This window comes from Lissotriton helveticus, assembly GCF_964261635.1.
Source record: "Lissotriton helveticus chromosome 1_1 unlocalized genomic scaffold, aLisHel1.1 SUPER_1_unloc_30, whole genome shotgun sequence".
In the NCBI taxonomy this organism is placed as follows: Eukaryota; Metazoa; Chordata; class Amphibia; order Caudata; family Salamandridae; genus Lissotriton; species Lissotriton helveticus.
In genome coordinates, this window is record NW_027611671.1 from 133,016 (window position 1) to 205,104 (window position 72,089).

Genomic DNA, 72,089 nt, shown 5'->3' on the forward strand with positions numbered 1-72,089 from the left:
CCTATTCCTGGGGGTGATTCTTTATATTTGACAGGGTGGTGAATCCTCAAACCATAGCTGCCAAGGTTTCAGATTGCTATGTGTGACATTTTCAGCATTTCAGTGAAAGTATTAGGGACCATTTCTCCCTTTTCCGTCTTCATACTGCTTTTCAAACAATGTTTTTGTTTTGGCGTTTATAAAAACAGAAGAGTTCAGTTCTTACAAGCAATGTTCTGCTAAGGCCGCATGTGGAGAGCAGGGCACATGCACACTCCAGTACGGATGACAGTGCTAGGTCAGGTGTAACATGAAAACAAAGTACAGAACTCCCATGATCGCTTTTAGGTGACCTCGAGACGCCACAATGTACTGAAGCAACAGCCCATGGAAAATAAAATGCAATCGTTTAGACAAACACGCAGTCATGTAGCTAAGAACCGGAGTACGTGCAAAACAAGAGAGGCTCGGTATTAAATACACTCGTATCAATGCTAAACAATTCTCAAGCAGGCCTCTGCAACAGGTTATGAAATAATTGCATAACATTATGATGTGAATGCAGAGCCCGCACACTGCCCAGGTGAACAGAAGGGCCTCGGCACACATTTGTTTTCAGAAGTTGCTGTCACGGAGAGCTACAACATAGATACTGAGCACGTGAGCTGTGCTCAATTAAGTTCACTAGAAGAAACCAAGAGAACCTGTTTACTAAATAGATTAATTCAGTCTAAAAACAACGCTACATTGGCACAACTTAGCTGAATAGCTTAGAAAATTGAGACAAATGAGGCCTCTGTCTTTACAACAATGGAGTAAGACACCTACAATGTATTCGCATGTCCTGTAAAAGAAAAAAGCTCTGCCACACACGCTAGTTACATGATGAAAGAGAGCGCACAACGGGAACGTCGTACCACACATAAATCAAGGACAATTTACAATTAAAGAAATGTTTACTTTTTAAGGAACGCTACAAATTGAAGATATTTTCCATTCTTATTGAACGATGCCACTCCAGTAAGCAAAAACATAGCCGGGACTGTATAGAAGAGGGTTTTGCTGTGAATAAGCAGCACAACCTTTTACTATTTAGTACAAACAACTCAGGTCACAAACTGGCACTGAAAGTATTAGGAACGGCAGCACTGGCAGCGCGCTAGCGCTATTAATAAAATGTAAAGTACACTATGACAAAAACCAATACCTCTCGAGGAGCAGCAATTGTAAGGGCCGGACTTCACCACAATGACTACCTCCGACAATCAAATCTCTCCCGCTCCTTTGCACCACATCAGGGTTTGCAATTCTCTGCTGCTTTCTTGTCCACCTCCCCCTTCAGGGGCTCACTCACAAAACTCACTCACAAAACAAGGAAAGAAGCAGGTTGTAGTCACAATAAAGTCATGAGACAGAACCATCTGGTGTGACCCACACATGGGTCTCTGACTCAGTGGAGAGGGTCTGAGGATGGAGGGGGTATTTCACCCACACAGGAGTCTCTCACTCAGGGGATGGGGTCTGAGGATGGCGGGGGTATTTCACCCACACAGGGGTCTCTCACTCAGTGGATGGGGTCTGAGGATGGAGGGGGGATTTCACCCACACAGGGCTCCCTCACTCAGTGGATGGGGTCTGAGGATGGAGAGGGTATTTCACCCACACAGGGGTCTCTCACTCAGTGGATGGGTCTGATGGAGGGGGTATTCCACCCACACAGGGGTCTCTCACTCAGTGGATGGGGTCTGAGGATGGAGGGGGTCTTTCACTGACACAGGGGTCTCTCGCTCAGTGGATGGGGTCTGAGGATGGAGGGGGTATTTCACCCACACAGGGGTCTCTCACTCAGTGGATGGGGTCTGAGGATGGAGGGGGGATTTCACCCACTCAGGGGTCTCTCACTCAGTGGATGGGGTCTGAGGACGGAGGGGGGAATTCACCCACACAGGGGTCTCTCACTCAGTGGATGGGGTCTGAGGGTGGAGGGGGTATTTCACCCACACAGGGCTCCCTCACTCAGTGGATGGGGTCTGAGGATGGAGGGGGGATTTCACCCACTCAGGGGCCTCTCACTCAGTGGATGGGGTCTGAGGATGGAGGGGGGATTTCACCCACACAGGGGTCTCTCACTCAGTGGATGGGGTCTGAGGACAGAGGGGGTATTTCAACCACACAGAGATCTCTCACTCAGTGGATGGAGTCTGATGACAGAGGGGGTATTTCACCCACACAGGGGTCTCTTACTCAGTGGATGGGGTCTGATGACAGAGGGGGTATTCCACCCACACAGGGGTCTCTCACTCAGTGGATGGGATCTGAGGGTGGAGGGGGTATTTCACCCACACAGGGCTCCCTCACTCAGTGGATGGGGTCTGAGGATGGAGGGGGGATTTCACCCACTCAGGGGTCTCTCACTCAGTGGATGGGGTCTGAGGATGGAGGGGGGATTTCACCCACACAGGGGTCTCTCACTCAGTGGATGGGGTCTGAGGACGGAGGGGGTAATTCACCCACACAGGGGTCTCTCACTCAGTGGATGGGGTCGTCTGCAGAGGTACGCTGGTCCGGTGTTGTGGAGTGCCTTGTATGTGTGGGTGAGGAGCTTGAAGGTGATCCTCTTGTTGACAGGGAGCCAGTACAGGTCTCTCAGGTGGTATGTGATGTGGCTGTGGCGGGGGATGTCGAGGCTGAGGCGTGCAGAGGCAATCTGTATGCATTGTAGTTGTTTCTGGAGTTTGGCCGAGGTTCCTGCGTAGAGGGCGTTGGCGTAGTCCTGCCTGCTGGTGACGAGGGCCTGGGTGACTGTCCTTCTGGTTCCGGTGGGGATCCATCTGTAGATCTTGCGGAGCATGCGGAGGGTGTTGAAGCAGGAGGAGGTTACGGCGTTGACTTGCTGGGTCATTGACAGCGATGAGTCAAGGATGGACCCCAGATTGCTTGCGTGGTCATTGGGAGTTGATGAAGCTCCCAGTGTGGCCGGCCATCAGGCGTTTTCCCAGGCGGACAGGGTGCAGCCGTCTTGTCCGAGTTCAGTTTCAGGCGGCTGTTCTTCATTCATTCGGTGACGGCCTTCATTCCTTCGTGGTGGTTGGTTTTGGCAGTGGTGGGGGCCTTGGTGAGGGAGAGGATCAGCTGGGTGTTGTTGGCATATGAGATGGTGTTGAGGTCATGCGATCGGGCTATGTGGATGAGAGGTGCCATGTAGATGTTGAAGAGTGTCGGGCTGAGGGATGATCCTTGGGGTACGCCGCAGATGATCTTGGTGGCTTTAAATCGGAACGGAGGGAGGTGGACACTCTGGGTTCCGCCGGTGACGAAGGAGGTGGTCCAGCCCAGGGCTTTGTCGCGGATCCCTGCGTTGTGGAGGCGTGTGCGTAGGGTGTGCGTAGGGTGTGGTGGCAGACAGTGTTGAAGTCGGCCAAAAGGTCCAGGAGGATGAGGGCCACGGTTTCTCCATTGTCCAGCAGGTTACTGATGTCATCGGTGGCGGCGATGAAGGCAGTTTCGATGCTGTGGTTGCTGTGGAATCCGGATTGGGATGGGTCCAGGATGTTGTTCTCCTCGAGGAAGAGGGTCAGTTGCCTGTTGACAATCTTCACAATGACTTTTGCTGGCAACGGGAGTAGGGAGATGGTCCGGAAGTACTTGAGGTTCGCCTTGGATTTCTTGAGTATGGCCTTGATCTCGGCGTGCTTCCAGCTCTCCGGTAAGGTGGCGGTCTCAAAGGAATTGTTGATGATCTGGCGGAGATGGGGTGCAATGGTGGAGCTTGCTTTGTTGAAGATGTGATGCGGGCAGGGGTCTGATGGTAAGCCGGAGTGGATGGTGTTCATGATTTTGATGGTGTTGTCGTCGTTGACATGGGTACAGGAGAGCAGTTGGTTGGGGTGGCTGGGGGTCGGTGGCTGTTGGGGGGGCCTGGTTGTTGAAGCTTTAGTGGATGTCTGCGATCTTACAGTGGAAGAATGTGGCTAGGGAGTCGCATAGGTCTTGCGATGGCACAATGTTGTCAGGATGTTGTTGGAGTTGGAGCTGGGGTTGGAGAGTTCCTTCATGATGTTGAAGAGCTCTTTGCTGTTGTGTGCGTTGTTGTAAAGCGTTCCTTGAAAGAAGTCCTTTTGGCAGTTCGAATGAGTTGGTGGTGTCTGCGGATGGCACTCTTTTGGGCTGCATTGCTGTCCGGTGTCTGTTCGAGGTGCCACTTCATCTCGACCCTTCAACAGGTCTGCTTGGATGCCTGGAGGTCGGCGGTGAACCAGATGGCTTTTCTGTTGGTGCATCTGTTTGAGGGTTTCTTGATCGGGGCGAGAGTGTTGGCACAGTCGTCGATCCATTGCCTGAGGTTGCGGGTAGCAGTATTGGTGTCGGTGGTGTCAGTTGGTGGGTTTCGGGCAAGGGTGGCGGTTAGCTGGTCTTTGGTGACTTTTGCTCCAGCTGCAGCGTGGGGTCCGTTGTGTGTGGTGGTGCATGGTGGGTTTCTTGAAGGTGAAGTGGATGCAGCGGTGGTCGGTACAGTGGAGTTTGGTGGTGTGGTTGAAGGTGACATAGTTGCTGGCGGAGAAGATGCTGTTGAGCATGTGTCCGGCAGAGTGGGTGGGAGTCGTGACTAGCTGTTTGAGTCAGAGGTTGTCGAGCAGGGTGGTAGAGCTGCTGTTGAGGTGGAAGTTCAGGTCTTCGAGGTGGATGTAGTCCGTGGATGGAAGGGCGTGCGTGCTGACGAAGTCGGGGATGAAGTCGCTGCACTGTGGCCGGGGGGGTCTGTAGACGAGGGTTCCTCTGATGGTGGTATTGGGGTCGATGTGGATCTGGAAGTGCTGGTGTTTGGCGGCGCTGAGAGTGTCGTCGGTGCTGGTCAAGATTCTGAGGGTGTTCCTGTGGATGATGGGGATTCCTCCTCCTTCTATGTTGGTACGGTCCCTGCGGGTGATCTTGTAGCCGTCCGGGATGGCTATGGCGATGTCGGGTGATGGGGAGGGGTTCATCCAGGTCTCCGTCAGGAAGGTATTGTCCGGAGAGAATGAGTTGGGTAGGTCCCAGCGTTCAATGGCGTGCTTGCGGGCAGAGCGGGTGTTGAGTAGTATGCATCCGAGGTGGTGGCGTATTGAAGGCTGGTGAAGCTGCAGCTCCGGCAGGAGAAGGATCCTTGGGTGCGCTTTGGGGTGGCCAGGAAGCAGGTGTATAATCGGCCGGTGTTGAGTGCGTGGAGGGTGCTGGCGTTGTAGTGGCGTTCAGGGTGGCCAGGTGGTCTGGCGCTGGGTGCGGTCCAGGCGCGAACGAGCGCAGGCAGGTTTGCATTTGGCATGCTTTCGGTACGGCCGCCATTAGAAGGGGAGGTGGGAGGGAGGATCAGGGGACACATCGGCGGGAAGGGGAGAGGAAGGCTGGAATGCTGAAGAGCGACAGAGCGAAAAATGGGGACAGAAGCAAAGAATACAAAGAAAAGGAATACAACAGTGGACACAAAATAATACAGCAGCAGAATACAAAAAAGTAATAGAACAGTGGGTAACAGATACCGCAAAAAGTAATACAACAGCAGACAAATAACAGGGAAAAAGGAACAGAGCGAACACACAGATACTTATGGCTCACCACTGGGCCAACAGGGATGAGGCGCAGGAGGGAGCCTGCGGGTGGAGGAGGATCTTGAACTCGCGGCAGCAGCGAGATCAGGGACATGGGCACAGACAGGTAGAGCTGTGCGGCGTGGGGAGCGACCTGCCTGGATCAGGGTCAAGGGTAGCTCCTTTATCTCACTTGTGATTCATGGCTCTTTAATCCACCCCCAGACACTCTTGGTTTCTTTATCTCACTCCTGTATTTATTTATTTATTTTTAATATTTGTTAAGCGCGAACAATTGCCCGCAGGCGTCTCGGCGCTGTACATTTGTTTGCTCTCCTGTGTGGTTTTATGAAATTTTAGAGGTTAAATAACCATGTTTTCAATTTCTTCCTGAAGGACATAAGATTTGGGCTGGATCTTATGGATTGCGGGAGTGTGTTCCATAGTTTTGGGGCGGCAACCAGGAAACGTCTGTCTCCCCAGTTGACCAACTTAGTCCGTGGCACTACCAAATCGTTCTGTTTTGCTGAACGGAGTGTCCGAGAGGGAATGTATGGGACAAGACGGTCTCTCAAAAATTGAGGTGCTTGATGATGTATCGACTTGTAAACAATGCACAATGTTTTAAATTTAATTCTGTTCCTAACAGGGAGCCAATGAAAACTTCTTAAGGTCTCAGCTATGGGCTTAAATTTGGGAATATCTGAAAGAAGTCTGGCTGCTGCATTTTGGATTGTCTGCATTTTCTTAATAACCCTGACTTGGGCATTGGCAAACAAGCCATTGCAGTAGTCCAGTGCTGATAGGACAAGAGCGCTGACCAATGTCTTGCCTACATTTTTGGGGAGAAAAGGAAGAATCTTCCTGACCAGGCGTAGTTTGTAGAACGCTGTGGCGGCCGTCTGATTGGCATGAGCCATGAAATTTAAATTGTCATCAAAGATGACGCCCAGATTTCTCACTTTCGTGGCAGGTTTGGGCAAGGCTCCGAAGGATGATGGCCACCATATTGGGGACCAGTTAGGACTGAGATGGCCAAAAGTGACCACCTCAGTTTTATCGGAGTTTAGTTTCAAACAGTTTGCTGACATCCATTGTCCGATGGCCAGCATGCCTGCTTTGAAACTCTCCGCTACTGTTTCCCCATCATTTCTGACAGCCAGAATCAACTGGGTATCGTCTGCATATGAGGTAAGGTTCATCCCATGCGCTTTGATGGTTTTTGCGAGGTCCGACACATAGATATTAAAAAGTGTCGGACTAAGGGATGAACCTTGAGGTACCCCACATGGCAGTGATAGCTCTGCAGATTCAAATTGACCCAGGATGACTGCCTGGGATCTCTCCGCCAGAAAAGATGCTAATAGATTTTTTGCTAGGCCTTGCACGCCCATCTTTTCGACACGGTCGACTAAGATCTTATGGTCAACCATGTCGAAGGCGGCCGATAAATCTAGAAGCACCAATAGTGCAGCGCCACCTTGGTCTATGATTAGTCGGATATCATCCGCCGCTTTAATGAGCGCTGTTTCAGTTCCATGAAACTTGCGGAATCCAAATTGTGTTTCATCGAGCAGATGGTATTGCTCGATGAATTCCGCAAGTTGAAAGTTCATGGCTTTCTCTACTATTTTGGCAAGAAACGGTAGGTTAGCTATGGGCCTGTAATTTTTCAATTGAGTTTTATCTAGGCTGGGTTTTTTCAGGAGAGGTTTTAGTAAGGTCTTTTTTAAGTGGTTAGGAAAGATGCCTGTACGAAACATTAAGTTGCATATTTGAGTTATGACTGGAGTCACAGTGTCCATTAACGGGCGGAGGGTATTCAGGGGACATGGATCTAAAGCCGATCCAGACTTAATGGTTTTAATAATGTTCTGGATTTGGTTTTCTGTGACTTCTGCAAAGAAAGATAGATTGTTGCTTATGAATGGAATAGTTATCTTTTCAGTGCTTTGATTATCACCAAGGTTGAATGCTGAGAAAATATCATTCACTTTGGTGAAAAAGAAGGATGCCAATGAGTCACAGAAATTTTGTGAGCAGGGGGGATTCAGGTCTGGGACACATCCCGCCAGCTGTTTGGTTATTTCGTAGAGCTTTTTATTTGAATTTTTAGCACTTTCGATTTGCTCAGTGTAGTACTTTTTTTTGGTTTCTGTGATCAAGAGTTTATATTGGGTTAAAAATTCTTTATACGTCTTTCTATTTTCATTATCATAATTTTTCCTCCAATGTCTTTCTTTATTTCTGCATTGCTGTTTGAGTTTTTTAAGCTCCCCGGTATACCATGGTGCTGAAGGGGAACTTCTATTCCTAGACATCCTTTTTACTGGTACTAATTTATTGGCAGCCTGGTCCAACCATGCTTGGTATTGTTCAGTAGCAATTTCTGGGTCATTAGACAGAATGGGTTTTGAGATATCTAATGCGTCCTTAAGGCTGGGAGTATTAATGTCTTTCCATACCCTAAACGATTCTCGTTTGGGGAATGGTGTTGTTGCGATAGATGTTTTGCTAATTTGTATCGTGGCCAGTACCAGGTGGTGGTCGGTCCAAGTCATTGGCAGGACGTCGGTCACTAGCAGATTCTCTAGATTGGTAAATATTCCATCTATGGTGTGTTCTGCATTATGGGTAGGTCCTTTCACCAATTGTGATAGACCGAAAACCTCCATTTCTGACTGCAGAGACATAGTGTCTTTATCTTCACTACAGTCCAAATGGAAATTGAAGTCTCCTAGCAGTGTTATGGATTTATCAGTAGCGGAGGCTTCTAGAATTGTGGCGATTTCTGTAAGAAATCCCGACCGAATTTCTGGTCGTCTATATAGTAATACGCCTCTAAAGTTATAGGAGGGGGACAAATAGATATCAAATTGAAACGCTTCACATGTCGTGGAAGGAATTGCTGTGGTACGAATTTTAAAAATATCACGAGCAATTATGGCGATCCCACCTCCTCTTTTGCCAGTTCTGTCCAGCCTGTAGGTCCCTGCTTTCTCCTTCTGTCAGTTTTTTTAATCTTTCTCTTCCTCTTTTTTTCCCCCTTGTGGTCTCATGATCCTGCGGGTGGTCTGGCTCATGGTGGTCTCATGATCCTACGGGTGGTCTGGCTCATGGTGGTCTCATGATCCTACGGGTGGTCTGGCTCATGGTGGTCTCATGATCCTACGGGTGGTCTGGCTCATGGTGGTCTCATGATCCTATGGGTGGTCTGGCTCATGGTGGTCTCATGATGGTCTCATGATCCTACGGGTGGTCTGGCTCATGGTGGTCTCATGATCCTACGGGTGGTCTGGCTCATGGTGGTCTCATGATCCTACGGGTGGTCTGGCTCATGGTGGTCTCATGATCCTACGGGTGGTCTGGCTCATGGTGGTCTCATGATCCTTCGGGTGGTCTGGCTCATGGTGGTCTCATGATCCTACGGGTGGTCTGGCTCATGGTGGTCTCATGATCCTATGAGTGGCCTGGCTCATGGTGGTCTCATGATCCTACGGGTGGTCTGGCTCATGGTGGTCTCATGATCCTACGGGTGGTCTGGCTCATCGTGGTCTCATGCCTACGGGTGGTCTGGCTCTTTCTTCCAATCATCTTGTGTCGGTGTAAATGTGGCCAAAGAATGTGATCTCTTCTTTTTCTGGTTCACGTTTGACTGGATTCAGTCGATCCAACGCTGTCCTGCTGCAGGTCTCTCCTCCTCAGTCGGGGAGCCCAGACTCTGGGCCTCATTTATGAGGTCTTGGGTTGGGCAGCACCACAAGGAATCTTGCTGCCCTGCTCTACACCAGAACAAAAGGGCAGGAATGCGCCGTATCTATGTGATACAGCGCATTCCTGTCCTTTTCCCCAGAGCAGGCGCACAATGGGCTGCCATGCGCCAACACAGGGACCCTTTCTCCATGGTGCAATGCAAGGGTGCCTGCGTTGCAGGGCTGATTGATTTTGTGCAGGAAGAGAGACCTTCCTGCACAAAAATCAATCGCGATTTTCTATTTCTATGTGTGCTGCAGAATGCAGTACTAATAGAAAAGTAAAGCACACAGAGAAATAAAAATAGTTCTCCTTGTTGCACCTCCCTAACGCCACCCCTGGGGTGGCGTTAATTCTGACGTATTCCCAGGTACACAATTTCTCGTAAACTGGGAATGCGTCAGGTTCCATGAGTGTTGTGTGGGAACACCCACAGCAACACCCATGGATCACCCCTTTCATGTAGCGTTCTGCGTGAAAGGGGCACATATTTATAAGGCCGTGAAAAGCCATGTAAAGTGGCTTTACGTGGCCTTATAAATATGCAGTGGCACATTGCGCCACTGGAACATCAAAAAAGGGAAGTCCTTCCGGCACAAAAGTGCCAGTCTCTGGGTTCTACTTGCACCAGCATGGGACCTGGCTAGGTGCCAACAATCTGGTCAGCTCTCAGCCTGAGTTGGCTTCATCTTGCCAACCACGAGCGGTATCTCCTTTTGGATTCTGGTGAAGAACACGTAAGCCCTGTGGATTCCCCACAGGTTGACCGATTTGCAACTTGTGATAACGCCCATTGTCCACAATTCTGTGCCCTCCAGTTTACACTATGGGAAATGTTGGGGGACACATTTCGGTTAAGGTGGAGTTTTCCGCTTCACTACACCTTTCTTCCTATATCCTTAATTCCTCCAGTTGTCAGGAACATTCACCATGACTGGTGCAAAGCAATACTTGCCATCCATGACTGGTCAAAAGGCTGTGGTACGTGGACCATCTGCGCCTCTCTTTGTGCCACCCTCTACATCTGCCTCTCAGAGTGGACCTTCTTTCTCAAGGTCCACTCTGAGAGGCAGATTGGAAAGTCTGGAGATCGAGGGGGGCAGGATACGCACCTCACTCTCCAGAGCCTCCACCTTCATGTCTCCAGATTGAAAGGGGCATCAGAGCTCCTTCCAGCTGCCAATGGAGGTGGTCAATATAATTTTATCAGCTTGTTGCCCCTCCACCTAGTCAGTCTATTCATAATGTGGACCCTTTGAAGGCTCTTCTTTCAGAAGGTTTCCATTGTGCTCTGTCATTGGTCCTGCAGAGTTGTGCAGTGGCCGAAGGATTCATTGCTGCCCTGTTCAGCATGCCTCATGCAATCTCTAATCATAGTCAGATTTTTTAAGGGACTGGCACATATCTGGGCACCTATTCCCTTTATTATGCGTCAATGGACTTGTTTTCACATTTCTGAGCCCCTCCACAAATACCAGCTATGGTTACTGATCCTGTAAACCGTATTTTATTGCTATTATTTTGATGACATGCAACAAGCAACAATGCTTCACTGTAGACTTATTATGAACTAAGACAGTTTACAAACCTTAAAAAAAATGGAGTGTCTAAAGTACCTGGAAGTCACTCGAGGAGTCGAGTCATACGTCTTCACTTTGTCTCGATGCACCCCTCACTTCTTTATTCACATGAGCAGCTGTTCACATCTTGAGCACTTTATTTCACTATTATAGCTGACTTCATTTGCTAAATTCCGTGAATAGATTGAATCAAGTGTGATTGTTCTATCGTTGTTTTTCAAATGTATTTTCCAAATTGTCGAAGTCAAGTAGCATATGTTAAAACTGTACATTTCTGGTTAATGGACCGCTCATGGAGAGCGGCGGCATCCACACAGTCATCGAGTTGGTATTTTTCAGAAATCAGTCTACAGCGAAGCATTGCTACTTGTTATCTGCTGTTCCCCAGGTTCCTGCTCTAGCAGTTTGGGCAAACCTTTGTTCTCTTTATAGCATCACTCCGTTGCAGCACATGAGTGAGTTACAGGCGCTGAGCGTGCGGCCGCCCTTCACATGCTTCTTCCTGGAGGAATTATTCCTCATAACTACATCGCCTCTCCTTCCCAAGGTGGTGACCTCTTTCCATCTGAGGCGATCTGTCACCCTTCCCACCTTCTACCCCCAAAGGAGGTGAGATCAGATCAGATCAGATCAGAATACTCTTTATTCGATTTAAGAAGATGTTAAACCATAAAAGCACAATACATAATAATAAAACATGCATTTCATGTATATATACAAAATAAAAATTCAAACGATATTTTAAGAAGGAGTGGGACCATCCATTGTCAGCCGTTGTCTAACCACCCCTTTCAAGTATGTAACAATGTGATCAGTCATTCAAATATTGCAGCTTTAGAAGGGCGGGCGGCATTGTCTCAAGCCATAACTCATTAAAATTGGTAAAATCCATCTGTTCCTGGGCATAGAATAAAACTTGCAAAAAAACATATCATGAATTGTCGACTGAGCAGAGATGTTATCACACGGTGCGGGACCAGTCATTCGTTTTTGGGAAGGTAACCCTAGTGTGAAAGCTGCCAAGGCGTAGGCGGGTCAATAACAATCTATCATAGGCTCCTGCAGTGTTTAATAAGTATGGTTGTATTCCTGGTTGAGTCAAGAGTAGTTGGTGTGTACTCACTGACGGTTTTACAATGTTGCTAGATAGATTAATGGACTCCAAAAGTCCAGACATAGTTTTTTTAAACTATTTCTAGTAACATTGTTCAAGCTGTGAGGGTTAGAGAAATATTCAGGATGGCCTTGACTCTCTTAAAAATGTTTGACATAGGCCAACCAGGAAATTTGATCAGCCCCATCAAGGGACAATCATTGATCAGGTCCCTGTTCAAGCCAGTAGACGTGCCAGTCCAAACTTTATGCCACAACAAGATAAGCTGCAGTTTAATTAAGTCTAGGAGATAAGGCAACCCCAGCTCAGCGTGGCATACGAATGCAGCTGTATTACTGGGTACAGCTAAAAGATATCTCAGGAACCTATTTTCAACTATTTGCAGGGCACTCGGCATTGGAATGACCCCAGATGCCTGCTCCATACATGGCAACAGGAATGCATTTGGCTTTATAGATTGTTATTAAATCTGCAACTGGGCACCTCCCCAAGTTCCTGGCAAAATTAATTATGGCACCAGTGGCTTTACAAAATAATAACTTCCTGGATTCAATAGCTTTAGAACACAGACCCCTTTTTTCAAATACATTGCCCAAGTAGGAAAAATGAGCCGTGAATTCGAGTTTCCTGTCTTCAATAAAGAACTCACTGGCACTTGGTACTGGGCTTACAGCATTTCACTGTAAATGTTTTATTTATATTGACACGAAGGTCAAGATCTAGCATATAGGCAGAAAAGCTGGTAATTACATTTTGTAGGCCAATGGGGGTACGAGCCAATAGGACGGCATCATCTGCACATAATAAAGCTCTTATTGGCCGTCCGTTTATGCATGGCAAGTCCTGATAATCATTACGTAATTTTGCTCCCAGGTTATTAATATAAAGAGTGAACAGGAGGGGTGCCAACACGCACCCCTGCCTCACCCCCTTCTTTACCGATAGGGTCTTACTGAGTTCACCGCCCCTTCCATAGTGCACCCGGGCCCTAGCATCTAAATAAGACTGTTTTAAAAAGTTAAGAATGTGTTGATCAACCCCCATGGCGTCTAAAATGCTCCATAGCTTCTGATGGTTAACACAGTCAAAGGCTGAACTCAAATCAACAAAGCATAAAAATAAATTCCCCCTTTTAGCCTTTAAATACTTTCCAACCAGTAAGTTCAGGTTTAAGCATTGTTCGATGGTTCCCACACCTTGGCAGGAAGGCATACTGTAATTCAGAAATTATACAGTTTTCCTCTGCCCATAACTGGAGGCAGTTTAAAACAACACGCCCAGCCACCTTTGCAAAAGAATCTTGTAATGAGATTGGTCTATTGCAGGACGGATCGTCATGATTGCCCTTCTTGTAAATAGGGACCAGTATCGATTCCGTCCAAGTGGCTGTAAATCCCAGGGCGAAGCAAGCTTTTAAGACCAGGGCTAACAGGGGTCCCCATTGCAGTGGATCTGCTTTAAATAAGTCCACTGGTATGCTATTGGGGCTTGGGGCTTTGCCCTCCATACTTTCGTTGATGGCCAAGATTACATCCTGGGCATCAAAGTCGATTTCAATAGGAAGATGGTTTGGAGTTATTAAACGTATGGCCGCCTCGTTTTGCGGATCCACCTGATTATTATAAAGGCCAGAAAAATGGGACACCCATTTGTCCTCCTCTATTTTGATACTAGGCAGGTTACCCGAGGCAATGAAAGGGGCATTCACTGCCTTCCAGAAACCTTTTGTTTCTTTCAAGGCTGATGCTCGTTTTAGATCTTGCCATAATTCGGACTTTATGTTTGCCTTGCGTTCCTTAAGAGATGTCCTATAGGCTAATCTTGCCCTTTTTATATCTGCTCAATCTTTTACGGGTTTATGTAAGGAGGTTATCAAGGCTGCATGGGTTTGGGAACATTTGGCATCAAACCAACCGCTTCTCTTGTCAGCCCATTTCTTACTTTTTGCCCGTAGTCTATTTTGTATAGTCTGAATTATTTTCCCAAAAGTACTAAGAATATCTGTTTTGTTAATGTTTTCATCGAGATAAGCTGTAAAATCATCTTTGCAGATGGTTAAGAGGTGCTTACAAAGTTCAGATTGATTTACAGCCGCCCATTTGACTGTGTAACCATTTTGTCTATCAATAGCAACATCTCCTGCCAGGTGTGTTGCCAGTGTTTTACTTGTTAATGCTTTGGCAGGGAGTTTTAAAAGGACGCTAATCGGTTAATGATCGCTAAAAGCAACAGGATGTACTTTAAAATTGTGTATTCTGTCCGCATATCTATTTGATACCAGTATATGGTCTATGGCTGAAAACAAGCCACGTCAGTTAAAGGTAGTATTAAAAGGAATTAGGGACGAACACACACTATTTGCAAATCCCAAATCCATAGAATATTTTAGCAAATTAAATGAATCTCCAGAAGCAGTGTGCAAGAAATGGGACGCATCATTTGCATCATCTGGGTCTATACCACAAACATCTCCCATTGTATGTGGGCAGGGTCCACAATTAAAATCCCCGCCAAGATTTGTCTGGTGTCCGCAATTGGTATATTATTATAAAAATTTGACAAGACTAAATAATACTTATTATCTAAGTTGAATTTTAACACCTGATAACAGGTTTTAGACTTCATGAGATCTATCTTGTGAGCATTTAACTTGTAAGACACATAGATGCAAAGGCTGCCTTTATTCCTTCCCTTACTTGATAGCAGCGCTGAACTGGAAAATGTCTTAAAACCATTAATATGTAAGATGTTATCAGACCAAGTTTCTTAAATACTTATAAGGTCAAAATTATGGATGAATTCCAGCCAGGCAGCATTAGACAGTTTAGCCTATAGACCTGCCACATTCCAGAACAGGATCTCTATTTCTTTCAGTCTAGGCCCAGACTGTGATATACAATCAGTGGGGGCAGGGACTACGTTGGGTCCAACAGAGCTATTTGGTGTTTCACTATAAGAAATGCTGGCCTTCGACTAAGTTATTTCACTCTGAGTATTACAGTTGTTACAATGATTAGCGGCATTTCTTGCCCTAATGTCGGGTTGTTCAGTATTTACAAGTAAAGCTGTACATTGCGAGATTGTTCCTATTGATTGACATTGTACCCTATTGCTATTACTGTTACTGAGTCAATCGTTATCTTCCAGGGAAGAAAGGGCCTCAAATCTATTAGTCAAAGGTATGCTAAATTGAGTGTGGTGCATGTTATTCATGAAATGGGCTGGGGGTTGCATCTCCTGTCCTGCGTGTCGGAGGTAGTTAGTGGGGGGATACAAGTAACCCAACGGGAGTACATTTATTCCATGATTGGTCACATAGAGGGAACCCTGTAGGCTCAAAATTTCTTGTGTTAAACTTGGTGTTCTAAAAGTGAGGACTATGCAATCACCCGGGAGCCTCTTATCACATTTCCCCACCCATCCCACTCTCCTTGCCATTTTAAATTCGCTAAATAGGGCATCTGTTAACCCAATTTTAAACCCGAGCCTGCAAAGAGACTTATTATGTAAAGTCTCCCAGGATTAAACTGATTTGGACGTGGATTGTGGTACATTTGCCAATATTATTGTATATGGTGTGGCTTTTGGAGGTAGATTCAAGGTCAGGCCTTCTTCATTTACCCTGTCCCTTACCCTATATGTGATCTCAGGGTTGGGCAGTCTTTGATTAATAACGGGTGCTATATCAGATGGCACTTATTATAATCTAAATTAAGATGACTCGTATGTCCAACACCCCTCCCAGATTGTACGGCTGGTTGTGAGATGTCCGCCATATGGGGGTTGGCTATATTTCCATCATTTGATGTGCTCCCTAGACACCCTAAGCAACTGGGCGGTATGTTATTTGTGCCTACACCCTGTATTTTGCTCAACAGTTCCTCGATCGCCAGGGTCATTGCCAGCAGTTTCTCTGATGTGGCCGAGGCCGATAGTGAAAGTTGATGGTATGGGGCATTGCCAGAGCTCTGCCCCTCACTGGGCACCAAAGAGATCACGGAAATGGAACACGACTCCAGGCGCCCAGACAAATCAGTCAATGTACCTTCCAGAAGCTTTAAACGGCTGTCCAATGAAGCAACATTTTTGTCTATAGATTCCCTGATCCGACCAAGGGCAGTGTCCAATACTGTCATATTAATGGCATTAAGGGCTGTGCCGTCCTCCTTGGGCAGAATTGCGTAGACAATGAAACATCCATGGTCTGAGTACCTACAGAGCAACTCTTTACCGCTGTATTGGTCTGGGAGTTACACTCGAATTCCTTTTGAAGTTTTTGTTTTGATGGACCCTTACCCTTCTTACGGTTCACGGATGCCTTTGCCTTCGGCTTAGCCTTTGTGCCCCCAATAGAAGAATTGGAAGTCCGGGTTCTAGAGGCTATGCTTGGCCCGTTAGAGATATCCATTTGTAGTGCTGGCGGCTCATCATGTACAAGGGCCAACACATCAGAGACCACTGGTAGTGTCCCCAAGTTTTAAGATGATGAGCAGGATTGGGTTAAGTTTGGGGAGATAACTGCTGGATTATTAATCCTAATGAGGTTCGCCTTGAATGAGATAGGGGCTCTAGAGACAGCCGCCTCTCTGTTAGTTCTATCTCATAGTATAGTAATGATTCTTCCCTCGTTATAAATGCGTCAGATAGTCACTCCACCACGATGTTAAGTACCAATCCCGCTTCACACGAAACAACAGAAAGTTATAATTAAAATCTGTACCTGAAGGTCGTTATATAGGTGGTATGATGTAGGGCCACTTGTTAGAGGGGGAGGCCCAGCCCAGCCTCCTCCGGGCTTCGACGGGCCCGCCCTTGGCCCACACGCGTCCCGCGCTGTGGGATCCCCCGGAGAGTTTTATGGACCCGGTGGCTGGCTGGCGCTGCTCCTCACGCGAGACCGCACTACCCTGTGGGAGATGGAGTCCAGGCAGTCCGCGGTCCGTGTTCGGGAGCAGAGAATTAATAATACGGAGTCCTGTGGTGGTGCCACAATATCCCAACAAGGGCCCAGGCAGCAGCACAAACAGCAGAGCAGCAATACGGGCAAGTAAGGTCATCATCATATCAGTAAGAGCCCCAAAAGGAAGTCTATTTTTATATTGATCCTAGGTGTGGACTGTAGAGGCTGCAAGAAGGGCACCTCTGCCCAGAAGAGGACCTTATCTCATTGCATCATCTTGTGCATCACAAAGGAACTGACTGAGGGAATCTGTGCTCAGTCCCCCAGAGCAGAGTCCTCTGCATCAGCACTTGTCAGCAATGTTCCTGTGACTGAGATTTACTGTGCAGTGACATGGGCTTCCCTCCACACCTTCGCGAGGCGTCATTGCATGGTTTCAGAGGAGAGGAGGTAGGGCCAGTTCAGACGTTCAGTGCTTCAGGGTCTTTAACAGCGTTATTTTCCACCGCAATGACTCTTGTTGTGGTTCCAGAATCATGGAAGTCTTCCATAACTGTGGTGATTCACAAGAAGGGGGGGGAGATGACCCCTCCAACTATCGGCTATTTTCCCAATTAGACAACATTGGGAAAATCTTTGGGAAACTCTTTCGGTCATGACTCGAGACCTGGACAGAGGAGAACAATATTCTCTCTAACCTTCAGGCCGGATCCTGAAAAGGTCAAAGTAGAATCGACCAGGCTCTGAGGTTGTACATGATCTGTATGAAGTACGTGTCCCTGGAAACTCCCCGCTCTTCTTGGTCTTTGGAGGCCTAAACACATGATTCTATTCTGTCGCCGCTCCGTCCTTCTGAGTCTTCTGGAGGAAGGAAGTTCCCAAGCAACTATTTGAGTATCCAAAAGGATCTGCCGCGGCAATCATTCCAGAATAAGATTTGGTGTAAAAGAAGAATGCACAGAGAAGTTTGAAATAAACATTGGCGCTGGGCAGGGTTGCGAACTTGCCCCAGCTTTATTCAACATTCACATCAATGGAACTGATTCTCTCAGGAATCTTGGTCTCCATGTTCCGATATTGGAGAAGGAGAATATTCCGATCCCGCTGGTTGCAGATGATGCAGTAATATTAGCGCGTACTGAAAAATCAATGCATCAACTTTTGGAAGGCTTCGAGCTATTCTGTAAGGTACATAACTTAATAATCAATAAAGAGAAAAATATATGATAATTATTCCTAAATCAATTATGGTAAAGCGACTTAAAACATGACTACCTCGGCATATGAATGAATGACCATTTATATTGGAAAGCTCATGTGGCGAAGTCGGAAACACACTTGATGCCACAATTCTACATTTTGCTAACTCAAGCAGCAGGAGACCAATAAAACTAGCACTGACACACTCAAGACAAATGCACGGGTGGCCTGCTCTTATGGTGCTAACTATGGGATTTTACGAAAGTTCAGGCTCTCCATAAACTGGAAGACATCTTCCAATGACAGCTCATCTCCTCGACGCCGCGAGCTGTCTTTGTTTTCGCTTTTCCAAGGTACTGTTCTTTGCGTGTCTGTTTTGAGTCCGCACCCAAAGCCGCGCATCTCGCGGTCGATGTCGTACTTTGGGATTTCTTTGACCTCGACGATGTGATACCTCCAGTTGGGGTTATCTGTTGCTAAAAACAGCGATTTAGTGAATAACCTATTTTTGAGCTACTTCTACTATCTTATTTCTGATTACGGTATTGTGGATTTTTGTCGTTTGAGTCTTGTGTTAAGTCTATATAAAGAATACTCATTTTTTTAAAACTTGTGTGGTGTCCGTATATTTTTTGTATTGCAATGGTTTTAATTAACTATGCAAATAAACTAAACTTGAACTTGTGTGGTGTCCATCTGTAGTGTTTTCACTGTATTACTGTATGTGTTCACAAATGCTTTACACACTGCCTCTGAGATAAACCTTCCTGCTGTGGAAGTGGTGTGGTGCAGCGGCCAGGGTGCCGAACTCCGGTTTACGGGGTTCACAGTTCAATCCCAGGTGCTGGCGGCAGGTTAGCCAAGCACCATGTGACTCTGGGCAATAGCTCACTTAATCTTCAAGAGGATGCCCAGCGCCGGTACACCACTTTGAAGGTAGCTGTGCGCTTTACAAATACTGGTATTTCATATCATTTAATTTCATGACAAGCTACCACAGGGTTGAGCAGGGGTTATTTTAGGAGGGTAGCCCCCTTCCTCTGACTAGAAGCAAGGGTCCCTATTTGGACAAAGGTGCAAGCCATTGTCAACTAGAGACCCCCAGTTCTAAAACCCACCTTTTCATCTACTAAGGTTCTTTTGGCCGTTACCCACAATGGAGTGACCCTTACTTTATATAAACCCTTCCTTTAAATAAACAAAAGGGAGTTTCACCAGTGGACGAACAAGAAGTGAACATATACTCGCTAACTTTCTTCCTCATGGCCAACTCCCTACTTTCACCGCAGGCAACAGCTTGTTGCAGAGTCTCTTTAACAACCTTGACAAACCTTTCCACCACACCATTGCTTTGTGGATGGTACAGGGGCGCCTTCTTATGCTTGATCCCCCTGGAACTCAGAAACTCTTCCATGACTAAGGTTGTGAACTGAACACCATTGTCTGACAAGAGTGTTAACTGGAAACCCTCACGTTCAAATAACTCTTCTAGAAACTCAATCACTCACATTCAGCACATTCAGCACATTCACGCACCAACCTCTCTGCATGTACATCCATGGCAGGACACCAATATGCTTACTTGATCCTTAACTTTGTCATGGCAATGCCCATGTGTGAGATGTGAGCAGTCTTTACTAGCTTATCCCTTACTGCAAGGGCTGCAACCAACTTACCACCACGCATGAGGAGACCATCCTCCACCGTCAGATCTTCCCTAACTCATCAAAAGCCTTTGAGGACCTCTTCACAGTCCTTCTTCTCACACCAACCTCCTGAGCCCATGGTTAGGACTTTCCGCAAGTCTAAATCGGTGATGTTCCCCCCACTCTCTCTCGAAAATCAACCCTTCACTAATCACACACATTAATTCCTTCCTCCAGTTCTTCACCTCTAAACCCCTCAACATCATCTGTCGTTTCACACTCCTCACCCCCGAGTCTTGGCAGACAGTCTACTAGAACTGTAGAGCCACAACCCGTATCCTATGGGAGACAAATCAATGCCTATTAAACCTGGCACCATTGGCGTGGGTCTCCCTTTCATTTTTACTGTTGCCTCATGTGTTTTTGCTGGTGTTAGATGCTTTGGGCACTGTGCCACTGCTGTCCAGTGCCACAATGTGAGTGCTCCCTACTGTAAATTGATGCATTGATTAGTGGTTCCATGATTGGATATTTGGTTTACTTGTCAGACCCTAGTACAGTGCACCGAGTATGCCCAGGGCGTGTAAATCCAAATGCTGCTCGTGGGCTTGCAGCACTGGTTGTGCCACCCACAGAAGCGGCCTTGTAAAACGTGTCTAAGGTTTGCCATTGCAGAGCCTGTGTGCAGTCTGGTACTGTCATGCTGACTGGGCAAGTGCACCCACTTGCCAGTCCTTAAACCTTACCTTTTCTTCATATCAGTCACCCCTATGATAGGCCCAAGGGCAGGGTGCCTTGTAAGTATAAGGTAGGACAAGCCCTGGTGTGTCTGGCATGTCCTAATAGTGAATTACTGCCATTTTCATTTTTCACTATTGCAAGGCTACCTGTTCTCCATAGGCCAGAATGGGCTGCTAAATTATTACATGTTTATAATCCTAGCAGGCTCAGAGAACATGGTAGACATTCGAGTTTAGTATGTCGGGAATTGAATAATAAAATACATATTTTAGTGAAGTTTATTTTAATATTCTGTGCTTGCAAATACCACTTTTAGAAAGTAGGTATTTGCTTCCCTAACCATTTGAGCCTGCTTCTGCTAGGTTGTGTATTCCTTTGTCTGGGTTTGTGAGTGACAGGGCTGGGGGATTCCAAGAGACAGGCTGGGGCAGCCTGGTGGTGAATAGAGAGATCTGCATCTAGATGGGAGGGAGGAGTTGTACCTGGGAACTGAATAGGGTTGGGCCTTCCCTCTACAATGCCGTGTCTACCCCCTGTGGTGCGTCTGATGTCTCGGCCCTGCACACTGAAAGAAGAGAAGGAAGACTGTCAACAAAGTGCTCCAGGACTGTACTTGCCTTCCACAATGCTGGCTCCACCTCCTGTGGGGTGTCTGATGTTTCTGCCCTGCACTGTGAAAGGAAGGGAGAAGGCTGGTAAACAGAGTGCTTCAGAACTAGTTTGGACTAGGCACAGACCCCTCTCTCCTCAGAGAACAAAGGATTTTGGGGTATAAATATTGGGAACCTGATCCCATGAAATTAGATCACTTCAGGACTTACAAGACGAAACCTCTGCTGAGGAGAGGAACCTGAAGAAACTGAGGAGAGACTATTCTCAAGCTGAAGTGCTGCTTGGGGGATTGGCCCACAGTGGTTGCCTGACTGCCAAAGAGAGGAGAAACAACTATGTGGACGTTATTTTCACCTTGGTCAAAAGATCTCCAAGGGCCTGGAAGAGAGCTTGCCCCCTGACCGGAGTCTCAGGACCAGTGGACTTCACCTGATTTTTTTTATTTGCTGCTGGAAACGCTGTTTCAGTGGCTACATAGGCAGGGAGCTGTGACTGACTCTCATGACCGGCTGGTGTCCTGTAGGCACCGCATCAAGCAACGTCCGCCTCGAACAACGTAAGCTCTGAGCTCACCGACTCTGTCTCGACACCGTCTCCGAACCGTTGCCTGCACCACAACTGGAAGGACACCGCAACGTGCAACGCCTCACTACACCGACTCGTACTGGTCTGACCGACGCGGTCACTGCTGGTGACTTTGAGTCCTGTGAACGCACCAGAGTTAGGAACTGCCTCGCACACTTCATGACGCACCGCCAAACTCACACCGCTGTCCGGACTGATCGATGCCAGCGCCCGAACTCTGGCTCGGTCGCCACACCGCAAGCTGGAAGCACCGCAACGAAGCATCATCTCACCCTGCAATGCAGGCCTTGGATCCACCAACTCTGTCAACGGGCCGCTGCCTGCAACGCTTCGAGGGACAACATGTCCTGCAATGCTTTCTTTTCTGCACCGCGATGAACACCGGGACCGGCTCGCATGTCCATGCCAGCCGCATCAAGTAAAAGGTACTGTGACTGAGTCTGTTGTTGAGTGGGCCCGTACCGACGCCGTCTGCTGGATTTGCTAGACTCTGTGTTATTTTCGACAACGCTGTAGCCGGACCTGGCTACCAACACACACAGAACCTTGATTTAAGCCTTTTTAACAAGAACTCTTGAAATCTAATAGTACTGTGGATTATTTTTGTCGTTTATTGGTCTTGTGGTAACTCTATAGAAAATATACTTATTTGATGTATGAAATCTTGTGTGGTATCCATTTGTAGTGTTGTCACTGGGTTACTGTATGTGGTCACAGATGCTTAACTTACAACGCCTCTGAGATAAAGCCTTGCTGCTCATGCCACGCTACCAAGGGGGTGAGCAGGGGTTATTTTAGGAGTTGTACCCCCTTACCCTGACTAGAGGAGATGGTCCCTATTTGTCAGAAGTACCTACCTGTGCCAACTAGAGACCCCCAATTCTAACAATGCCTTTCTTGGAGAAGACCTCCTTAAGAGGTTTGTGGCCAGTAAGAATTCTGAAACTTTTCCCCCACAAAACCTTTCTCAGCTTGCGCACCGCCCAGAAAACACCCAGAGCTTCTTTCTTTACAACAGAACAGTTGCATTCAGCACCCCTCAAGAGCCTAGAGATGAAAAGAATTGTTTTAACCTCCCCATCAACCTTCTGCAAAAGAACTGCTCCTAACCCCTTCGAGCTGACATCAGTCATGAGATAAGATACCTTTGTGAGGTCAAAACTTCCTAGAAAAGGTGTTTCATTCAGATGTTTCTTAATGCACTCAAACTCTTCCTCACAGCACTTGGACCAAACAAATGTGCTTCCCTTCAGGAAGAGAGACCTCAAACAAGAACTTTTCCCTGCAAAGTTAGGAACAAACTTGTGATAAAATTCAGCTATGCTCAGAACGTTTACAAACTCTTCTTTGTTCAAAGGGGTGCGCAAATTACAAAAGGTGCTTACCAATGAGTCTTTGGATTTTCCCTAAGTGCTCTATTTCTTTGACATCAAATTTGCACTGGTCAGCCTTAAGGGTGAGGTCAGCATCGCGTAACTTCTTCAATACTGACCTCAGCCCCCCGTCATGCTCCTCAAGATCCACACTAAAGATTAGCTCATCTTCTGGGTACACCTTGACACCCTGAAGGCCTCCAAGAATGCCCTTCATCGCCCTCTGAAAAAATGAGGCTGCAGAAATCAGTCCAAAGGGCATTCTTAGAAATCTAAAGGTACCAAAGGGTGTTACATAGGAGGTGAGGTCCTGGGAAGAGGAGTGAATATTCTGAATGTTCTAAAGAGGAGTGAAGGCTGGCCTGGTGATAGGCGGAGGTCAAGTCCAAGGAAGAAAAATGCCTTTCCCCCACAACAAAACACAGCATTTTAGTTATGTTAGGTAAAGGGTAATGATCAACAATAACTGCTTTCTTGAGCTCCCTCTAGCTGACACAGAGCCTGGCCTCCCCATTGGCTCCCCACTCCATTGCTTCAACTTCTTGAACGATGCACTTGCCTAAGAGATTGTCTAATTCATCTAGCATGCTCTCCCTTACTTACAAAGGTGTATTCCTGACCTTAAATGTTTTTGGAACAGCGTCAGATTTGACCTTTATCCAATGTACATAGTTTTTGAGACAAACCCAGTTCACCAGCAAAGACCTCTGCAGATTACGCTCATAAAATGTTTTTGGAACTAGAGTTATCTTGGCCCCATAGTCGAAGAGCATGCTCACTGGAGCATCATTGATCAAAACTACCTCCTGAGGGCCATCACTAGCATTCCCTGTGACCGGGAGAATATTGATTCCTTCCAATTCTTCTACATAAAGATCAACTTCCCTCACTTTTTTATGCTCATTGCCCGTTCTGCAGCTTTTTGAGACTTGACCTTTTCGCTCACTAGTTTTGCACATGGCCTTCCAGCCTGGGTAGTCTTTAACCTGTTGACTGCGGCGTGACTTTCACCGAGGTGCGGGCATATTAATGAGTGGGCGTGGTTCGGACGGCCCCCGGCCATCCTCCGCACATGCTCACTGTGACGTCAGATGGCCGGGGGCCGTCCGATGCACGCAACGGGTTAAAGTTGGCCATAAGGCCAGAGTTGCCACACCTGAAGCACTTCCCCTGAAATTGTTTGTGTTAAAGGGCTTTAAAGTGGTGCTCGATTTGGGTTTAACAAATCTATTCACTAGCACTTTGACATTAATGTTCTCCTTTTTATCACCTGAACTGTCTTTGCGTATAATATCAACACACGCTTTTGAATGCTCATGACTTTTGGCTTTCGTCAGCACTTCTTGAAGCAATGGCATGTCTTTTTGCCACAGGGCCTGTCTTGTTTTGTCTAGGGCGCTTCCCAACATAAACTGATCTCTTAAGCGCCCCTCTAAAGCTGCACCAACATTGCACGTGGAAGCCAATTTGCGCAATGTATTGTTCCACTGACTCATCCTGCTTTTGCGTTCTTCTCCCGAAGTGATATCGTTCAAGGACAGTACTCACTTTGGGGAGGTAGTGCAAGTCTAACTTTTTGAGGCAGATCTCATATTCATTAAGAGTGGCAGAGTAACTATCAGCGAGTTCAGGAAGGTGTTCAAAGAATTCTGTCCCTCAGAGCCCAAACAATACATTAACCATGAGGCTTCCCTCTCTGCACTTAAGGAAGTGCCACAGACATGAGCATAATGTGTGAAAACCTTCTTAGACGAGAGAGAAGGAACTCCGGGAGATGTCAAAAAGAAGGGAGGGGCAATGACATTTTGCATAATGTTTGTACTATGTTTTGACCTAGTTACTACTTAAGGGTGATCTTCAGTGATCTGCTTACAGTGCGCAATATGCACAAACCTTATAAGCTGTGTGCATCAGCGACACTGCATGAAACTTCAGCAATTAAAATTTAGGCCAATGCGTACAGTCCCAGAAATTGTATTTGCTGTGCGCATCAGCGGAACCATCAGCCCGATTACTGATGGCACATATTTATACAGGGAGCAGTCACTTTAGTCTGGTGCTCAATTACATGTGTAGATGTGAGTCTGGTGATGCCTGATAACTGAAAGGCACACATTTGTTTTCATACAATTTCATATATGTCTGATTTATTATTCCCATTACAGCGCCTTCTACCTTGAGAAGGCCCATCCTAGACCAGTGTGTGGACAAAACCCATGCTGACAAATTGAGGGCAAAGGGATTAGTACATGGTCTAGGGACACTAACAACAAATCCTACATCAAACCTCACGTTTAACTGATGAAGAGCTAAGAGCGACCTGAAGCGCAATACTGAAAAAAAGTAACCAGGAGAATTGCTGCAAATAAAAGTACATTTTAAAAAACTAATAATGAACTACAAAACCACAGCTGTGTGACCCATGAAGCCGATGGTTTCTCAATATAGCCCTAGTTTGTGATTACCTTAAAGTGCTCACATTATCACCCGTGCTAGAAGAGATGGGAGCCTGGGGTGTATGGTCACAGAAGATCATTTACATACAAAGGGGAGTGACAGCCTGTTCACATCGCACAGTACAAATTGTTTACGTAAAATGCTTGTACACAGAACAGGGTAAAGTCTTGTGTCTCTTTTTTTCGTTTTCTTTAATATATCCTGCACCTCGCTCTCTTCATCTCTTCCTCGCATTTCAATTCATCGTAAATTACTAAAATTCACTATTGCTTTATCAGCACGGCACAAGTCGAGGTTCGACACAGTTTGATGCGGTCCCCCCACTATTACCTAGAAAAGAGACTTACAGCCTGATTCATCAAGCCGAAATCGGCTCGCAAAGGGCCAGATTTTGAGAATCTGGCCCTTTGCGAGCGCTATTTTTGCATTTGGGATTCATCATCCCAAATGCAAAAATCGGTAATAGCGATTTCGCTATTTTGCGAGGAATTACATTTAAGGAATCTCTATTTGAGATTCCTTAAATGCAATTCATCATCCATTTAAAAATTGCGAATTCGCAATTTCGGCCCGCTATTTACCGCGAGGTCAAACCTCGTGGTAAATAGCGAAAACTTAGAAAAATGCTTTTAAAAGCATTTTTCTAAGTTGCATGTTGCACACACACATGTCCTTTGGACATGTGTGTGCGCAACACCTGTTTCAATTTGCATTTAAGGGGTGCTACAGGGTGTCCTTTGGACAACCCTGGCACCCTTTAAGTCGCTATCTTATTTGCGATTAGCTAATTGCTAATCGCAAATAAGGAATACTCCCCATTCATTCCTATGGGCCTTTTGGCCCATAGGAATGAATGGGGAGTTATTCCTTATTTGCGATTAGCAATTTGCTAATCGCAAATAAAGAACATGTAGGAATCGCAATTTTTTTGCAATTCCTACATGAATATCGTTTTGCAAGTCCTTAATAGCGATTCCTTATGAATCGCTATTGTAGACTCGCAAAACGGGTCTTTGATGAATCAGGCTGTTAGTTCCACATAGCTCCTTAGGCTGCGACTGGGAATTGTTACTTTGTTTATTGTATCAGCAGACACAGGCCTCAGAGTGTTTGTAACTGTCTGTCCCAGTAGCTGTGTTCCCTTTATTTATTTGTGTGAGTGGCACAAGAGAGGAACAGAGAAATCAGCCCCTCTATTGCTTAATACACTATAAATGTGAAACACTTTGGGGCTTAGGGGCTGGATAAAGAACGTCAGGAAACAAACACAAATTAAAAGCACTTTTGATTTATTAGCTGAAAACTGTTTAAAAATGTAATTTACAAGTTCCACATATCTGTTTAAAAATATTTACACTTTCAGTCATTTTCGAGTTTAGTTACAAACTGATAGTGGGAAAAACACATGATGTATAAAAACTGATACCAAAAACTTCTTTTTACAATATTTTATGTTTCTTGTTTTTTGTTTTTAAAACAGGCCGTCGATCTTTCATGTGAACATTATTATAAGGGCCTGACATCACTTCTTGTGATGTCACTACTTGCGACATCATTGTGATTTGCATATGATAATGGGCTCCTTCACTATTTTCCTCATTTGTGCCCTGTTTATTCCATGACATGGTTCTATAGATATTAAAAATAATTATATAAATTCACAGGTATTCAGCCCGTTTCTATGGTGATGTCACACATTGACAAGTTTTCGTCTGCTTCTTCTATTTTTAGGTGAATACAAATCACCTGCCGTTCCCCCTCCTTCCATTTCTTTTTCTTTTTCACCGCCTTTCTTTGTCTCTCTCGCTCTCTGTATCTCTCCCCCTCTCTATCTCCCACACACTCCTGTTAGCTTTAGCTTCATGAATCTCACTGCCACTTCTGGCATTCATATGACAAATCCTGAGGAACATTTCAGGACAAAGGACAATCAGTGTGGAAGACGAGTTGCTCGGAGTGCAACAGATTGTCCTAGCACATATATGCTTTTGATGTGGAATTTCGCTATTTCACCACATTCTTCAAACAGAGTCTGCTGCTAACAGTGGCTCAATTCTGGTAAAAAGAAGAGTTTGGCACGGCAGAAAATGAATAGGGAGAGCCAAGTCGGAGAGGAGCCATGGGTCACACTTAGTTATAAGGCCTGAGACACAAGCTGATCCATCAACCGAAAACAGTGTGTAAAAGATGCAGCAAAAGTTACTTAAAAACAAGGTATATGCTCTGTTATATCTAAAAATAGGTTATTTCTTGAACACCTGTGCTTCGCTTTAGTTCATTACATATACTGCAGTGGCATTTGTTAATAGTAATACATACATTTTACCAATGAAGCTTCCATCTCCTGAGCCCTGACAACATGCCTACTTTGGGTGTGTTGGGTTTATAGGTTCTATCACTAATCCTACAAGATAGCTGAAAATACAGTTGTTAGTCCCAGTATTGTTCAGTGTTGCTTTTACAGGAAGTGTGATCAGGTGTGATTGAATTTTTTTCTTTGTATCTCTTCATCAAATAAAAATCAAGAATGTTTATTTTCTTTTAATCCACATTGTGCTCGCCTTCAAATGTGTATCCTGGTGCATCATGTTGCTTTGCTTTGTGCACGGAAGTGAACAATCTCTGGAAACAAACACTTTTATAACTCTGCAAATACTGTTATCTGTTTTTCTTCTTTACTGCTAGTCGGGTCTTCTATCAAAAGTCCTTCACACTTTCAGCGCCCTTCTATGTTTTTTTCCCTGTGTGTTCGCAGATGACTTTGTAGCTCTGATAATCGACTAAAGGTCTTCCCACATTCATTGCACTTGAATGGTTTTTCTCCTGTGTGAGTTAGCTTATGAGACCTTAATGCTGAAGAGAAGCGAAAACAACTGTCACTTTCACTACAATGATAGGGTTTTCCCCCGTGTGTGTTTGCTGATGACTCCGAAGTTGTGATAACCGACTAAAGCACTTTGCACATTCACTGCATTTGAATGGCTTTTCTCCTGTGTTTGTTCGCTGAAGATTTTGTAGGAGTGATGACGTACTGAAGCCCTTTGCACATTCACTGCACTTGAGTTGCTTTTTTCCCCGTGTGTGTTCGCTGATGACTTTTTAGGTCCGATAACTGACTAAAGCACCTTGCACAATCACTGCACTTGAATGGCTTTTCCCCTGTGTGTCTTTGCTGGTGTCTTTGACGGCTTTATAATTGACTAAAGCTCTTCACACATTCATTGCAATGGCATGGCTTTTCCCGTGTGTGTTCGCTGATGTCTTTATAGGTCTGATAATCGATTAAAAATGCTCTTCCCACATTCACACCACTTGAATGGTTTTTCTCTTGTGTGAGTCTGCTGATGATTCCTTAATGCCGAAGAGTCACAAAACCTCCTATCACATTCACTACAATGATAGGGATTTTTACCTCGTGTGTGTTCGCTGATGACTTTGTAGGTCTGATAATCGACTATAGCTCGTCACACATTCACTGCATTTAAATTGTTTTTCCCTCGTGTGTGTTTGCTGATGAAATTGAAGGTGTGATGACTGACTAAAGCATTTTGCACATTCACTGCACTTGAATGGTTTTTCTCCTGTGTGTGTTCGCTGATGTCTTCGAAGGCTTGATAACTGACTAAAGCTCTTCAAACATTCACTGCACTTGAATGGCTTTTCCCCTGTGTGTGTTCGCTGATGACTTTGTAGGTCTGATAAGTAACTATAGCGCTTTACACATTCACTGCACTTGAATCGCTTTTCTCCTGTGTGAGTTTGCTGATGACTTTGAAGGCTTGATGAGTGCCTAAAGCACTTTGCACATTCAGTGCACTTGAATGGTTTTTCCCCTGTGTGTGTTCGCTGATGTCTTCGAAGACTTGATAACTGACTAAAGCTCTTCCCACATTCACTGCACTTGAATGGTTTTTCCCCTGTGTGTGTTCGCTGATGACTTTGTAGGTCTGATAAGTAACTATAGCGCTTTACACATTCACTGCACTTGAATCGCTTTTCTCCTGTGTGAGTTTGCTGATGACTTTGAAGGCTTGATGAGTGCCTAAAGCACTTTGCACATTCAGTGCACTTGAATGGTTTTTCCCCTGTGTGTGTTTGCTGATGTCTTCGAAGACTTGATAACTCACTAAAGTACTTTGCACATTCAGTGCACTTGAATGGTTTTTCCCCTGTGTGGGTTCGCTGATGAATTTGAAGGTTTGATAAGTGACTAAAGCTCTTTACACATTCACTGCACTTGAAGGGTTTTTCCCCTGTGTGTGTTCGTTGATGTCTTTGAAGGCTCGATAACTCACTAAAGTACTTTGCACATTCATTGCACTTGAATGGTTTTTCCCCTGTGTGTGTTCGCTGATGAATTTGGAGATTTGATAAGCGACTAAAGCTCTTTACACATTCACTGCACTTGAATCGCTTTTCTCCTGTGTGAGTTTGCTGATGACTTTGAAGGCTTGATGAGTGCCTAAAGCACTTTGCACATTCAGTGCACTTGAATAGTTTTTCCCCTGTGTGTGTTCGCTGATGTCTTCGAAGACTTGATAACTCACTAAAGTACTTTGCACATTCATTGCACTTGAATGGTTTTTCCCCTGTGTGTGTTCGCTGATGTCTTCGAAGACTTGATAACTCACTAAAGTACTTTGCACATTCATTGCACTTGAATGGTTTTTCCCCTGTGTGTGTTCGCTGATGATTTTGGAGGTTTGATAACTGACTAAAGCTCTTTACACATTCACTGCACTTGAAGGGTTTTTCCCCTGTGTGTGTTCGTTGATGTCTTTGAAGGCTCGATAACTCACTAAAGTACTTTGCACATTCATTGCACTTGAATGGTTTTTCCCCTGTGTGTGTTCGCTGATGAATTTGGAGATTTGATAAGCGACTAAAGCTCTTTACACATTCACTGCACTTGAATCGCTTTTCTCCTGTGTGAGTTTGCTGATGACTTTGAAGGCTTGATGAGTGCCTAAAGCACTTTGCACATTCAGTGCACTTGAATGGTTTTTCCCCTGTGTGTGTTCGCTGATGTCTTCGAAGACTTGATAACTCACTAAAGTACTTTGCACATTCATTGCACTTGAATGGTTTTTCCCCTGTGTGTGTTCGCTGATGAATTTGGAGGTTTGATAAGTGACTAAAGCTCTTGACACATTCACTGCACTTGAATGGCTTTTCCCCTGTGTGTGTTCGCTGGTGTCTTTGTAGTTCTGATAACCTACTAAAGCTCTTGACACATTCACTTCACTTGAATGGTTTTTGTCCTGTGTACGTGTGCTGATGAAGCTTGAGTAGTGATGACAAACTAAAGCTCTTGCTGCATGTGTATGATTCTTCTTTCTTGGTTAGTGTCTTTGGGTCGGGTATATATTTGTCTATATTACATGACTGTATTTCCTGATGGGCTAACATGGCTGATAAAGCACTTGGGGTTTTGTCACACACTTTAAATGTGTGCGGTATTTTACACGTTTGATTTCTGTTTTAATAATAAAATGCAATATCCACCAAATATTTGCCACACTCCTAATATGTAGAAGGTGTCTTTGTATGTGATTGTGCCTTTAGATTGGATTATGGCTATGCACGCTTGCGGGTTAAAATGTATCTTCCTTCTGGCCGGTGCAAATTGGGACAGTCTGTTGTATTGTAGATAGAACTCCTCTTTCCTTTACCCGTCAGTTGTCCGGCTCTGATCTGTTGTGCTCTTCTCTGGTTACTGCTGTTTGTCCAGAAAGAGTTTACAATTCTCCTAGAGCACGGAATGATGGCTTGTCCTCATTTTACAAAACAGAGCACTGCAGTAATCACATCATACCGATCCCATGATCAAAGTTGGTATTGGACACTTGTTTATACAGGAGGTGGTTTGTTATTGTTGTTGCCTTAATTTTCCTAAGGTCATTTCTTTATCTTGTGGCGTGGAGGTGCACAGTTCGGCCTCTTATAATCCCTGAACTGCCCTTGATGCTTCATCCAGGATATGTCAGTTTGTGTGCAGGTTCCTATGTCGCCCACTGTGCTGAATACTGTAGCTCATTATTTCTGCTATTATTGAAGATTTACAGCATTCGCTTCATCATTGATGGTCATTTCATACAGTCGAAGCTTGTTTTCTGCTGGATGTAAAGATATTTAACATTACTAAATTGAAACATAATGGAATGAGAATTCACAATATTTAACTGGTTGTAAAAGACATTTCGGGGGAGATTTACCAAATCTCCACGCAATGCAGCGCAGCCCTCCCCCTGCGAGGCTGCGCTGCGTGACAGGGCGGGAGCAGGAGAGCACCATATTTTCAAAGATATGGCTCTCACCTTCCCTTTCCCTTGCGCTGGCACTGATTACAGCGGCCCTGCGCCATGCATACACCTTAGCACCAGAACGCTAGGGTGTGTGTGTGTCAGAGTCTAGCATAGGTTTTGTACAGGAAGGGCACCCTTCCTGTACAAAATACTATGCCAGACACGAGGGAAAGCTTTTCCCATTTTGTATACGTGTTGCACAGTGCAGCATGCATGCTAAGTTAGAAAAGGAAGGACAAATTAAAGTATTTCTCCTTCCTTGCGCCTAGGTTAAAAGGGTGCAGTTTTCTCACGCTAAACCGAATCTGCTGAATTTGGTAAATTGGGTTTAGTGTGAGAAGCCTTGGGTGGTTGCACGGGAACACCCATGCACCACCCTTGCAATGCTCTCCGGCGCAAAGTAATGCGACGCAGTGCTATGCGCTGCTTAACATTAATTTTACGTTATTTGTCTGAAAGTAAATTAGGAAAAAAGGATTTTGCACTGTCTTGTGCCACTTTTGTGACGAAAACACAGCACAAAATGTTAGTAAATCTCCCCCTTCTTCTTTACCGCCTTTGAAACTTAGCAAGGAATATTTCGGCATACAAAGATATTTAACTAAAAGTTCTGTTGATCAGGTGACATCTTATTAATGTCTGAAAAGGAGGTGATTTATCAGTGTTCACAGAGTGACTGAGCAAAGTAAGGGTGCTCTCGGAGCTCCCAAGTACTTAGTGGTAAAGCTGAAGATAGAAGCACATGGTCAAGATTTAATTTAAACAACAATAGATTTTAGAACAAGAGATGGATCAGGCTGGGCTGCAAAATTTCCAGTAACTCTTTACGAAGTATACAACAAAAGTAACTCCATTCACACACTTCTTCTCATTCCTTTCCTATTCACTTAAGATCATCTCAAATACCAACTCCTGTCTTTACTCGCTGTTCATAAGTCACCTTTGACACTTTCAACAGCTCCCTTGGTTCAAGCATTTCTGGTTTCTTCTAACCTGGAAGATTGGAACATTATTGTGAGTTGAGGGGGGTTTCCTATCGACATAACATCTGTCCATTTCCCTGAAACTGGTGAAGCTTACAGCACCTGGTTCTGGACCTAAAAGATAACTTTAATAAGTAAGTCTTTAGTTCTTCCTAGAGTAATGTAAATGTAAATGTTCTGTAAGATGCAGCTCTTTCCGGAGCTTTTGTGTAAAGCAGAATGAGGGGTTCACTGTAAGGCCCATCCTTTACATTATACACGCAGATAAGGCAAACAAATGTTGATTCATATAATATAATATTCAGCGAAATCAGTCATTTAGTACTTATAGAGAATCCATCACAACCAATAATATACCTGACATATCCCCACAGCAGATGTGTGCATATTACTCTTTTTTCCCCCTTTTCCACCATTACATGGCATATGGCATGCCGTTGTCCGTTTGGGGCCCAGGAAGCCACTTTGTGACTGGATGGGTATTTGGCAGAGTGGGAGGAGGTGTCATTTATCCACAGGTGATGCGCATTTCTACCTTTCCATATTTCTCATATTCAAGTTTACCTAATTTCCTGTCCTTCGACCACTCTGTTGCCCTGTGGCTGCACACTCACTCTGTGGGGTTCATCAGAAGTCAGATAACGGCCTGATAGTCACAAGGCCTGTGACTGCTGTTCTCTGTGCTGTTCTCTGTGCTGCTCTCCCGCTGTCTGTACTTGTTCTGTGCCCGTTTCTTCCCTCTGTTCCCCTCGCTGTCCCTGTGTCTCTCTGCCCGGTTTTCCTTCTGTCCCCCTTGCTGTCCCTGTGTCTCTCTGCCCGGTTTTCCTTCTGTCCCCCTTGCTGCCCCGTGTCTCTCTGCCCGTTTTTGCCTTTTGTTCCTTAGCTGCCCCTGTAAACCTGTGCCCGTTTTTGCTTTCTGTTCCCTTGTTGCCCCTGTAACACTCTACCCATTTTTGCCTTCTGTTTCATCGTTGCCCCTGTATTCCTGCTCCCTTTTGCCTTCTGTTCCACTCGTTGCCCCTCTATTTTTGTGCCCTTTTGCATCCTGTTGCCTTTGTTGTCCCGCACCGCTCCTGCCGCTGCGTCACCTGCGGCCCCGCCCCTTGACTGCCCATTCGCTGCCCCTGCCTCCCAGCTGCTCCTCCCTCCCACCTCCCCACATATGCCAGCTGCAGTGCGGCGAGGAGAGCGACCCTTGACCCTACCAGGTAGGTTCCCCCCCTCTGCAAGGCACCACCTGTGGGTCCCTGCCCCAGCTGCCGCTGCTGAGGAAGTTCAAGGCCCTCCTCCACCCACAGGCTACCATCTGCGCCTCATCCCTGGTGGCCAGTGGTAGGCCGTAGGTTCGTTCCTCTTCCGCTATATGTTGTATTTTCTGAATTGCCTGTATTGCCTTATTGTCATTGTTGTGCCGCTGACTGCTGTTCTCTGTGCTGCTCTCTGTCCGTCCTGGCTGCCTGTACTTCTTCTGTACTTGTTTCTTCCCTCTGTTCCCCTCGCTGTCCCTGTGTCTCTCTGCCCGGTTTTCCTTCTGTCCCCCTCGCTGCTCCTGTGTCTCTCTGCCCGTTTTTGCCTTTTGTTCCTTAGCTGCCCCTGTAACCCTGTGCCCGTTTTTGCTTTCTGTTCCCTCGTTGTCCCTGTAACACTGTGCCCATTTTTGCCTTCTGTTCCATTCATTGCCCCTCTATTTTTGTGCCCTTTTGCCTTCTGTTCCCTTGTCATCCCGCACCGTTCCCGCCGCTGTGTCCCCTGTGGCCCCTTACTTTCCATTCGGTGCCCCCGCCTCCCACCTCCCAGCTGCTCCTACCTCCCACTTCCCCATATATGACACTTGCGCGCCAATGGCGCGCCTAAGGCAAGCCCATCTGCGCCGGTCCGCCCCTGGACCGCACCCAGCACCAGAACCCCTGGTCCCCGCACCCGCCACGAGGAACGCCACCACTATGATGCCAGCATTCTGCACACTCTCAACTCTGGACAGACTCACACCTGCTTCAAGGCTGCCCCAAAACGCACACACGGACCCTTCACCTGCCGGAACTGCAGCAACACCAGTCTCAGAGCCGACGAACCACCCGCCAAGAAAGACCTCAACCACCTCTGATGCATACTGCTGAACACCCGCAAACACGCCGTCGAGCTCTGGGGCCTGCTCGACACAACATCCCCGGACGTCACCTTCCTGACAGAGACTTGGATGAACGACTCCTCTGCACCCGACATCGCTATAGCCATCCCAGACGGCTACAAGATCACCCGCAGAGACCGCACCAATGGAGTCGGAGGAGGAATCGCCATCGTCCACAAGAACAGCATCAGGGTCTCGACTAGCACCGACAATACTCTCAGCACCACCAAACCAATGCATTTCCAGATCCACACAGACCCCAACTCCACCCTCAGAGGCACCCTCATCTACCGACCCCCCGGACCCCACCCCTAGTTTAGCGACTCCATCGCCGACTTCATCAGCACGCACACCCTGACCTCCAGAGACTACATCCTCCTCGCAGACCTGAACTTTCACCTTGAGAACAACAACTACAGAAACTCCACAACCCTGATCGACAACCTCAGACTGACTCAACTCGTCACAACGCCCACCCACTCCGCCGGCCACACGCTCGACCCTTTCTTCTCCTCAAGCCTGCACGTCTCCTTCAACCACACCACCGAACTCCTCTGGACCGACCACCGCTGCATCCACTTCACCTTCCAGAAACCCATACCACACCACCGCACCCAACAGATCCCCCGCTGCTGCTGGAGCTAATTCACCAAAGACCAACTACGTGCAAACCTCGCTCTCAGCCCTCCCACCAAACCCTCCAACACCGACAACGCTGCCTACAGCCTCAGATTCTGGATCGACGACTGCGCCAACACCCTCGGCCTGCCGAATAAACCCCCCCACTGAGACACCAGCAAGAGGGCCAGCTGGTTCCCCCCAGAACTCCTAGCCTCCAAGCAAGCTTGCCGGAAACTAGAGAAGAAATAGAACAGTGAACAGACTCCGGACTGCCACGCAGCACAAAAGGACACCATCCGCAACCATCACCACCTCATCAGGGCTGCCAAGAGGACCTCCTTCAAAGACCGCTTCAACTACAACGCACACAACAGCAAGGAGGTTTTTCAACATAGTGAAGGAACTCTCAGAACCCCAACTCCAACACCAAGGACATCCCGCCGTCGCAAGCCCTGTGCGACTCCCTCGCCACTTTCTTCCACCGCAAGATAGCACATATCCACTACAGCTTCAACACCCATACAGCCCCAAACAAACAGCAACACAACAGACTCTCTGCACACAATCGACCACGATCCCCTGCTAGCCTGGGCCAGCGTGAGCATCGATGACACCATCAAGACAATGAGCACAATCCACTCCGGCTCTCCGTCAGACCCATTCCCGCACCACGTCTTCAACAAAGCAAGCAGCTCCATCGCACACCACCTGCGCAACGTCATCAATTTCTCCCTCAAGACCGCGACCTTCCCAGAGAGCTGGAAACATGCTGAGATCAATGCCCTACTCAAAAAACCTAAGGCAGACCCAAGAGACCACAAGATCTTCCGGCCCATCTCTCTGCTCCCGTTCCCAAGGTCATTGAGAAGATCATAAACAGACAGCTAACTCGATACCTTGGAAGAAAACAGAATCCTGGACCATTCCCAGTCAGGGTTACACAGCAACCACAGCACTGAGACCGCCCTCATCGCCGCCACCGACGACATCAGGAACCTGCTGGACAACGGTGAGACCGCAGCACTCATCCTCCTAGATCTCTCCGCCGCCATCGACACCGTCTGCCACTGCACACTACACACATGCCTCCAAGCTGCAGGGGTTCGAGACAAGGCTCTGGAATAGACCACCTCCTTCCTCTCCGGCAGAACCCTGAGCGTCCGCCTCCCCCCATTCTGATCTGTAGCCTCCGAGATCATCTGCGGCGTACCACAGGGATCCTCCCTCAGCCCGACACTGTTCAACATTTACATGGCCCCGCTCGCACACGTAGCCCGACAGCATGACCTCAACATATTCTCCTACACCGACAACACTCAACTGATCCACTCCCTCACCAAGGACCCCATCTCGCCATAGCAAACCTCCACGAAGGAATGAAGGCCGTCGCTGACTGGATTAAGATCAGCTGTCTGAAGCTGAACTCAGAAAAGACGGAGGTCCTCATCCTCGGCGCCAACCCTTCAGCCTGGGACGACTCTTGGTGGCCGACGGCACTGGGGGCAGTCCTGACAATCACCGACCACAAATCCAACCTGGGAATCATCCTCGACTCAACGCTCTCAATGACCAAGCAATTCAACTCTATCTCCTCCTCTTGCTTTAACACCCTCCGCATGCCGTCCGCAAGATCTACAGATGGATCCCGACAGATACAAGAAAGACAGTCACCCAGGCCCTTGTCAGCAGCAGACTCGACTACGGAAACGCCCTCTACGCGGGAGCCCCAACCAAGCTCATCAAACGACTACAACGCATCCAAACTGTCTCAGCACGACTGATCCTCGACGCCATGAACACATCACCCCCCACCTGAGAGACCTGCACTGGCTCCCCGTCAAAAGGAGGAAATCCTTCAAGCTCCTCATCCACGCACACAAGGCACTCCACAAGACCGGCCCAGCCTACCTCAACGACTTTCCTTCTACATCCCCAACTGCCAGCTATGCTCCGCCGACCTCTCACTCGCCACTGTCCCGCGCATCCGAAGAACAACCACCGGCGGGAGATCCTTCTCCCCCCTCACCGTCAAGACATGGAACACCCTCCCACTGAGCCTACGACAGACTCAAGACCTGCTCACCTTCAGGAGGATAAACAAGACCTGGATGTTCGATCAGTAGCAGCCAACCCAGCGCCTTGAGACCCTCGCAGGTATGCAGTGCGCTTTACAAATGACTGATTGATTGACTGATTGATTGATTGAAGGCCATGGATCTCACTTCTTGTACAACAATTATTGCAGACATAGGGCCTAGTTAGGAATTTGTCCAACAGAGTATTGCCTCAAAACTAGGGGTGGCTGAAGAATTCTGCTCTGCCGGCAGACCTCGCAAAGATTTGCCCACACCGTTCCCCAAACACTCCTCAAAGTGATGCAGAACGGAGTTTTTCTTCTCAAGCGGCTCGCCAATGGTAAGGTGACGAGTGCTTTGAGAAAATATAACGCGCTAGACCTCCTCCTGGTGAGATTTCTCACTGCGGAAAGTCGCGGCAGGTCGCGATCACTCGAGTGTAGAAATCTCTCATTTTTGTTGATAAAGCTGCCACTTGATTAGAATGTCAATTAGAGCAGCAGAAAGCAGCAGCGCCATCTGGTGCGACCCATAGTGCTGTTCGCGCTGATTTTACAGTGCGGGAAAAACTCCTGGCACAAAAAATCAGCGAGAGTAGTGCAACTTAGAAACTCTGCCACTAGCGCAAGTTTTCAGAGTGCGGCGGGGTTTCCCTGGCACTTCGTGGAGTTCAGCGGACTAAAACTCTGCGAACTACACCAAGGCCTAATCAAAATGTGATAGATATCCTGTCTGCCTTATTATAATTGCCATAAGATGTAATACATTTTTATTGGGCGGGCAGGATACCTGTCACATTTGTGATGGAGTAAGCCATCCGCTGAAATCTAAATCAGGCCTTTGGTGTACATTATGTCCAGTGTGGCTAGCTGGGCTAGAAGGATCTTGTTGTTTGTCGGTCTCTCACTGCTGTGAGGTCACCGCCAGGCAGAACTTCAGTCAGCCGCGCCTTTTGCAGGTCTTCCTTTCTAGGCAGGACTTCTGTCAGCTGTGCCTTGTGCGGATCTTCCTTCCAGGCAATGACTTCTTCCAGCTGCGCCTTGTGCAGATCTTCCTTCCAGCCAGGGCCTATGTCAGCTGCGCCTTGTGCAAATCTTCTTTTCAGGCTGCAGCTTCTATCAGCTGTGCCTTGTGCAGATTATCCTTCCAGGCAGGACTTCTGTCAGCTGTGCATTGTGCAGATTATCCTTCCAGGCAGGAGTCTGTCAGCTGTGCCTTGTGCAGATCTTCCTTCCAGGCAGGACTTCTGTCAGCTGCTCCTTGTGCATAGCTTCCTTCCAGGCAGGACATCTGTCAGCTGTGCCCTGTGCAGATCTTCCTTCCAGGCAGGGCTTCTGTCAGCTGTGCATTGTGCAGATCTTACTCCCAGGCTGTACTTCTTTCAGCTGCATCTTGTGCAGATCTTCATTCCAGGCAGGAATTCTGAATTCTGTCAGTCATGCCTCGTGCAGATATTCCTTCCGGGGGGAGGGGGGCTTATTTCAGTTGTGCCTTGTGCAGATCTTCCTTCCAGGCAGGACTTTTCTCAGCTTTGCCTTGTGCAGATCTTCCTTCCAGGCAGGACTTCCGTCAGCTGCGCGTTGTGTAGATCTTCCTTCCAGGCAGGGGCTTCTGTCAGCTGCGCCTTGTGCAGATCTTTCTTTCAGGCAGGACTTCCGTCAGCTGCGCGTTGTGCAGATCTTCATTCCAGGCAGGAATTCTGAATTCTGTCAGTCGTGCCTCGTGCAGATATTCCTTCCGGGGGGAGGGGGGCTTATTTCAGTTGTGCCTTGTGCAGATCTTCCTTCCAGGCAGGACTTTTCTCAGCTTTGCCTTGTGCAGATCTTCCTTCCAGGCAGGACTTCCGTCAGCTGCGCGTTGTGTAGATCTTCCTTCCAGGCAGGGGCTTCTGTCAGCTGCGCCTTGTGCAGATCTTTCTTTCAGGCAGGGCTTCCATCAGCTGCGCGTTGTGCAGATCTTCCTTCCAGGCAGGGGCTTCTGTCAGCTGCGCCTTGTGCAGATCTTTCTTTCAGGCAGGACTTCTGTCAGCTGTGCCTTGTGCAGATCTTCCTTCCAGGCAGGGCTTCTGTCAGCTGTGCATTGTGCAGATCTTACTCCCAGGCTGTACTTCTTTCAGCTGCATCTTGTGCAGATCTTCATTCCAGGCAGGAATTCTGAATTCTGTCAGTCGTGCCTCGTGCAGATATTCCTTCCGGGGGGAGGGGGGCTTATTTCAGTTGTGCCTTGTGCAGATCTTCCTTCCAGGCAGGACTTTTCTCAGCTTTGCCTTGTGCAGATCTTCCTTCCAGGCAGGACTTCCGTCAGCTGCGCGTTGTGTAGATCTTCCTTCCAGGCAGGGGCTTCTGTCAGCTGCGCCTTGTGCAGATCTTTCTTTCAGGCAGGGGCTTCTGTCAGCTGCGCGTTGGGCAGATCTTCCTTCCAGGCAGGACTTCCGTCAGCTGCGCGTTGTGTAGATCTTCCTTCCAGGCAGGGGCTTCTGTCAGCTCCGCCTTGTGCAGATCTTTCTTTCAGGCAGGACTTCCGTCAGCTGCGCGTTGTGTAGATCTTCCTTCCAGGCAGGGGCTTCTGTCAGCTGCGCCTTGTGCAGATCTTTCTTTCAGGCAGGACTTCTGTCAGCTGCGCCTTGTGCAGATCTTCCTTCAGGGCAGGACTTCTGTCAGCTGTGCCTTGTGCAGATCTTCCTTTGATGCAGGGGCTTCTGTCAACTGTGCTCTGTGCAGATCTTCCTTCCAGACAGAGGCTTCTGTCAATGGTGCCTCGTGCAGATCTTCCTTCCAGGCAGGGCTTCTGTCAGCTGCGTCTTGTGCAGATCTTCATTCCAGGCAGGACTTCTGTCAGCAGCACCTTGTGCAATTTTTTGATTTCCCTGTATTACACAAGCATGTAGTTTTGGGATGTATCTGGCTCCCCTGCCGCCACACGGAAATGGTGGATTGTTATGACTTTTGTATTATGTCTTGTTAGCGTTTGACACCATTTCTTTTCTTTGTCTCTGTTACTAGTAGCTGATACTTCACCAGGGAGCGTGTGAAGGTCGCATTCGGGAGATTTGCTCTAGTCACCCTTGAGGCGGACCCCGGGGGTACTCTGCGCTCCCTTGCGCGCTGCTGTAGAAAACGCGGACTTTTCTAGGAAATTGTTATTGACTAATAATAACTATTTTTAGATGCTGTAAATATTTTAATTAGGAGTTTTTACTAGGAGCCCCCACCTGAAGCGAGATTTACATCGCCAGGGTTGTTCCCACTGTATGACACAGCGCCGCTGTTGCTAGGCGCTGGTCACTTCCCCTAACAACTCGAGCCGCCATCTTGGGCCGGGGAAGGCTCGCGCTGCAGATCTCAGCCCCTCCCGCCCTCCCAGGATACTTAAGGGCTTCCCCACTCGCATTCGGGAGATTTGCTCTATTCACCCTTGAGGCGGAAGCCGGGGGTACTCTGCGCTCCCTTGCGCGCTGCTGTAGAAAACGCTGACTTTTCTAGGAAATTGTTATTGACTAATAATAACTATTTTTAGATGCTGTAAATATTTTAATTAGGAGTTTTTACTAGGAGCCCCCACCTGAAGCGAGATTTACATCGCCAGGGTCGTTCCCACTGTATGACACAGCGCCGCTGTTGCTAGGCGCTGGTCACGTCCCCTAACAACTCGAGCCGCCATCTTGGGCCGGGGAAGGCTCGCGCTGCAGATCTCAGCCCCTCCCACCCTCCTCCCCCACACAAAGATGTATTTAAACAACCGACCTACCAGTCCGCGCAGCGGGCGGGCGCAGCGGGCGGGCGCAGCGGGCGCGCCGGCGGCGCGCCAAAGGCAAGCCCGTCTGCGCCCGTCCGCGCCTGGACCGGGCCCAGGGCCACCCCCCCTGGCTTTTATCCCCTACCTCCAAGAGGGATTTATACATCTAACCAGCTTCGGGACTGCCGACCCCCCCAAGACCACTCATGTACCATATTTGATCCTAATCATCTTGCGGGAAATGCTTCTCATAGCTGACCGAACTGTTCCGCACCCATATCAAACCACCAGGAACACCCTCGATGTAAAGCCAATAAAACATTGAGTGATTATTCTATGGCCCTCATTAATGTTCGATCTCTCGGCAAGCACCGACAAGAAATAGTCGAACTAATGGAGGACAAAAAGTTAGACTTATTGTTTCTAACAGAGACCTGGATGGACAATGCCTCTGATCCGGATCTAGTAATCGCTGTTCCCCACGGGTTCTCGATCTATAGATTGGACAGACAACGCAAGAAAGGGGGTGGGATAGCAATAATTGCCCGGGACTTATATGCGGTCAGAACCAACGTGATACCGCTCCTCTCTTGTGAGGCTCTTCAATTCTCCATTAAAGTAACACCTTCGGTGAATTTTAAAGGCATCCTCCTTTATCGTCCACCAGGGCAAAGGTCGGGATTCATTTCCGACATTAGTCGTATGTTGGAAGTGTCTGCCCTCGACGGTTCATTCACCATTCTAGGCGACTTTAATTTTCATTTTGATAAAGCAGAAGATAATGATACAGTCGATCTTCTGACATATTTGACAACTTTTGGCCTTTCCCAGTTAGTCAAAGCCCCTACTCACCAAGGAGGCCATACTCTTGACGGCTTATTTACCAATCTAAATGACTTACAGGTCACTGACATTCTTCCTCTCATTTGGTTAGACCACTATGTCATAACGGCCACACTGACTACCCACGATACTGGAGCAATCATGGCGAGTGCCAACCATCGCCGGACGTTTTTTGCCTGGAATGACATCGATAGCGATAGCTTACAATCCCTCCTGATCACCTCTAGCCCACTCCTCTCACAGGACCCTAACATTGCTATCACTCAATTTAATGAATGGGTGGCCACCGCGACTTCCACCTTGGTTCAGGCAAAACAATGCTCGCGTAATAGATCATCTCCGTCAGCCCCCTGGTACTCTGCGACTCTAAGGACACAAAAACAGTTGTGTCGGAGGAACGAAAGGAACTGGCGCAGACACTACTCTGAAGAGGCCAAAACCACATACAAAGAAACGGTAACCAAATATAAACTTATGATTTTGGAGGCCAAAAAGAAGTTATTTTGTGAGAAAATAGAACTTTCTAAAAACTCCAACAAGGCCTTGTTTGAGACCACCAAACAGTTAGCCGGTTGCTCGCCCGGTCTACAACCTCCCCCCTCCCAATCACTTTGTGATGCGCTGGCAAATTTCTTTTATAACAAAGTCAATGATATTTACGCAGCCTTCGCTAACAGCGTAAAAAACTCTCCCAAAATTCCCCCTGAGCCGGTTTGTATCCCCAGGACTAGCCCCTCGCTCTCTCAGTTTACGGAGGTCTCTACTACCCAGATCAGGGAAATGATGTCTTCCATTAAAACAGGTTCCGCCCTTGATCCCTGCCCCTTTAAAGTATTATCCCCAGTCATGGAGGTAGTGCTCCCAGCCATCACTATCATTTGCAACACCCTGATCAACACAGGCATTTACCCATCAGACTTGAAAAAAACTCTATTAAAACCTTTGTTGAAAAAACCAAATCTTGATAGGGATGAACTCAAGAGCTACCGACCCATCGCCAGTCTCCCAGTTTTGGCAAAGATCGTCGAAAAGGCTTTGAATGTCCAACTGTCAGCCTTCATAGAAGCACACCACCTACTGGATGACTCCCAGTTTGGTTTTCACCAACACCATGGGACGAGACGGCCCTGATCAAGGCTACGGAGGATATTAGAGCTATTCGGGATGCTGGGGGAACAGCAGTCTTGATAATGCTGGACCTGTCGGCAGCCTTCGACACGGTCGATCATACCATCTTGATCGACCGTGTCGAAGGCTTGGGTGTTCAGCAAAGGGCCAAGACTCTTCTGGCCTCCTTTTTGGCAGAAAGAACCCAGGTGGTCACTATAGGACCCTTTCAGTCCTCCACCCTATCACTGCCATGCGGAGTACCACAAGGCTCATCCCTGAGTCCGACACTTTTTAATATATATGTGTCGGACCTTGCCAACACTATTCGAACTCACGGGATGAGCCTTACATCCTTCGCTGATGACACCCAGCTGTTCCTGGCCATCAGAGATGACGGCCAAAAAATCGCCGATGACTTCAATCTGGGCATGCAAGCCATAGGAAATTGGATGGCTGCTAATTGCCTCAAATTGAACTCAGATAAGTCCGAGGTGGTTATCTTCGGAAATCTAACCCCGGAATGGTCTTCCCGCTGGTGGCCACAGTCCATGGGACCTCCCCCCACTCCCGTTAGCAAGGTGAGGAACTTGGGAGTCATGTTTGATGACCGTCTTACTTTCCTCCCTCACGCTAACCAGATCACTTCCTCGGCATTCTATAAGTTGCGACTTATAAAGAAAATTCTTCCCTTCCTTCCGGCCTCAGCTGGCAAAACTTTGATCACGTCCCTGGTTCTGTCCACCTTGGACTACTGCAATGCTCTTTTCTTGAATACCCAAGAAAGAGTTCTTAATAAAATGCAAGTCATCCAAAACGCCGCTGCCAGACTGCTGGGTGATGTTCACAAGTTTCAATCAGTGTCGGGAACCATCAGAGAACTCCACTGGCTTTCTATCAGGAATAGAATAAAATGTAAAGCTCTCTGCATTGTCTATAAGGCTTTGCATAACCAGGGACCAGCCTTTCTCATTCAACAACTCATTCCCTACCGTCCCACCCGGTCCCTGCGATCCTCCAATCTGCACAAGTTGGTGGTTCCCCGCACCAAACTGGTCTCTTGGGGCGATAGAAGATTCCTCGTATCAGCACCTAAGCTCTGGAATACTTTGCCACCAGCCATAAAAAACAGTCCATTCCTTTGGTCCTTTCGAAAGCACCTCAAAACCTGGCTTTTTAATCAATGATCCCACCTTCCATCTTGGTTGAATTCAGCAGATACTTAGCGCCGAGATGCCCACGGGCCTTCGTTCGCGCTCTAAAAGTGTTTAAAATAATAATAATAATAATGGGTTGCTGGACCCTAATTAGGTTTATATTTTGCCTTTACATTATCTTTTAAATTTGCTAATATTGTGCTGAGTAGTACTTTAGTTTCGTACATGCCTCTCCGGCACCCCCGGAGGTTGTGCTACAAAGACAGATCTAGGGTGCACCGAAGTTGTGCCTAAGGCAAGCTTCTGTTGGTTTCACCCCCATCCGGCTGTTCATATCCGCTACTCATGGGATGAGCTGCTCGCTTTTAAACCTTTAGGTAAGACTTGTTTAGACCCTACTTTGATTCCGTCTAATACTATCAGCAAGAATAGTTGCCTAGATTGTAAGCTCACTCTGAGAACCTACAGAATTGTCAAACTTAGCTCTCCTATACCGCATGTCTTTAGGTTGCCCACTCCTCAGATGGAAATCAGAGGCATGTTTATTAATGCATGGTCTCTAACAGAGAAAATCAGAGGCATGTTTATTAATGCATGGTCTCTAACAGAGAGTCCTATTTTGCGGACTTTCTAGAATCTTGTGCACTGGATTTTGCTTTCATCACTGAGATCTGAGCAGATGCTTCATCTGACCCAGATCTAATTGTTGCAACACCCACGGTTTTTCCAATTTCAGGCTTGATCATTTGGGGAAAGGGGCAGTGGGTTAACAATCATTTACAGGGACAACCTCAATGCCTCCTTTGAGACATTACCGGCCGCCTCTGATTATGAAGCACGTGCATATAAAATTCCTCTTTCTAATCGTTACTCCTTAAATGGTGTACTTATTTACTGCCCCCCAAAAGCTAGGACAGCCTTCTTAAATAGTAACAATCAGCTCTAGGACATTAAATCAAATTCCCTCGATTTCACTCTACTCGGTGACTTCAATTTCCATCTTGAAAATTCTGCGGATAAAGATAGGATCGATCTCTCAGACCCTGGGGCAAGTCTCGGTCTCACCCGTTAGTGACAGCTCCGACACACTCAGCCGGCCTCTCATTAGATGGTATTTTCTCAGACATTCCCTTTTCAAGTCACTACTGCACGTCCACTTCTCTGGTCAGACCATCGTGCAGTTATGCTTCAACTGAATTTGGAAGCGGAAGTTGTCACTGTTCATCCTCAGCCGCTGGGGTCCTTATGCCGCTCCTGGCATAAAACGACCCCTGAACTATTGATGGATGTTAGAAATGGGGATTTCTGGTTGGCTAAGGCTTGCGCCAAAGCCAGGCAGAAACCACCACTCTAGTCAGGGCAAGGAAGTCACCCGCCAAGATAACCCCTGCTCACCTCCTTGGTAGCTTGGCACGAGCAGTTAGGCTTATCCTAGAGGCAAGGTGTAAAGCGTTTGCGCGCGCACCCAGCAACAACACCCAAGGCCCACCACAAAGGAAACTCCACACAAGGTTATATATAAAAATAGCCTTTGTATTATACCAAACACATTAGATAATAACCACACAATTTACACTGTGCCACTGGCACAGGCGGAATTTACAGGGGATTATATACACAGGACAGGGCCACATGGACCACTGTCAGGAATAAGCACTTTTAGAATTAGCACTTGGTAGAAATAGTACTTTGTAGGAATAACACTTAGAACATAGAATAATTGTAGCACAAAATAGCAACTGTAGCACACAACCAGTAACCACTGGTAAAAGGTAAGTACACCCTACGCAATCCTAACCACCTTAGGCATATATCACGCAGGGAACTATAAACTCACTAGCATAACTATACTAGGTAAAACAACCTCCTAGGCATAAACCAAATCTAGAGGCATCAAGACAGGGTGCGCAAAACATACTACACACAGTACATTTCCTAACACCCAAAAGTATCAGCACATAAATCAGCATAGCACATAAATCACATTAGGGTCCAGGTTGCGCCACTGCGCCAAAACCTAAACGTAGCAGCTGCCCACTACTTGCTGGACAGCTGAGGACAAGAACAGGGCCTAAATGCTGCAGCTGGCACTAAGTGCTGCGCAGCTGTGGACGGCCAAAGTAGGGGCGAAGGAGTGCGATTCACTCCTGAGTCCAAAGACATGTCCCTAGAAAGGAAACCTAAACGTAGCAGCTGCCCACTACTTGCTGGGCAGCTGGAAATGACAAACTGCGGCAAGGGCCCTCACTGGCCCTTAGGAGCAAACTGTGATACCTGCTGGAGCCCTCTGGCTTTAGAAATACATATTGCGCCCTTTTGGGAGCCCTCTAGGCTCTAGTCACCAATGGGCATCTAGGGGAGCCCTTCTAGTTTCTGGCATACCGGGGCCCCTGGAAACCATCTGGCTCTCAAAACATTGGTGCCCCAAAAGATAGGAGCCAAGGGCCTCAGCACAGGCACCTCTGGGGCCTTTCAAATAAATATGCCCCCCCAAGCCCCTCACAGGGACTTTTAAACAAATATGGGCCATCGTTGGAGCCTTCGCGGCTCTAAGACAAATAATGAGCAAAACGGTGGAGCGGCCCGCTGTCAAACGGGCATCTCGAATACTGTCTCCCCCCTCGCATTAACCAGGCGGCTCTAAAGAGAAGCCGCCGTCGGGGCGGCCCACCACTGCGGGCCCTTGTACTCGTATGGCCTTCCCCCCGCCCCAGCCATCTTAACTTACCGGCTTTCTCTTCCTCGGGCGGCGGTAGCGCTCGGCGGGGCTCTCTCTCCTCATGGGAGCCCCGCCTTCACCATGAGCCCGCTTCGCTCACTCTTCACCTGGTCCCCCATCTCGGGACCAGGACTTGATGTGGAGCCTTCGTAGCTCCGGGGCAGCAGTCCCCTCTTCCGGCCGGGCGCTGGCCAATCACAGCGCGGCGGCGGGCGGGATTACCTTCGAAATCCAGAAGTCCCGCCCATCGTCAGGCACCGTAACTTCCTGTTTGCGGTGCGAGGGCCGCGATGGTGACTTCTCGGGGCACAGAGAGGGGTAGGCACCCTCGAGGTATAAAACAAAAGTAGAAATGGGGTGGGCATCCGTTAAGGACACTAATAGGCGGGGTGGGTACCCCCAGTGTGCACACAGGGACAGGAGCGCTTCCCTGTGGGAAAACACCAGCGCTCTGCCCAGAAATACAAATAAAGCGCTCACAAAGCGCTGGGGGCACAGAAACCCTAGCCCAACAAAGCAACTGGGGCAAAAGGGCTCCAAGATGTCCTGGGCATCAGGGAGGGCAACGCAGGGCCCAGGGGCCAGCACACAGGGCACTCCAGCAAGGAGACAGCCCCCATGGCGGTCCCTCCTGGGCCCCACTAGCAGCAGCCCCCTCCTATTAGGACCCAAGCAGGAACTCCAGGTATCCAGGCATCCAGGGGCTGGGCAGGGCCCAGGGAGGCAAGCCTTCCCCTGGGTCCCAGCAGCAGCACACCCCTGGTAGATTCAAGTCAGGAAACAAGAACAATTAACATGAGGTCACAGCCTCTTTTTATACACCAAATCCCTTTGTCTCTAGGGTGCAGGGTGGGGGAAAACCAGACGCAGCTGGTTCTGGAGCACTTTGTTTTGCTCAGCCCCTCTCCCTATTCACAGGACAGGCTAGGGTCATCAGTCGCACCAAAGGGGGCGGAGACAGCATTGTGGAGGGAAAACCCAGCCCTATTCAGGTCCCGGGTGCACTCCTCTCACCCATCTGGCTGTCAATCTCTCTATTCACCACCGGGGCATACCATCCTGACTCCTGGAGCCAGGCACACCAGCCAGCTCCAGCCAATCACAAGCCAGACAGTCATTTCACTTTTATTGCACAGGGAGGCCAACTTCTAGAAGTGGCACTTCCACACTAGACACATCAACGCTGCACGCATCATCGCACAGCATTTACTCTCGCGAGTTCGCACATACCAAACTCAACCTTGCACTCCCCACGCATCAGGAATTACCATGGACACACACATTCCCCATGCATTCCTATGGGAGGGCAGGCCAATCTCACACACGCACTAAGAGAGCGCACACACTTTATACTGCGCCACAGTGCTAAAGTGCACAAAGACCAGAAATCACTATAATGATGTAACATTAAAAGGCAACAAGTTCAGGGGTGAATCTGCCAGAAGGGCCAAGTCCAACAATGGTACATCTCACTCAATCTATGCCTGAGATTACTGCAGATTTAGATGCAGCCGCGGATGTATATCGTCAGTGGATTGACTCCAGTCTCCATTCGCTTGCTCCATTTAAAAATCAGAAAAATAAAAGATTTTTTCCCTCCAAACCTTGGTTTGACGAGAACCTTAGAGCTCACAAACAAGCCTGCAGAAGGATAGAAAGGAAACAGCACATCCACTATGATCCCTGTGATAAAATCCCATACAAGCACGCCATTCAGGCCTACCATGATATAATTTTTAAAGCAAAATCCAGTTATTGTGCTGTCAAAGTTAAATCTTCTTTAAACATCCCCAAAGAACTCTTTGCGACAGTGGTAAAACCGAGCAAGCTTCCTGAACCTAAAAACATTACTGCCGACGAATCCTTCTGCAATTTGTTAGCAACTTTTTTTCAAGATAAGGTCAAAGCTACCTATAATACGTGTTCACACAAGCATCCTCCCTGTGGTGTAACCAATAAGAAGGACACAGGCATTGAACTGGTAATGATGGCTACCACCCCTTCAGACCTCATCAGAACAACAGGAAACAGGCCAGCAAAGGAGTTGGGATCAGGTAGTGTCGGGTACTGGCAGATACCACCTCCCCGACTCGATCAGTACAACAGAAAATATGGCTGTCCCTCACTCTATGACACGGGGAGCCTGCCCCTTAGTCGGAGATACGTTTCTGCTACCTTTTAATCTTCTATCGGAAGATCAAGTTCAATCATTATTTAGCCAAATTAAATGTGGCTCTCCCTTGGATCCCGGCCCTCCCAGAATTCTTCACTTGCCACCTGATGCCGTCTCCAGGCACCTCGGGGACATCCTCAACAGGATGCTCACGTCTATTTATTTTCCTGAGAAATAGAGGACGGCCTCCGTTCTGCCTCTCCCATAAAAGCCCAACGTAGTCAGTAGCAATAGAAATAATTAGAGGCCTATCTTGCGTGTTCCCTTCCCTGCAAAGGTTGTGGAGAAGGCTGCGAACTCTGAGCTTTCACATTTTATTAATTATAATTCACTTCTGGATGCCACCCAATTTGACTTTAGAAGCCAACAGATGGGCTATCTCTGAATACAGCCTCAGAAGAGATACGGCAAACCCTTGACACAGGTGGAAATGCTGCTCTGACCTTGTCGAACTCTCTGCAGCTTTCAACAGTTAACCAAAGCCTTCTTATTGACTGTCTCTTCACTATAGGGATCAGGGGCAAGGCCCTTAAGTTCGTTAAATATTTCCTTTCAGATAGAGAGCAATTTGCTGAGTTCAATGGCGTCAAGTCGCCCTCTTTCTGTCGACCGAGTGCAATTCCGCAGGGCTCTGCCCTTAGTCCGACCCTTTTTACCTTAAACATAACCTCTTTGGCTAACCTTATAAAATCATTTGGCTTTGCAATGGTATCCTCTGCTGATGACACCCACATTGTGGGGTTTGTGGCCAGCAACCCTGAAGACACTGCAGCTCGCTTCCATGAGTGTATGCTACAAGTCGGTAGGTGGATGTCAAAAGACTGAGCTCGGGTAAAATCAAGGTTCTGCTTTTTAGGCAGGAACACATTGTTCTGGTCCCCCACCTGTGGCCACAGGAGTTGGGGTGCGCCCTACCCCGATTACCAGAGTCAAAAATCTTGGTTTATACTTTGACAACAAACTCTTTTGATGGGCACGTAAGTTTTGTCACTTCCTCCCGTTTTTTCATACTCCAAATCCTCAGTAAAATCTTTACCTTTATCCCTTCTGACTTATGGAAATCTCTGATCGCTGCACTTATTCTTGCTAAAATAGATTATTATAGCGGATTTATTCACCAACATTCAGAAAAAAAATCTAAAATAAAGTTCAGGTCGTCCAAAATGCAGCCACTCTGCTGCTTATGGCAATACCCAAACGCCAATCAGTTACTTATGTTCTTCCTTTAGTTCATTGGCTTCCTTCATTGGCTTCCTATAAAAAAAGGATTGAGTTCAAATCTTCATGCATTGCATTCAAGGCACTGCGTAACTCCAGTCCAGAATACCTTAATCAACGCTTCCAGTGGTACGTCACTAAAAGATCACTGCCCATATCTTATACATCGAATCTCATTATACCTAAGGTCAGAAGGGCTCCTTGGGGAGACAGAAGCTTAGTAGCCTGCACAGCTAGGCTGCGGAACTCTATGCCACCTGATCTCAACAAAAATGTCAGACCTGCTCTTGTTCCGTAAATCATTAAAAACCTGCCTTTCCAACCAGAAGCTCTTCTTGACTGAAGCTTCCAGTTCATTCTATCTTTTGGCTTGTTTCCTTCTTCTTAATCTGAGTATCCAGCACCTAGACACCTTTGGGTAGCAGAGCGCTCTACAAATCTAACTTTCATTTAATTTCATTTCACCTTACATTTCATCCTTCCAGGCAGGACGTCTGTTAGCTGTGCCTTGTGCAGATCTTACTTCAAGGCAGAACGTCTGTCACCTGAAGTTTGTGCAGATCTTCCTTTCAGACTGCGGCTTCTGTCAGCGGTGCCTTGTGCAGATCTTCCTTCCAGGGTGGGCTTCTGTCGGCGGTGCCTTGTGCAGATCTTCCTTCCAGGATGGGCTTCTGTCAACGCTACAAGTGCTGCTCCAAGGTTTTATTCAACCACTGTATCTGAACATCCCCTGGTAAATACCAACTAGAGAAATAACATCCAGCCTGCACCAGCAGAGCGCAGAAAGCTTTTCAAGAATATCGAGGTACCTTGACTTTCTCTGTCTGTCGTAACTGAAGATGTTAATCCTTGGTAACATCAATCCCCTTTGGACAAGGTCCTCCATTTTGCTATCAGAATGTAACTCAAGTCCGTATTGCATGAAGCTGGGTGGTTCTCACCCAAAAGAGGGCCCTCCACAAATTGCTGACATTTTCTTACAGACGCTGGACAGCCGTGGCAACACACAGACCAACTACACCCCCTCAGGGATCACCAGTCCATCTGCCAGGATGAAGACTCAGATCTTTCAACCTTCTCTGTTACCGTCTTTGGAACGGCCTGTCTCTGAGATTCGTGGAAGCTCCACACTCAGTGAGCTCTGAGTTGCCTTGTAAAACCATCTCATGAGAGTGGAAGAAAAGAACAATAAGTGACACGCACTGCACAGAAGTGTAAATAAATCTACCATTATCATTCCATGTACCATTGTCCTACTGCTGATGTATCCACATGGACAACATTTCTGGCAGACATGTTGTGCTGTCTGTTGCTACATAAATAGGAAGTAGATTCCAACTGCAGTAAGAGTGCAGTTTCTTGCAGTCAGAGTCCAGGCACAAGGAGAATCTGGCGCAAACAATGCAATAACACAGGCCAAGCACGAGGAAAATCTGACGCAAACAATGCAATAAAATGTGACAAGCACTAGAATAAACTGATGCAAACTATGCAATAACACACGCCAGGCACTAGGATTGACGCAAACAATGCAATAATACAGGCCAGGCACTAGGAGAATCTTATGCAAACAATGCAATAACACAGGCCAGGCACTAGGATTGATGCAAACAATGCAATAACATGGGCCTGGCATTAGTATTGATGTAAACAATGCAATAACATGGGCCTGGCATTAGTATTGATGTAAACAATGCAATAACAAGGGCCAGGCACTAGAAGAACCTGATGCAAACAATGCAATAACACAGGCCAGGCAGTAGGATTGATGCAAACAATGCAATAACACAGGCCAAGCACTAGGATTGATGCAAACAATACAATAACACAGCCAGGCACTAGGATAATGTGACACAAACAATGCAATATCACAGGCCAGGCACTAGGGTTGATGCAAACAATGCAATAACAGAGGCCGGGCACTAGGCAAACGTGATGCAAACAATGCAATAACACAGGCCAGGCACTAGGAAAACGTGACGCAAACAATGAAATAACACAGGCCAGGCACTAGGGTTGATGCAAACAATGCAATAACAAATGCCAGGCACTAGGATTGATGCAAACAATGCAATAACAGAGGCAAGGCACTAGGAAAATGTGACGCAAACAATGCAATAACACAGGCCAGGCACTAGGAGAATCTGATGCAAACAATGCAATAATACAGGCCAGTTACTAGAAAAACGTGATGCAAACAATGCAACATTACAGGTGAGGTTCTAGAAAAACGTGATGCAAACAATGCAATAACACAGGCCAGGTACAAGGAGAATCTGACGCAAACAATGCAATAACACAGGCCAGGCACGAGGAGAATCTGATGTAAACAATGCAATAACACAGGCCAGGCACTAGGAGAATCTGATGCAAACAATGCAATAACACAGGCACTAGGAGAATCTGATGTAAACAATGCAATAACACAGGCCAGGCACAAGGAGAATCTGATGCAAACAATGCAATAACACAGGCACTAGGAGAATCTGATGTAAACAATGCAATAACACAGGCCAGGCACAAGGAGAATCTGATGCAAACAATGCAATAACACAGGCACTAGGAGAATCTGATGTAAACAATGCAATAACACAGGCCAGGCACAAGGAGAATCTGATGTAAACAATGCAATAACACAAGCCAGGCACTAGGAGAATCTGATGTAAACAATGCAATAACACAGGCCAGGCACAAGGAGAATCTGACGCAAACAATGCAATAACACAAGCCATGCAAAAGGAGAATCTGATGCAAACACTGCAATAACACAGGCCAGGCACGAGGAGAATCTGATGTAAACAATGCATTAACACAAGCCAGGCACTAGGAGAATCTGACGCAAACAATGCAATAACACAGACCAGGCACGAGGAGAATCTGATGTAAACAATGCATTAACACAAGCCAGGCACTAGGAGAATCTGATGCAAACAATGCAATAACAGAGGCACTAGGAGAATCTGATGTAAACAATGCAATAACACAGGCCAGGCACGAGGAGAATCTGATGTAAACAATGCATTAACACAAGCCAGGCACTAGGAGACTCTGATGTAAACAATGCATTAACACAAGCCAGGCACTAGGAGAATCTGATGCAAACAATGCAATAACACAGGTCAGGCACTAGGAGAATCTGATGCAAACAATGCAATAACACAGGCCAGGCATGAGGAGAATCTGATGCAAACAATGCAATAACACAGGCCAGGCACTAGAAGGATCTTATGCAAACAATGCAATGCAACAATGCAATGCAATAGAGAGAGGAGTTGGCGTAATGGCTAGCGCGGTCGACCTCAACTCTGGGGAACCAGGTTCGAGTCTCGGCAAGGACGCGCAACATCCTGTGGTTCTGGGCAAATAACGTCATCTCCCAGTGCCTAACAAAAATGAATGTGTCCTCATGTAAAGCAATTGGTGCTCGTGTAAAGCACTCTGATACCTGATACCTTTGCGTCAAGTTTGCGCTATATAAAACTCTGTTAAAAACAAAAATACAATAACATTGGCCAGGCACTCGGAGAATCTGACGCAAACAATGCAATAAAACGGGCCAAGCACTAGAATAAACTGAAGCAAACAATGCAATAACACACGCCAGGCACAAGGATTGGCGCAAACAATGCAATAACACAGGCCAGGCACTAGGAGAATCTTATGCAAACAATACAATAACAAAGGCCAGGCACGAGGAGAATCTGATGCAAACAATGCAATAACACAGGCCAGGCACTGAGGAATCTGATGCAAACAATTCAATGACACAGCAGGCACTAGGAGAATCTGATGCAAACAATGCAATAACAAAGGCCAGGCACGAGGAGAATCTGATGCAAACAATGCAATAACACAGGTCAGACACTAGGGTTGATGCAAACAATGCAATAACACAGGCCAGGCACTAGGTGAATCTTATGCAAACAATGAAATAACACAGGCCAAGCACTAGGATTGATGTAAACAATGCAATAACACGGGCCAGGCACTAGAAGAATCTGATGCAAACAATGCAATAACACAAGCCAGGCACTAGGAGAATCTTATGCAAACAATGCAATAACACAGGCCAGGCACTAGGAGAATCTTATGCAAACAATACGATAACAAAGGCCAGGCACGAGGAGAATCTGATGCAAACAATGCAATAACACAGGACAGGCACTAAGGAATCAGATGCAAACAATTCAATGACACAGCAGGCACTAGGAGAATCTGATGCAAACAATGCAATAACAAAGGCCAGGCACAAGGAGAATCTGATGCAAACAATGCAATAACACAGGCCAGGCACTAAGGAATCTGATGCAAACAATTCAATAACACAGGTCGGGCACAAGGAGAATCTTATGCAAACAATGCAGTAACACAGGTCAGACACTAGGGTTGATGCAAACAATGCAATAACACAGGCCAGGCACTAGGTGAATCTTATGCAAACAATGCAATAACACAGGCCAGGCACTAGGATTGATGTAAACAATGCAATAACACGGGCCAGGCACTATAAGAATCTGATGCAAAAAAAGCAAAAACACAGGGCAGGCACGAGGAGAATCTGATGCAAACAATTCAATGACACAGCAGGCACTAGGGGAATCTGATGCAAACAATGCAATAACACAGGCCAGGCAGTAGGAGAATCTGATGCAAACAATGCAATAACACAGGCCAGGCACTAGGAGAATCTAATGGAAACGAAGCAATAACACAGGTCGGGCACAATGAGAATCTTATGCAAACAATGCAATAACACAGGTCAGGCACTAGGGTTGAAGCATACAATGCAATAACACAGGCCAGGCACTAGGAGAATCTGATGCAAACAATGCAATAACACAGGCCAGGCACTAGGAGAATCTTATGCAAACAATGCAATAACACAGGCCAGGCACTTGGGTTGATGTATACAATGCAATAACACAGGCACTAGGAGAATATGATGCAAACAATGCAATAACACAGGCCAGGCACTAGGAGAATCTGACGCAAACAATGCAATGACACAGGCCAGGTACAAGGACAATATGGCGCAAACAATGCAATTACACAGGCCAAGCACAATGAGAATCTGGCGCAAACAATGCAATAACACAAGCCAGGCACGAGAAGAATCTGATGCAAACAATGCAATAACACAGGCCAGGCACTAGAAGGATCTTATGCAAACAATGCAATGCAACAATGCAATTCATTAGAGAGAGGAGTTGGCATAATGGCTAGCGTGGTCGACCTCAAATCTGGGTAAACAGGTTCGAGTCTCGGCAAGGACGCGCAACATCCTGTGATTCTGGGCAAATAACTTCATCTCCCAGTGCCTAACAAAAATGAATGTGTCCTCATGTAAAGCAACTGGTGGTCGTGTAAAGCACTCTGATACCCGATACCTTCGGGTCAAGTTTGCGCTATTTAAAACTCAGTTAAAAACAAAAATACAATAATATAAGCCAGGCACTTGGAGATTCTGACGCAAACAATGCAATAAAATGGGCCAAGCACTAGAATAAACTGATGAAAACAATGCAAAAACGCACGCCAGGCACAAGGATTGGCGCAAACAATGCAATAACACAGGCCAGGCACTAGGAGAATCTTATGCAAACAATACAATAACAAAGGCCAGGCACAAGGAGAATCTGATGCAAACAATGCAATAACAGGTCAGGCACTAAGGAATCTGATGCAAACAATTCAATGACACAGCAGGCACTAGGAGAATATGATGCAAACAATGCAATAACACAGGCCAGGCACCAGGGTTGGCGGAAACAATGCAATAACACAGGCCAGACACTAGGATTGATGCAAACAATGCAAAAACACAGCCGAGCACTAGGAAAATCTGACACAAATAATGCAATAACACAGGCCAGGCACTAGGAGAATCTGATGCAAACAATGCAATATCACAGGCCAGGCACTAGGGTTGATGCAAACAATGCAATAACACAGACCGGGCACTAGGCAAACGTGATGCAAACAATGCAATAACACAGGCCAGGTACTAGGAAAACGTGACGCAAACAATGAAATAACACAGGCCAGGCACTAGGGTTGATGCAAACAATGCAATAACAAATGCCAGGCACTAGGATTGATGCAAACAATGCAATAACAGAGGCAAGGTACTAGGAAAATGTGACGCAAACAATGCAATAATACAGGCCAGGTACTAGAAAAACGTGATGCAAACAATGCAATAACACAGGCCAGGTACAAGGAGAATCTGACGCAAACAATGCAATAACACAAGCCATGCAAAAGGAGAATCTGATGCAAACAATGCAATAACACAGGCCAAACACTAGGAGAATCTGATGTAAACAATGCAATAACACAGGCCAGGCATGAGGAGAATTTGATGTAAACAATGCAATAACACAGGCCAGGCACTAGGAGAATCTGATGCAAACAATGCAATAACACAGGCACTAGGAGAATCTGATGTAAACAATGCAATAACACAGGCCAGGCACGAGAATCTGACGCAAACAATGCAATAACACAAGCCATGCAAAAGGAGAATCTGATGCAAACACTGCAATAACACAGGCCAGGCACGAGGAGAATCTGATGTAAACAATGCATTAACACAAGCCAGGCACTAGGAGAATCTGATGCAAACAATGCAATAACGGAGGCACTAGGAGAATCTGATGTAAACAATGCAATAACACAGGCCAGGCATGAGGAGAATCTGGGGCAAACAATGCAATAACACAGGCCAGGCAGGAGGAGAATCTGATGCAAACAATGCAATAACACAGGCCAGGCACTAGAAGGATCTTATGCAAACAATGCAATGCAGCAATGCAATACAATAGAGAGAGGAGTTGGCGTAATGGCTAGTGCGGTCGACATCAACTCTGAGGAACCAGGTTCGAGTCTCGGCGAGGACGCGCAACATCCTGTGGTTCTGGGCAAATAACGTCATCTCCCAGTGCCTAACAAAAATGAATGTGTCCTCATGTAAAGCAATTGGTGCTCGTGTAAAGCACTCTGATACCTGATACCTTTGTGTCAAGTTTGCGCTATATAAAACTCTGTTAAAAACAAAAATACAATAACATTGGCCAGGCACTCGGAGAATCTGACGCAAACAATGCAATAAAACGGGCCAAGCACTAGAATAAACTGATGCAAACAATGCAATAACACACGCCAGGCACAAGGATTGGCGCAAACAATGCAATAACACAGGCCAGGCACTAGGAGAATCTTATGCAAACAATACAATAACAAAGGCCAGGCACGAGGAGAATCTGATGCAAACAATGCAATAACACAGGCCAGGCACTAAGGAATCTGATGCAAACAATTCAATGACACAGCAGGCACTAGTAGAATCTGATGCAAAAAATGCAATAGCAAAGGCCAGGCACGAGGAGAATCTGATGCAAACAATGCAATAACACAGGTCAGGCACTAGGTGAATTTTATGCAAACAATGAAATAACACAGGCCAAGCACTAGGATTGATGTAAACAATGCAATAACACGGGCCAGGCACTAGAAGAATCTGATGCAAACAATGCAATAACACAGGCCAGGCACTAGGAGAATCTTATGCAAACAATGCAATAACACAGGCTAGGCACTAGGGTTGATGCATACAATGCAATAACACAGGTCAGGTACTTGGGTTGATGCAAACAATGCAATAACACAGGCCAGGCACTATGAGAATCTTATGCAAACAATACAATAACAAAGGCCAGGCACGAGGAGAATCTGATGCAAACAATGCAATAACACAGGCCAGGCACTAAGGACTGTGATGCAAACAATTCAATAATACAGCAGTGTGAGAAGTTGGCCTGATAGGTGATGTTTCCAATTCTGGAACCACCTATTATCAGACCAAACAATCCCTTATGGTGTCTGGTTGTAAGTCAACCTTATTAGACAAGCTATCCTAGGCGTAGCATGGACTAAGCAGCCTAAAGGCTTAACTTAAGAGGTCGTGTTAAGCGAGCTGTTTTACCACATACAATCCTGTAATATCAAATGAAAGGACACCACACAAGTATATATTATAAAAATATATGTGTTTATTACTAAAAACAATCCCCAGTATTCTTTATGAATAAAGGGGCACAAGCGTTAAATCAAAAGCACTGTTTAAACATACAAGTTGCACAATTATGGATGAGGGCGGGTGGCCACTCAAACCATATACTAAACAAGTGGTATAAGAGATACCAATCGAGCAGTGGTTAGGCCTAGGGCCTAGGGAATCGCTGGGAGCAGTCAGGACAAGCAATGCTGAAGTCGGGAATGGCCCTCGGGATTCGGGAGATGTGCGGAAAGCGCACGCATGTACCAATGTTAACCAATGGTGCGTAAAAAGTGTAAAGTTAGAGTTTAAGGACACTTCCGCTGAACCTAGAGGAACAAAACTTAACACACAGACCCTAGGGATGTGCACCAGTGTGGGAACACCGGCGGAGCAAAGTTACCTCACCCACAGGAAGTGGGTGCACAGGGTCGAAGTGGCGTCGGGTTTTGACACGCAGGCTCTTGGTGCTTGAAGCTGAAAGGGCTGCAGGCAGGTTGAAGATGAAGTGTCCGGTGGAGTCCAAGGGTGGACTCAAGTCGAAGGGTACCTGAAAGCAGAGGGGACAGAGTCTGGGTCACTCAGCAGTGACCAGGGTGGAACCAGGACGGAACCAGGCAATGTCGGGCGCAATCAGGTGGTCGTCGAGGAGCTTCTCTCCGCTGTCACGTGGGCTCTGGGGCATCTGCGACATCCAGGAGCAGGTCACGATCTGTCCCACGCAGGCTCTCACCGTCGGCGCTGTCGGCTTCAAGTTTGGAGCAAACAACACTTGGCAAGAGCAATCCACGCGGAACCGGGAGATTGCTTCTCACTCGAACCAGGAAGGTCAGAGTGGGGGCTCCTTTTCAGGGGAGCTGGTGTGGATCTGGAGCAACCAGATTCACGAGTCTTCTTTGTAGTTTCGTCGGCAGAGGGACCACTAGCCGGCTGGCAAGTGACCGGGCCAACGCGCTGAGCCAAATGGAGCAGAAGGGCCCCACGCAGCACTCGTCGAGTGTGGAGGGTTGGACTTCGGCTCAAGAGTAGCTCAGGGTGGGGGCTTCTCAAACCCCGGTGCACAGCTTCGAGGGTCACTCGTGGGCTGCACGGTCAGCGTCTCGTGGTCAATTCAAGATGGCGTGCCCCACGCTTCCGGTCGCCTCCACGGGTCTCAGCTCTGCAGGGACTGTGGATCGGGCTGTTGGAAGGCAGGCAAGCTTGATCTCGTCGATCTCAGTCGCTCGAGTTCCGGCGGGAACTGCAACTAAGTAGACGTCGAGGGCTGGATGGTGCCTGCTGCTGCAGGGTGGTCACTCCTTGACCACAAGGGAGATTCTTCGGGCTTCCACGTTGAGATGGAGGTCCAAGGGTCCAGAGTTTCGTTTCTAATGTTTCTTCCAGGAAAATCTGATGTGCATTGGCACTGCTCCCACTCTTATTCGAATCTGGGGGGCGTGATTACCTGCTAGGTCCCCCCCTATGGGTGGGACCCAGGAAGGGGGTGGTTACACCCCTTTCCTTTGATCCAGGCCGCCCTGGCACGAGGGCTGGAGTGCCCCAGAACCGGTTTGGCCGGATTATGCAAGGGGCAGCCTTGTGCACCCCAGGCAGTGTCTGGTTTCTTTCAGACCTCCCTGCTACAATCCACTATCTCCTGTCTGGAGGGTGGTGACACCCTCCTGTGGCAGGAAACCCTTTGTCCAGGCCCCATTTGCTGAGATTCGGTCAGCTGCAGGGGTCCAGACTCTTGTCTGTGGCAGAGGCATCCATTTTGTGGATCTAAGGCCCTTTGAGAAATTAACCGCATTAAAGTAAAGGAACATGTCTTACCCCTCTAGAGGGGTGGAATGCTATCCCCGTCGCCAGAACTGGCGAGGGGATAGTATTCCAAATCGTATGACACCTTACACGACATGTTTTGATAAAGCCAAACCAGAGTTGCTATATAACCGCGAGGATTATAAGGCACTTAAGAGTATATGGTATGGCATTATCCTGAAACAGCTTAGGGAGTTGTTCCCGACAGCTGCAGACAGGCTCAGCTCATGCTAGAGCTCCATCTCACATTAAACCACGCACTCTGCCTCCAGGATTGATGAGGCCTTCCATAGGAGTGGCTCACAGGTTTATATGTGTCCAGATATAGGTTTAGATATAGGTATACTATATCTAAGTAAGGGGTGATTACACCACCTTACCCCAGCTGAGTGATCAGCCAGTTGTGTCAATTTAAGAACCAGCCAGGGGTGGCAAAAGATATGCTGCAGCCCCTGGTAGGCCTTGGTGGCCCCTATGCCCTGGGCACCTATAGTGCATTATACAGGGGCTGACAAGGAGTCCATTTCCAATTGTGGTATGTACCTAGGGTACATGGAATCCATTTTACAGAGAGAGCAGATGGCCTGGGGCCCTGATTAGCAGGGAACCAGGTCAACTAAGTCAAAAAACCAGCTAAACACAGGCAAAAAATCTGGGGTAACCATAGTCAGGTAGCCACCTTCCTACATAACCCCCCCAAACGAAAGGAGATAAGGCTAACCTTGGCGAGGTAAGCCTATATTGCCTGAGTGGCCATATAAGGAAGTACCTGCACTAGCATGGGTACCCCCTGTCTCATGGTCCACTAAGCAGTCCCTCACCCTTTGGGTATTAGAGGGTCTCCACCATAGGGAATCACTACCTTGGGTGTGTTTATGCAAAGTTAAAGGCTGGTTTGGATATGGAGTATTGAAGTGAGGCTCTACTAAGTTAGGGCTTGGCTTCCTCCAATTATCTTCCACCATGTGTGCCTTTCTTTCTTTAACTGAGTTGCACTGTGCTCTCAGGGTCAACCTCTGGCTACCTAAAGCTGGAGGCTGGGTCCCTCTGTTTGGCTTGCTGGAGGGACAGTTCAGGTTTGGGCCCTTTGGGTCCCAGGTTTGGCTGTGCCCAACAGAATCCATCTGTGGGAGGTCCCTAACTGTTTTTAAGGGGGCTCCCTCAGGAGTTTTTAAAGTTTTCACCTCACTAGGGCTACTAGTTTTGGTGCCCCTAATCTGTTGATGGGGGTGCTTTATTTGACAGGGGGCCCTCTGGGTCTCACTGTCCTTCTTGTCCTCTGCAGCCCTGGGCTGGCTAAGGCAAGGGAGAGAGGGGCAGGTTACCTGCTCCAGACTGGGTCCCACCTGAGAAGGGTCCACCACCATCAGAGGCTCTGTCAGGCCAGGCCTAACAACCTCTGGGGCAGTTCCTTCATCAGGGGTAAGATCAGTTCCCTGAGGAGGCTGATCCTGTCCTAAAGTCTGGTGAGGGGGAGATTTCTCTTCCTCCTCCATGCTCTCAGTTTGTGTGGAGTTATCCATCATTTCAGGCTTCACAACACACATATCAGTTTGAGTTTGGGCTGTGGCCATCACAGCCCCACCCACCTTTTCAGGAGGAGACTCAGTTTGGGTTTCTGCTGTTATCATAACAGCTTTGCTATTCTGTTCAGGAAGAGCTTTTGCTAAAGATGGGGCAGAGAGTTTCTCAGCCCTACCAACCTTTTCAGGAAGGACATCTTGAATTGGGGCTGTAGCCATTACAGCCCCACTAACCTTTCCATTGGAATTTACCATTCTAGAATGGATTTCCTGTTCAACCTCAGCCCAGGCTGAGATTTCCAAATCATTACCAAGTAGGCAGTCTACAGGCAAGTTTGATGACACTGCCACTCTCTTTGGGCCAATGACACCTCCCCAGCTGAGACTTACTACTGCCATGGGATGATTTGTTTTGATGCCATCAATGTTTGTTACCTGGTATGTGGCACCAGGTAAAAGTTGCTTAGAGGGGACTATACAGTCAGCCACCATGGTGATGCTAGCCCCTGTGTCTCTAAAAGCTTCAACTTTCAAACCATTGATGATGGGTTCTTGTCTATATTTGCTCAAAGTATTTGGGCAATCAGAGAAGTTGGCAAACCCCCTGCCAGTCTCATAAACAAGATCATTTGGGGATGGGGACCTGGATAGGCCAGGGTCCTCCTGGGCTCCAAAAGTAAACCCACCAAGATTCCTGGGTGTGCTCCCACTTCCTGGGGGATTACTGCTGACAGTAACAGGAGGTGTTGGAGCTGGCTTTGGAGGTATATTCTCTTTCTTGTTATTCTTGGGACAACAGTTGTCTGTTTTGTAATGCCCAACCTGTTTACAGGCATAACAATAAGGCTTTTTCTCTGTTGAAGAAGTGTCTTGGGACCCACCCCCATTCTTGGAGTTTTGGGGCCCTGGGGAAGTCTTTTCGTTATTTTTATCCCCACCCTTATCTTGAGGCTTGGTAGACTCCTTCTTCTGGTTACTGTCCTGATTCTTAGGCCTAATCCTGGTTCTGACCCACTTGTCTGCCTTCTTTCCCAATTCTTGGGGAGAGGTCAGATCAGAGTCCACCAGGTGCTGGTGTAAGAGCTGGTTCTGACAATTACTTAGGATCTGCTCCCTCATAATCAAATTATACAATCCTGTAAAGTCATGTACTTTGCTGCCATGTAGCCAACCCTCCAGAGCCTTAGTAGCACAATCTACAAAATCAGTCCAGTCCTGTGTCTGTGTCTTCTGGGTGTCTCTGAACTTCAACCTGTACTGTTCAGTGGTTAAGCCAAACCCATCTATTAGGACACTCTTCAGGACTTTGTAATTGTTTGCATCCTCATGTCTGACAGTGAGGAGCTTATCTCTCCCTTTCTCTGAAAAGGAGTACCATAAGATTGCTGCCCACTGTTCCTCAGGAACCTGCTGTACCATGCAGGCTCTCTCAAGAGCAGTTATCCACTTGTGGATGTCATCCCCTTCCTTGTAGGGGGGCACAATCTTTGTCAGGTTTCTACTATCATAGGACCTGGGTTTCTCTTTAGGAATATTGCTGCCACCAGTGGCATCTAAGCCACTCAATTTCTGCTCTCTTGCCAAGGCAAGTCTAGCTTGAGCCAAGGCTACCTCCTCCCTCTCTATCTGGAGTTTGACAGCCCTCATTCTGGCCCTATGCTCTAGTTTTTGAGAAGCAGTCATGCCTCTCTGTGATTCTCTGGAGGCACTAGAAATATGAGAGTCCCCTGAGGGAGATCTCACTCTTCTGTTGCCTGGGAGAATGCTATAGGATCTGGGGAGGTGCTGGCCCTCTCCATTCCCTAGTAGGCTTAAGTTGGTCTGGCTAAGCCTGGCAACTCCAACCTGGCTACCCTCCTGACCCTGGTCTTCTGTGTCCTCAACCTCTGAGTCCTCATCCCCCTCTTCTCCTTCTTCTTCCTCCTGAGGGGTACCAGTTACAGGTGGGTTCTCTCCATTTCCTGACCCCAGGGGAATTCCCTTCGCCCTTTCTAAGTCATCCTGTTCTAGAATGGCTATCAGGATTGGACAGGTGGGGCTTCTGCCCCTTTTTAACCCTCTTGATTTGCACAAGGCAATCAAGTCCTTTCGGGTTAGTTTGTCATAGCTGGAAGTTGCCTGGGTAAGGTCAACTGTCACAGGAGTAGACCCTGAGGCTTTTCCTGTGTCAGACATGACTCTAGTGTGGTGTAAGTGATGCACCTACCTACACTCAGTGTTTTCCTACTGTACCTTACTATTGAGTTGTAGCCAGGGTGTGCTAATCCCTTTAATCTACAACTACTAAGTTCAGTAGAACTTAATATGCTAAGCTTTTGATTTATATGTACCTAGAGGTACTTGATGTGATCTTTCAATTTGATAAAAGATTGCAATGGTAAAACAACAGCAAGCTCAAATCCGCACCGCTGCTCACCAATGTGAGAAGTTGGCCTGATAGGTGATGTTTCCAATTCTGGAACCACCTATTATCAGACCAAACAATCCCTTATGGTGTCTGGTTGTAAGTCAACCTTATTAGACAAGCTATCCTAGGGGTAGCATGGACTAAGCAGCCTAAAGGCTTAACTTAAGAGGTCGTGTTAAGCGAGCTGTTTTACCACATACAATCCTGTAATATCAAATGAAAGGACACCACACAAGTATATATTATAAAAATATATGTGTTTATTACTAAAAACAATCCCCAGTATTCTTTATGAATAAAGGGGCACAAGCGTTAAATCAAAAGCACTGTTTAAACATACAAGTTGCACAATTATGGATGAGGGCGGGTGGCCACTCAAACCATATACTAAACAAGTGGTATAAGAGATACCAATCGAGCAGTGGTTAGGCCTAGGGCCTAGGGAATCGCTGGGAGCAGTCAGGACAAGCAATGCTGAAGTCGGGAATGGCCCTCGGGATTCGGGAGATGTGCGGAAAGCGCACGCATGCACCAATGTTAACCAATGGTGCGTAAAAAGTGTAAAGTTAGAGTTTAAGGACACTTCCGCTGAACCTAGAGGAACAAAACTTAACACACAGACCCTAGGGATGTGCACCAGTGTGGGAACACCGGCGGAGCAAAGTTACCTCACCCACAGGAAGTGGGTGCACAGGGTCGAAGTGGCGTCGGGTTTTGACACGCAGGCTCTTGGTGCTTGAAGCTGAAAGGGCTGCAGGCAGGTTGAAGATGAAGTGTCCGGTGGAGTCCAAGGGTGGACTCAAGTCAAAGGGTACCTGAAAGCAGAGGGGACAGAGTCTGGGTCACTCAGCAGTGACCAGGGTGGAACCAGGACGGAACCAGGCAATGTCGGGCGCAATCAGGTGGTCGTCGAGGAGCTTCTCTCTGCTGTCACGTGGGCTCTGGGGCATCTGCGACGTCCAGGAGCAGGTCACGATCTGTCCCACGCAGGCTCTCACCGTCGGCGCTGTCGGCTTCAAGTTTGGAGCAAACAACACTTGGCAAGAGCAATCCACGCGGAACCGGGAGATTGCTTCTCACTCGAACCAGGAAGGTCAGAGTGGGGGCTCCTTTTCAGGGGAGCTGGTGTGGATCTGGAGCAACCAGATTCACGAGTCTTCTTTGTAGTTTCGTCGGCACAGGGACCACTAGCCGGCTGGCAAGTGACCGGGCCAACGCGTTGAGCCAAATGGAGCAGAAGGGCCCCACGCAGCACTCGTCGAGTGTGGAGGGCTGGACTTCGGCTCAAGAGTAGCTCAGGGTGGGGGCTTCTCAAACCCCGGTGCACAGCTTCGAGGGTCACTCGTGGGCTGCACGGTCAGCGTCTCGTGGTCAATTCAAGATGGCGTGCCCCACGCTTCCGGTCGCCTCCACGGGTCTCAGCTCTGCAGGGACTGTGGATCGGGCTGTTGGAAGGCAGGCAAGCTTGATCTCGTCGATCTCAGTCGCTCGAGTTCCGGCGGGAACTGCAACTAAGTAGACGTCGAGGGCTGGATGGTGCCTGCTGCTGCAGGGTGGTCACTCCTTGACCACAAGGGAGATTCTTCGGGCTTCCACGTTGAGATGGAGGTCCAAGGGTCCAGAGTTTTGTTTCTAATGTTTCTTCCAGGAAAATCTGATGTGCATTGGCACTGCTCCCACTCTTATTCGAATCTGGGGGGCGTGATTACCTGCTAGGTCCCCCCCTATGGGTGGGACCCAGGAAGGGGGTGGTTACACCCCTTTCCTTTGATCCAGGCCGCCCTGGCACGAGGGCTGGAGTGCCCCAGAACCGGTTTGGCCGGATTATGCAAGGGGCAGCCTTGTGCGCCCCAGGCAGTGTCTGGTTTCTTTCAGACCTCCCTGCTACAATCCACTATCTCCTGTCTGGAGGGTGGTGACACCCTCCTGTGGCAGGAAACCCTTTGTCCAGGCCCCATTTGCTGAGTTTCGGTCAGCTGCAGGGGTCCAGACTCTTGTCTGTGGCAGAGGCATCCATTTTGTGGATCTAAGGCCCTTTGAGAAATTAACCGCATTAAAGTAAAGGAACATGTCTTACCCCTCTAGAGGGGTGGAATGCTATCCCCGTCGCCAGAACTGGCGAGGGGATAGTATTCCAAATCGTATGACACCTTACACGACATGTTTTGATAAAGCCAAACCAGAGTTACTATATAACCGCGAGGATTATAAGGCACTTAAGAGTATATGGTATGGCATTATCCTGAAACAGCTTAGGGAGTTGTTCCCGACAGCTGCAGACAGGCTCAGCTCATGCTAGAGCTCCATCTCACATTAAACCACGCACTCTGCCTCCAGGATTGATGAGGCCTTCCATAGGAGTGGCTCACAGGTTTATATGTGTCCAGATATAGGTTTAGATATAGGTATACTATATCTAAGTAAGGGGTGATTACACCACCTTACCCCAGCTGAGTGATCAGCAAGTTGTGTCAATTTAAGAACCAGCCAGGGGTGGCAAAAGATATGCTGCAGCCCCTGGTAGGCCTTGGTGGCCCCTATGCCCTGGGCACCTATAGTGCATTATACAGGGGCTGACAAGGAGTCCACTTCCAATTGTGGTATGTACCTAGGGTACATGGAATCCATTTTACAGAGAGAGCAGATGGCCTGGGGCCCTGATTAGCAGGGAACCAGGTCAACTAAGTCAAAAAACCAGCTAAACACAGGCAAAAAATCTGGGGTAACCATAGTCAGGTAGCCACCTTCCTACAAGCAGGCACTAGGAGAATCTGATGCAAACAATGCAATAACACAGGCCTGGCACTAGGAGAATGTGATGCAAACAATGCAATAACACAGGTCGGGCACAAGGAGAATCATATGCAAACAATGCAATAACACAGGTCAGGCACTAGGGTTGATGCAAACAATGCAATAACACAGGCCAAGAACTAGGTGAATCTTATGCAAACAATGAAATAACACAGGCCAAGCACTAGGATTGATGTAAACAATGCAATAACACGGGCCAGCCACTAGAAGAATCTGATGCAAAAAAAGCAAAAACACAGGCCAGGCACTAGTCGAATCTTATGCAAACAATGCAATAACACAGGTCAGGCACTAGGGTTGATGCATATACTGAAATAACACAGGCCAGGCAGTAGGATTGATGCAAACAATGCAATAACACAGGCCAGACACTAGGATTGATGCAAACAATGCAATAACACAGGCCAGGCACTAGGATTGATACAAATAATGCAATAACACAGGCCAGGCACTGGGATTGATGCAAACTGTTGGACCCGGCCTCGTGGCGTGGTCCCGCTCCTCCCCGCATGGCGGGCCCGGGACAGCAGTGACCCCTGTCCTCCCCAACGAAGCTACCTCTTCAACCGTCAACGAGAGCCGCCACTCCTGACGACCCTCGGCTCTCCCCCTCAGGAACACGGCAACCCCTGTTCGCCCCACTCTACTGGTCCAGGCCCTACCCGGGCCACCATCTCAGACCCCGACTCCATCTTGGACCCTCCGCGTCCTGACCACGTGGCCTCGGCCCGTCCTCGGCGTAACCCCAGCGAAGCCCCGACATCGAGGCACCAAGATCCGACCAGGTGGTAAAACGGCCACTTGACGGATCAAGGAGAAGGGGAGTTTCGATGGCCCTCCAGCCGTCCCCGGATGCCTGGTTTCGATCGCCCTCTGGCCTCCCTGGGCGCTGGCTCCACCCCCCTGCTGGGTGTCTGGACACTCTCATCCCGGCCCCTCTGACCCCCAGGCGCGAGGGCCCGGACATCAAAGGACTCCAGACCGATATCTGAGGCAGCTCTGGAATGGGTCGGCAGTTGTATCCTGGAGTCGAGAGCCCTGCTGACGTTGTCGCGGCTGACCCAGAGAAGAACTCACTACCTTGAACCCTGAAACCATCTTCGGAGCCTGCTGGCGCTGCTGCGGCCCAACCTCGCTGAAACCATCTTCGGAGCCTGCTGGCGCTGCCGCGGCCCAACCTCGCTGAAACCATCTTCGGAGCCTGCTGGCGCTGCCGCGGCCCAACCTCGCTGAAACCATCTTCGAAGCCTGCTGGCGCTGCCGCGGCCCAACCTCGCTGAAACCATCTTTGAAGCCTGCTGCCGCTGCCGCGGCCCAACCTCGCTGAAACCATCTTTGAAGCCTGCTGGCGCTGCCGCGGCCCAACCTCGCTGAAACCATCTTCGGAGCCTGCTGGCGCTGCCGCGGCCCAATCTCGCTGAAACCATCTTCGAAGCCTGCTGGCTCTGCCGCGGCCCGACCTTGCTGGTCCTAAGACTGTCCTGCTACCCCTTACCCTCAGTTACCGAGACTTTAAGGATCCCTCGATCCGTTTGTACATATTGCCGAGAGAACCAATCATTATTACTGATAAAGATTCTAAGAAGTCATCCTCTTGTGTGGTGTCCCTTTTGTAGTGGTGTGATTGCTCTGCTGTTACGATTCTAGGAGAGGAGCCTCACCCAGGAGGCCTCTCAACGGCGCTCGGCCAACTCCATACGGAGAGGTGGGTCTCGGGGTGGTCAGTCAGACATCTTCTGCCTCCCCACGGACCGCCTTTCTAACATTGGTGGCAGGCAGTGCGATCCGAGCCGACGCAAATCGTACAGAGAGTGACTCGCCCACTACTGACAGAAACACGCCGCAACTATGACTACCAAAGAAACCAGACCGACCAAGGAGTTCCAGAAGGAACGATTAGAAGATTATAATCATAAAGAATTGAAACAATTCTGCAAGGACCTGGGCATCGCTACCACTGGACTAAGCACCAAGGAAGATTTCAAGCTGGCCCTACAAACATGGGTGGAGGCAGAAGCAACGCCACCCCAGGGCGAAGAAAACATGGTCCCAGATGTATACCGAGAAAACCTCGCAGCCACAGCGGAGGAAAGAAATACCAACGGAGACAAGGGCCTCTCCCACGAAAACGCCCGAGAGCGAGAAAGGAGCCGGCTCCACGAATTGGAGCTCGCCCGACTCCGTCTGGACGGAGAACTACAGCTAGCCGAGAAGAAGATAGCCCTTGAGCAACTACGACTGCAAGGAGACCTCGAGGAGAAACGAAAGCAGAGAGACTTAGAGGAGAAGAAGCTCACGTTCGAGCACGAGCGGGGCTTAAAAGAACTTGAGATCAAGGCCAAAAATGGTGAGGCTAGCGCCTCCGAGAACCGGAGCCCGCCTCCTCCTGCGGACATGAAGGTCCACATCCCCAAAGATGTCGTCAAAGAATATTACAAAAACAACGACATCCAGCAATGGTTTAAGGCTTACGAAGTAGCCATGACCTCCCATCGAGTACCCGCCAAAGACTGGGGTGCCGGCTTGTGGGGGAAGTTCGTCAACGAAGGGAGAGACGCCCTGTTAGAGCTCCCCGACGCCGAGATGACCTCTTATGAACACATGAGAGCTGCCCTCCTTACTCGATATGGACTCACCCCTGAGATGTACCGGCAGCGATTCCGGGACTGTAAGATACTCCCCGGTACCACATGGGTGGAGTACGTGAACTTCTATAGTAGAGCCCTAGAGGGGTGGATCAAGGGCAGCCAGGTCACCACATACGAGCAGCTGTTCAACCTCATTGTATGGGAGCACCTCTCCAACAACTGTTTTATCGAACTCAGGCAGCATCTCCTCGACAGCAAACTGACCGAGCCACGGAAACTCGCCGTCGAGGCCGATCGATGGGTGAGCACCCGGGTCCCCCGGAGCCCGATGGGAGACTACGGCCGAGGTCCCCCGGGGAACCACCGCCCGTGAGGCGGCGGAGGAGGCCAGAACAGGACCAGGGACTCCCCGCGGGGCTGTCCCCGACCCCCACTTCACCGTCCCTGGCCAGAAGAGGGACCCCCCAGCACGGCCGGGGCCCCGCCCGAACGTTACCTGCCACAGATGCCAGCGGCCCGGTCACTATGCTAATGACCCCCTCTGCCCAATGAACCAACGACCCGGCACCACCGGTCCTCCAAACCGCCAGATCGCTGCCGCCGCCCTGGGAGAAGAGAGGGGCAAAGAAGAGAACTACGACCACGACCAGACCGAGTGGGAGCCCGCAGCTATGTCCCTAGTATGCCTAGGAGAAAGAGACATGATCCCCCGGGCCCGATCCCGGGCAACACTCAAAAGTACCGCCAATGGGTCACCATTAATGGACACAGTGCGGAAGCCCTCCATGACACCGGAGCCAGCGTAACGGCCGTTCGTGGCCACTTGGTGACCCCCGACCAAATCCTGCCCAATGTGTTGTGCCCAGTACGGTCGGTGGACAATTCCGAGAGCCTGTGCCAAATGGCCCGTATCCCCTTCGAGTGGGGAGGGGTGTCGGGCATGCTAAAAGTGACCGTTCGGGACGATGCCCCCGTGGACTGCCTCCTCGGGAACGACCTAGAAAGCTCCCCCTGGGCCGGCGTCGAGCGGAGAGTGCATCTGGGGATGCTAGGCCTTCCCGAGTGGGTCTGTGCGACCACCCGCTCCATGGCCGCCCGAACCAACGCCCCGACGGAAGACGCCCCGACTGAGGAACCGGAGTGGCCCGCACCTCCACCGCCCGCCGTATCCGAAGACACCGAGCCAGAGCCAGAGCCCCTGGGGCCCCACGGTGGAGAAATTGCTAAGCTCGGCCACCTCCCGGAACTAGCCCAATGGCACCAAGAAGGTGGCCCCACACGAGAACAGTTCTGGCAGGAGCAGAAAACCTGTCCCTCCCTCGAGGGAATCCGACAACAAGCCGCCACGCAAGCCGCCGGAGACCCATTGGGGTCCCACTGGGTTTATTGGGACCACGATCTCCTCTATAGCGAACAAAAGATTGCCAAACTAGGGGCCGGCCGGGTGCTGGTGGTCCCTCTCCGATTCAGAGACTTCCTCCTGAACCTGGCACACGATGTGCCCCTCGCTGGGCACCTGGGGCAGGACAAAACATACAGCCGCCTGGTGACCCATTTCTACTGGCCAAAGATGAGAAACGATGTGAACAATCACTGCCGGACTTGCCCCACCTGCCAAGCCAGCGGGAAGAGTGGAGGGAAGCACAAGCCCCCCTCCAACCCTTCGCAGTCGTCAACACCCCCTTCGAGCGGGTGGGAATAGACATTGTGGGGCCGCTGGAGCCTCGCACCTCCCAAGGACACCGGTTTATTCTCGTCCTGGTGGACCATGCCACCCGCTATCCCGAAGCAATCCCTCTCCGGACTGTGACGGCCCCCGTGGTGGGTCGGGCGCTGATGGGGATCTTCTCCAGGGTGGGCTTCCCTTGAGAGGTCGTCAGTGACCGGGGTACGAACTTTATTTCCCGATACATGAAGTCCCTGTGGCAACAGTGCGGGGTCACGTATAAGTTTACGACCCCCTACCACCCCCAAGGGAATGGATTGGTGGAACGCTTCAATAGAACTCTCAAAGGGATGATCATGAGCCTGGAGGAGCCCTTGCGACGCCAGTGGGACGTGCTGCTGCCCTGACTCCTCTTCGCCTATCGGGAAGTCCCTCAGAAGTCCCTGGGGTTCAGCCCCTTCGAACTATTGTACGGACACCCCGTCCGGGGTCCCCTCAGCCTGGTCAAGGAGGGCTGGGAGATTGCAGTCCAAGATGCTCCCCCCGACGTCTACCGGTACATCCTGACCCTACGAAATCAGACTCGGAAGTTCCGGGAACGTGCCAAAGCCAACCTCGAGGCCAGCCAGGAGGAGATGAAACGCTGCTATGACCAGAACGCCTCTTC

The 72,089-nt window shown here is 48.2% G+C and overlaps 1 protein-coding gene across 1 annotated transcript; it reads right to left on the reverse strand.

Moving 5' to 3' along the window:
- Positions 1-26,788: 26,788 nt before the first annotated feature.
- Positions 26,789-47,425, reverse strand: LOC144805868 (uncharacterized). Its single transcript, XM_078672348.1, has 2 exons — positions 47,400-47,425; positions 26,789-30,743 (listed from the first exon to the last, which is right to left on the reverse strand). The coding sequence occupies exons 1-2, from the start codon at positions 47,423-47,425 to the stop codon at positions 28,913-28,915; spliced, it is 1,857 nt and encodes a 618-aa protein (XP_078528474.1). The 3' UTR covers positions 26,789-28,912.
- Positions 47,426-72,089: the final 24,664 nt, after the last annotated feature.

Excerpts from the sequence above, each read along its gene's own strand:
- LOC144805868 (XM_078672348.1), bottom strand. The coding sequence starts at position 47,425 with ATGGGCGGGACTTCTGGATTTCGAAG. Across the intron at positions 30,744-47,399 it reads GGGACTTCTGGATTTCGAAG|TGAATGTGTCAAGAGCTTTA; the intron begins GTAATCCCGCCC and ends ATTCAAGTGAAG.